The 72,089-nt window shown below is 40.7% G+C and overlaps 2 protein-coding genes across 2 annotated transcripts; both read left to right on the forward strand.

Annotated features, from left to right (window-relative positions):
* Positions 1-13,932: 13,932 nt before the first annotated feature.
* Positions 13,933-17,031, forward strand: LOC113317071 (acyl carrier protein 3, chloroplastic-like). Its single transcript, XM_026565221.1, has 4 exons — positions 13,933-14,135; positions 15,204-15,308; positions 16,452-16,574; positions 16,671-17,031. The coding sequence occupies exons 1-4, from the start codon at positions 14,073-14,075 to the stop codon at positions 16,785-16,787; spliced, it is 408 nt and encodes a 135-aa protein (XP_026421006.1). The 5' UTR covers positions 13,933-14,072; the 3' UTR covers positions 16,788-17,031.
* A 17,057-nt stretch (positions 17,032-34,088) lies between these two features.
* Positions 34,089-35,511, forward strand: LOC113316137 (tropomyosin-2-like). The gene is made up of 4 exons (XM_026564358.1): positions 34,089-34,145; positions 34,232-34,526; positions 34,931-35,166; positions 35,389-35,511. Exons 1-4 carry the CDS (start codon positions 34,089-34,091, stop codon positions 35,509-35,511), a joined length of 711 nt encoding a protein of 236 aa, XP_026420143.1.
* Positions 35,512-72,089: the final 36,578 nt, after the last annotated feature.

Below are 72,089 nucleotides of genomic sequence, written 5' to 3' on the forward strand. Positions count from 1 at the left end.
TGATGAACCCCCAAACTGCGATTTTGTTTTCAAAATATATCTTCTGTAAAATCCAGGTTTGGGGGTAGCTCATTTTGTTTCACAGTTCACTTGCGTCCTACCATATTATTGTGAAGCTGTTGAAACCTTACACTTTGTCTTTTGGGTTGATCCTCAACTCTTTAGACTTTGGTGTATGGTGAATTTTTTGTATATAATCCAGTAGATAAAATTTCTTAAAAACCCTTTTGTTCCTTTGTATATATTTTGCTAATCCAATATGATCTCGGCTGAAATATGTTGGATTTTTGCCTTGAATAACGGAGTTTTAATTCTGCTTTCGCCGAAATCGGGTATTCTCTCTCCTTTTACTCTACTCAGCATGTCCCTTTCCATATGTTGCATTTTAATTCTTTCCATATTTTGAAACATTGAGGACAATGTTTAGTTTAGGTTTGGGGGTATAGAGTAGATACCATAAATTGCTATAATTGAAAACGAACTCCTTCTTCTTTTTGAAAAAATTGAAAAATTCAAAAAAAAATTAAAAAAAAAAAAAAGAAAAAAAAAAAACATAAAAATGGAGCTCATTTACCTTGAAATGTTGACTCTTGTGCAAATATGTATTTTTATTAGGAGTCTTAGTCTAGATATTTAGGCACCCTGATTCTAGCACAATTCACATAGTGATAAGAAATTTGCACGCGCACGATCTACCAATACATGTATGGCCTCGATCTTCAAGGTGTTTGATAGGAAGTTACGATTGCCAATCACTTTAGAATACTGAACGAAACTTGACTAGCTTGTTCTTTGGTTGGTTGGGATAGAAGGTGGAGGTTACATTAAGAAAACAACCATCGAATTTAACTGGGTGCATCAAAAAGGGCTACCTCTTGCAAAGTGTCATGTAATCTTTTGTTTCTTTTGTTATGTATCAAAAGTGTTTCCTTGTTAAAAAAAAAAAAAAAAAAAAAAAAAAAAAAAAAAAACGATGTATATTTTCAGAAAAAAAAAATATGAGAAAAAAAATATCAAAAATAAAAAAAATCAAGTATTTATCAATTCCATCATCTCTTGTTCCAAAAATAAAAAGAGAATAGTCAATGTAAATAAGAGTCATGTAAATAGTCATTTTGTTGTTTTTTTTGTAATAAGCAAGGAAGGTGTATGCCATTGATGTACAACGCGAGTAATTGTGAAATACCTCCAACTCATTCACAATTCTCGTAAAGTCCGGACAGCTAGCTAGATTTCGACCTCAGTTCTTAGCCTGAGAAACTATCTCTTGGTGATTAGTAGTCATGACTTCAGATCTTTCTTTACACATGTGTAGATACACTTTACACTCTTATCACATGTCTTTTTGTTATCAGTGCTAGGATTGTGCCTTCGATAGCTAGATTGACATCTCATTTTGCTTGTGAGCTTAACTGTTTTGCACATGTCACATTTGATGGAATCTGAGCTTATATTTTTCCTTAGTTTTGTAGGCACACTCTGGTAAACCTTCACGAGACTTCACTCGTCCACTAGGGACACTTAGTGGTTTAAAAGGCTTAGTGCATACGCTAAATGCATTCGAGAGACCAGCGACAGTGGTATAGTTAGGATTTCCTTAGTTTTGTTTTACTTGAGGACAGCTAAAATTCAGGTTGGGGGTATTTGATGAGTGCTAAAAAGTGCATATTTCTATATATTTTTCTTGGCATTTAACTCATCTTTTGCATTAATTCTACATTTTATCCCATATTCTGTATTTTCATTGTTTTCAAGAATAAATATTTTTCTTACTTAATTTTGCATTTTTAAGTAATAAATAAAGTATGGATGAATTGCGGAGCGGAATAGAGCAGAAAAGTAGTGAAAAGCCGGGAGGAGTTACGCAAGGAAGCCGCGAAGAACGTTGTGCATAAGACCAAGAGGCTAGGAATGGGCTTGAAGAAGAAGAATTGTCCTTAAAGAAGATATGGGATTGGCATACCCAAGGCCCAAAGCCCTTTCTCAAACCCATTTCCACTATCCAAGCCCGTCTCGGATTTCAGCCGTCAGATCGAAACATTTCAGCATCCTACGGTCGCTCCATCATCGCACATCAAACTCCGAAGCTCCCGCTTTACATCGCAACGCCCATCTCCATCTTGGGCCGTCCTTTTCGTTGCATTCCTCCATCCGACGGTCGCTACCCACAGCCTCCCATCTCACCGTTGGATCCACCTACCATCGTCACACCCCACAGACCAGATCGCGAAACGTCATCCCTCGCTGAAACCGCTCAACACTACAGTACCAAACACCCTACACCTCTACCAAACGCCCCCTACCCCAAACTCAGTCGACCTCTTTCATCTCCACCTTACCCTGCTGCAAAACCACCTCTCCCTGCAACTGTCGCCACCACCTTCTCCCTGCCACAGCCACCCTAGTTCCGCCACCATCATCACCCTATCGACCAACAACCAAAACCCATCTCCCCCCTAGCCCTCTAGTTCCCTATTTTCTCACTTTTTCACGCTTCTTTGCCTGAATCCCTAGGCGTGAAAAACTGATGAATTAGGTAACCTAGAGTTGCAATTGGCGCATGAGAAGAGGTCAGGGAGCAATTACAAAGCATGGGTCGACGATTTCAAGAATCAATTTCAAAAAATTAGGTAACCCTAATTCAACTGATTTTTGGGGAAGAACCCTAATTTTGTAGTTTTGGGAAATTGGGTCTGTGGGTATAAATATGTATTGTTGGGTTGTGTTAAAGACATGCCCGGAGTAGCCGGTGCACCAAGTTGTAGTAGTTTATTTTCAGTAATGTTCATCATGTTATAATTTAATAACTAGGGCTTTGATGAAACTCATAATCATATGTTAAGATAATTCATGTTCATGTTGTTGTTCTTGATTGTGCTTCATTGCTTTAGGAATGACAGGAAGCTAATTAAACCAAATGAGCCTGTGATAGGTTGTGCTGTAAGAAGACAGCTTATACTAGGGGTGAGTTAGTGAAGTTGGTTGATAAGTCTTCCATTTGAGACCTCTCTGGAAGAAGGAATGTGCTTCATTGTTTTAGGAATGACAGGTAGCTAATTAAACCAAATGAGCCTGTGATAGGTTGTGCTGTAAGAAGACAGCTTATACTAGGGGTGAGTTAGGGAGATTAACTGATAGATCATTCATTGTAGCTTTATCTGGAAAGGAACAAGAACACAATTTGAATAGGTATTGCCTTAGTTTAGGATTATTGGGTGAATTCAAATGCCCTAGTGCTTTTAGTCACTAGAAAGATTTAGAATACAACACCAGCTCCCTCCAAGTCCCTGTGGACAAACCCTTTCTTCCCATCACTAGCTACAACTGACCCTGTGCACTTGCAGGTCAATTTGTAGGTTCTTTCAAAACCCCACCACTCATATTAGGTAGTAACCTTGATAGTATTAATACCACTAAAACCATGCTTAACGAAAACTTTGACATGAAAGACTTAGGACCTGCTGATGTAATCTTAGGGATGAAAATCAGAAAGATGTCTGATGGATATAGTCTTAGTCAATCTCATTATGTTGAAACTGTGCTTAAGAGATTTAATCATGAAAATGCTAAACCTGCAACTACTCCTTATGATCCCAATTGTAAATTGAAAAAGAACAAGGGTGAGGGTATTTATCAACTTGAGTATTCTCGTGTTATTGGCAGTCTTATGTATTTAATGAACTGTACAAGACCTGATATTTCCTATACTGTGAGTAGATTAAGCAGGTACACTTGCAACCCTGGGCAGGATCACTGGAATGCTCTCTACAGAGTTCTACGATACCTGAGAGGAACTTCAAACTATTGCTTAAGTTTTGGGAAGTATCCTGCTGTGCTAGAAGGGTATTGTGATGTTAACTGGATATCAGACTTAGATGAGTGCAACTCCACTAGTGGGTACATCTTTACACTTGGTGGTGCGTCTGTGTCATGGAAGTCTACCAAACAGACATGTATAGCCCGATCCACCATGGAGTCTGAGTTTATAGCCTTGGAGAAAGCTGGAGAGGAAGCTGAATGGATACGAGGTTTCCTGGGTGGAATTCCACTCTGGAGCCACCAGGCATGTCTGTAAGTTCAGAAATGCTTTCTCCTCCTATAACAAAGTAGGAGACGATGAGAAATTGTTTATGGGAAACTCTTCTACCTCTAAAGTGGTAGGAAAAGGCAAGGTTGAAATGAAGCTCACTTCAGGAAAAACTCTCGCATTGAATGACGTGTATCACGTCCCGGACATATGCAAGAATCTTATCTCAGAAACCATCTTACTTGGGAAAGGTTTTAAATTTGTAGCTGAGTCTAACAAAGTTGTAATCTCTAAAGGTGGTGACTTCGTAGGAAAAGGATATGTCACTGATAACATGATTAAGCTTAGTGTACTTTCTTTGAACTTGAATGATGCATCTTCTTCTGCTTATGTTTGTGACTCCTCACATGTTTGGCATGATAGACTAGGACATGTTAATTTCAAATCTATTGAAAGACTTGCTAAATTAGGCTGCATTCCTAAAATAAACTTTGACAGAGGTCATAAATGTGAAATTTGTGTTGAATCTAAATATGCTAGAAAACCCTTTAACAAAAAGGTTGAACGTAGTACAACTCCCCTAGAACTAATCCACTCGATTTGGGAGATTTGAAATCAACACCAACTAGAGGAGGTAAAAAATGGTACATCACTTTTATAGATGATCACTCAAGATACTGTCAGGTTTATCTTCTTAGAAGTAAAGATGAAGCCTTAGACGCTTTCAAATTATATAAACTTGAAGTAGAAAACCAAAGAGGTGTTACTATTAAAACTCTTAGGTCGGACCGAGGCGGTGAGTATGTGATACCTATAGGAGAATTCTGCAAACTTAATGGCATCATTCATGAAACTACTGCACCTTCTTCACCTGAGTCGAATGGAGTAGCTGAAAGGAAAAACCGAACACTCATAGATATGGTGAACGCTATGTTAGCTAGTTCAGGGCTACCTTCGAACCTGTGGGGGGAAGCAATTCTCTCTGCTTGCTATATCTTGAACCGAGTTCCATTTAAGAAATCCGACAAAACTCCATATGAGTTATGGAAAGGAAGACAACCGTCCTATGCATACTTTAAAGTGTGGGGGTGTTTGGCCAAGGTGGCCACTCCTCGTTCCAAGAAAACCAAAATAGGACCTAAAACTGTAGATTGTGTTTTCCTAGGATATCCTGAGCACACTAGTGCTTATAGGTTCATGGTAATTGGTGAGAACACCATAATGGAATCCAGAGATGCAGTGTTTTTCGAACACATTTTCCCTTTAGGGTCTGGACCTCATAAAAGGGTCCGCGATGATCTCTCAGATGTTCCTTCGACTAGTCAACCCCCGTCTCTAGATGCTGAAACCGAACCTAGAAGAAGTAAGAGGGTCAGAACCGAGAAAGGTTTCGGTCCAGATTTTGTGACTCTTACGGTAGAGTCTGAACCCCAAACCTATAAGGAAGCTATGACTTCTCCGGAAGCTCCCTTCTGGGAAGAAGCTTCAAATAATGAGTGGGATTCCATTCAACAAAATGAAACTTGGGAGCTTGTAGACTTACCTCCTGGTAGTAAAACCATAGGTTGCAAGTGGGTCTTCAAAAGGAAACTTAGAACAGATGGAACTATAGAAAAACACAAAGCTAGGTTGGTAGCTAAGGGGTACAGACAACAGGAAGGATTAGATTTCTTTGATACCTATTCACCGGTCACTAGAATCACTTCTATCCGGATGCTGATTGCTATTGCTTCTATTTATGATTTGCATATACATCAGATGGATGTTAAAACTGCTTTTTTATATGGTGAATTGAATGAAGAAATTTATATGGACCAACCTGAAGGTTTTGTTGTGAAAGGTTTGAAGATAAAGTATGCAAACTGAAAAAATCTTTGTATGGTTTAAAACAAGCACCTAAACAGTGGCATGAAAAATTTAATCATGTAATGATATCTAATGGCTTCAAGGTTAATGAATCTGATAAATGTGTTTACATTAAATCTGTGGATGATTCTCATGTTATTGTGTGCCTATATGTTGATGATATGCTCATATTAGGTAGTAACCTTGATAGTATTAATACCACTAAAAGCATGCTTAACGAAAACTTTGACATGAAAGACTTAGGCCCTGCTGATGTAATCTTAGGGATGAAAATCAGAAAGATGTCTGATGGATATAGTCTTAGTCAATCTCATTATGTTGAAACTGTGCTTAAGAGATTTAATCATGAAAATGCTAAACCTGCAACTACTCCTTATGATCCCAATTGCAAATTGAAAAAGAACAAGGGTGAGGGTATTTATCAACTTGAGTATTCTCGTGTTATTGGCAGTCTTATGTATTTAATGAACTGTACAAGACCTGATATTGCCTATACTGTGAGTAGATTAAGCAGGTACACTTGCAACCCTGGGCAGGATCACTGGAATGCTCTCTACAGAGTTCTACGGTACCTGAGAGGAACTTCAAACTATTGCTAAGTTTTGGGAAGTATCCTGCTGTGCTAGAAGGGTATTGTGATGCTAACTGGATATCAGACTCAGATGAGTGCAAATCCACTATGGGTACATCTTCACACTTGGTGGTGCGTCTGTGTCATGGAAGTCTACCAAACAGACATGTATAGCCCGATCCACCATGGAGTCTGAGTTTATAGCCTTGGAGAAAGCTGGAGAGGAAGCTGAATGGATACGAGGTTTCCTGGGTGGAATTCCACTCTGGCCCAAGCCTGTGTCTTCGATCGCAATCCACTGTGACAGTCAAGCTGCTATTGGATGCGCAAAGAATAGTGTATACAACGGAAAGTCTATACATCTTCGAAGAAGACACAAGACAGTGAAACAACTACTCTCTACTGGCATCATCTCTATAGACTTTGTAAGGTCTAAAGAGAATATTGCAGATCCTTTGACGAAAGGGTTATCTAGAGAGGTAGTTAGATCCACATCGAAGGGGATGGGACTCAAGCTCATAGAATAAATCGCCATGAAGGACACTCAACCTTGTGAATGGAGCTCCAAGATCAAGGTTCAATGAGATAACTAATTTTTGGTGATGTCGAGAGAAAGCACTATCTTTGTCCCTCCCTATGGTGTAACCGTATGATAGTGCTGCCTGCATGTTTTAGGATGATCTGTCAGATCTTAATGAGTTCCATGGCTTTGCTTAAAGCGGAGTGTGGCAGGACACTCTTAATGGACTCACCTATGTGGATGTTGGAAGTGGGGCCGCTTCCTATGAGAATTTGAGCTTTTTCTCTAGAGACATTCATTAAGTCCGGGATTTAGCCCACGGCCAAAACGGGCACAACGGCAAGAGCTTGGCAGCTTTCTTTGAGACATCAAAGTGTGGTTGTTATTTCTGAATTGCACTCACTGTTGACGGTTCAAGACATTGTGTTCACCGAAACAACAAGCAGTTCCGGTAACCTCTCACTATGTTAAGGTTCAATCTCTGGGACACCTTAGCCTAATATTGATGTATTATGTTTTCTCGTATTTCGTCGATATGTTTTATCATTCATGTGGGGGATTGTTAGAAAAAACGCTTTAAAATACCAATTTTTCCATGGACTATGTTTTGATCCCTAGACCTATTGCCCATTAATTGTTTTTTCTTTGAATAGATAAAACAATAGTCCCACATTGACTAAAATCTAAAGAGTTTTAGACATAAATACCATAGAATTGGCTATAAGGGCATGGCCCTTGGGTCATTAGACTTTTGTGCTTGTAGGGAAGGCCTAGACTAGGGCAAGGTTGCCTTTCCCGTACGCGCGGTGCTTCGCACAGAAGCACGCACGCCGCCGCCGTCCGTCCGGTCGGTCGGGTCGGGCTCGGGTTCGGGTGTGGGTGTGGGTGTGGGTTCATTAGATCCTATCTTTTTGCTGAAATTTTTGGTACGTGTTTTCCACACAAGTAGAAGAATCTTTTCTTTGTCTGTACGTGTTTTGTCCTGACTTTTTTGTCTGAACGTGCTTGTCTTGGCTTCTTTGTCTGTACGTGTTTTGTCCTGGATCCCTTGTCTGTACGTATTTGGCTTGGCAGCAACACACTGCTCCATGCCTGACAAAACAACTTTTCTTGCACTATCTTTAACCCAACATTACCAGTATTTCTGTCATAAGCATGGGTTTTCTTTCTTGTTTGTAACTACACAAACACTATATAAGAGAGTAGTTGTAAGCTCAGAAAACACACCACAGAGAAACATCTCTTCTACCCTCCCTCTGTTTTCTGTAAACATCTCTTCTACTGTTTTAAGTTCTGCCAAGCTCTAAGGGTACCCTCATTGTATGCTACATTGAGGGGTACTAACTGTAGTTGTATCCTAGAGGTGACTCGCCAACTGCTGTAGCATCTCATAGGAGTGGCAGGCGATATTTCCCTTAGGACAGCGTATCGTATACGTGCCTCTACATTTTCTGTGCATCTCCAACAACATCGGTTTGAGCTAAGTATCTTCTTCTCAGTTACATTATTAGTAATTTACCCAACAATCTAAAGGCAATATCCTCTTTAAAAAAATTTGTAACAACATGGGAAAGAGTACTGTAGACAAACCCCCAAAGTTTAGTGGCAAAGACTGTAGGGCACCTAAAAAGACCAAAAATGATCCTAAACAGAAAAATAAGGAAAACGTAGTAGATGATTCTGGATATTTTACTGGCATGGTGTCTGAAGTCAACCTTGTCTCTAATGTGACCAATGTGAGAGACTGGTGGCTTGATTCTGGAGCCACCAGGCATGTCTGTAAGTTCAGAAATGCTTTCTCCTCCTATAACAAAGTAGGAGACGATGAGAAATTGTTTACGGGAAACTCTTCTACCTCTAAAGTGGTAGGAAAAGGCAAGGTTGAAATGAAGCTCACTTCAGGAAAAACTCTCGCATTGAATGACGTGTATCACGTCCCGGACATATGCAAGAATCTTATCTCAGAAACCATCTTACTTGGGAAAGGTTTTAAATTTGTAGCTGAGTCTAACAAAGTTGTAATCTCTAAAGGTGGTGACTTCGTAGGAAAAGGATATGTCACTGAAAACATGATTAAGCTTAGTGTACTTTCTTTGAACTTGAATGACAATGCATCTTCTTCTGCTTATGTTTGTGACTCCTCACATGTTTGGCATGATAGACTAGGACATGTTAATTTCAAATACATTGAAAGACTTGCTAAATTAGGATGCATTCCTAAAATAAACTTTGAAAGAGGTCATAAATGTGAAATTTGTGTTGAATCTAAATATGCAAGAAAACCCTTCAACAAAAGGGTTGAACGTAGTACACTCCACACTCCATAGAATTAATCCACTCGGATTTGGGAGATTTGAAACCAACACCAACTAGAGGAGGTAAAAAATGGTACATCACTTTTATAGATGATCACTCAAGATACTGTCAGGTTTATCTTCTTAGAAGTAAAGATGAAGCCTTAGACGCTTTCAAATTATATAAACTTGAAGTAGAAAACCAAAGAGGTGTTACTATTAAAACTCTTAGGTCGGACCGAGGCGGTGAGTATGTGATACCTATAGGAGAATTCTGCAAACTTAATGGCATCATTCATGAAACTACTGCACCTTCTTCACCTGAGTCGAATGGAATAGCTGAAAGGAAAAACCGAACACTCATAGATATGGTGAACGCTATGTTAGCTAGTTCAGGGCTACCTTCGAACCTGTGGGGGGAAGCAATTCTCTCTGCTTGCTATATCTTGAACCGAGTTCCATTTAAGAAATCCGACAAAACTCCATATGAGTTATGGAAAGGAAGACAACCGTCCTATGCATACTTTAAAGTGTGGGGGTGTTTGGACAAGGTGGCCACTCCTCGTTCCAAGAAAAAAAACCATAGACCTAAAACTGTAGATTGTGTTTTCCTAGGATATCCTGAGCACACTAGTGCTTATAGGTTCATGGTAATTGGTGAGAACACCATAATGGAATCCAGAGATGCAGTGTTTTTCGAACACATTTTCCCTTTAGGGTCTGGACCTCATAAAAGGGTCCGCGATGATCTCTCAGATGTTCCTTCGACTAGTCAACCCCCGTCTCTAGATGCTGAAACCGAACCTAGAAGAAGTAAGAGGGTCAGAACCGAGAAAGGTTTCGGTCCAGATTTTGTGACTCTTACAGTAGAGTCTGAACCCCAAACCTATAAGGAAGCTATCACTTCTCCGGAAGCTCCCTTCTGGGAAGAAGCTTCAATAATGAGTGGGATTCCATTCAACAAATGAAACTTGGGAGCTTGTAGACTTACCTCCTGGTAGTAAAACCATAGGTTGCAAGTGGGTCTTCAAAAGGAAACTTAGAACAGATGGAACTATAGAAAAACACAAAGCTAGGTTGGTAGCTAAGGGGTATAGACAACAGGAAGGATTAGATTTCTTTGATACCTATTCACCGGTCACTAGAATCACTTCTATCCGGATGCTGATTGCTATTGCTTCTATTTATGATTTGCATATACATCAGATGGATGTTAAAACTGTTTTTTATATGGTGAATTGAATGAAGAAATTTATATGGACCAACCTGAAGGTTTTGTTGTGAAAGGTTATGAAGATAAAGTATGCAAACTGAAAAAATCTTTGTATGGTTTAAAACAAGCACCTAAACAGTGGCATGAAAAATTTAATCATGTAATGATATCTAATGGCTTCAAGGTTAATGAATCTGATAAATGTGTTTACATTAAATCTGTGGATGATTCTCATGTTATTGTGTGCCTATATGTTGATGATATGCTCATATTAGGTAGTAACCTTGATAGTATTAATACCACTAAAAGCATGCTTAACGAAAACTTTGACATGAAAGACTTAGGCCCTGCTGATGTAATCTTAGGGATGAAAATCAGAAAGATGTCTGATGGATATAGTCTTAGTCAATCTCATTATGTTGAAACTGTGCTTAAGAGATTTAATCATGAAAATGCTAAACCTGCAACTACTCCTTATGATCCCAATTGTAAATTGAAAAAGAACAAGGGTGAGGGTATTTATCAACTTGAGTATTCTCGTGTTATTGGCAGTCTTATGTATTTAATGAACTGTACAAGACCTGATATTGCCTATACTGTGAGTAGATTAAGCAGGTACACTTGCAACCCTGGGCAGGATCACTGGAATGCTCTCTACAGAGTTCTACGGTACCTGAGAGGAACTTCAAACTATTGCTTAAGTTTTGGGAAGTATCCTTGTGCTAGAAGGGTATTGTGATGCTAACTGGATATCAGACTCAGATGAGTGCAAATCCACTAGTGGGTACATCTTCACACTTGGTGGTGCGTCTGTGTCATGGAAGTCTACCAAACAGACATGTATAGCCCGATCCACCATGGAGTCTGAGTTTATAGCCTTGGAGAAAGCTGGAGAGGAAGCTGAATGGATACGAGGTTTCCTGGGTGGAATTCCACTCTGGCCCAAGCCTGTGTCTTCGATCGCAATCCACTGTGACAGTCAAGCTGCTATTGGATGCGCAAAGAATAGTGTATACAACGGAAAGTCTATACATCTTCAAAGAAGACACAAGACAGTGAAACAACTACTCTCTACTGGCATCATCTCTATAGACTTTGTAAGGTCTAAAGAGAATATTGCAGATCCTTTGACGAAAGGGTTATCTAGAGAGGTAGTTAGATCCACATCGAAGGGGATGGGACTCAAGCTCATAGAATAAATCGCCATGAAGGACACTCAACCTTGTGAATGGAGCTCCAAGATCAAGGTTCAATGAGATAACTAATTTTTGGTGATGTCGAGAGAGAGCACTATCTTTGTCCCTCCCTATGGTGTAACCGTATGCTCTGCATTTAGGATGATCTGTCAAGATCTTAATGAGTTCCATGGCTTTGCTTAAAGCGGTGTGGCAGGACACTCTTAATGGACTCACCTATGTGGATGTTGGAAGTGGGGCCGCTTCCTATGAGAATTTGAGCTTTTTCTCTAGAGACATTCATTAAGTCCGGGATTTAGCCCACGGCCAAAACGGGCACAACGGCAAGAGCTTGGCAGCTTTCTTTGAGACATCAAAGTGTGGTTGTTATTTCTGAATTGCACTCACTGTTGACGGTTCAAGACATTGTGTTCACCGAAACAACAAGCAGTTCCGGTAACCTCTCACTAAGTTAAGGTTCAATCTCTGGGACACCTTAGCCTAATATTGATGTATTATGTTTTCTCGTATTTCGTCGATATGTTTTATCATTCATGTGGGGGATTGTTAGAAAAAACGCTTTAAAATACCAATTTTTCCATGGACTATGTTTTGATCCCTAGACCTATTGCCCATTAATTGTTTTTTCATTTGAATAGATAAAACAATAGTCCCACATTGACTAAAATCTAAAGAGTTTTAGACTTAAATACCATAGAATTGGCTATAAGGGCATGGCCCTTGGGTCATTAGACTTTTGTGCTTGAGGGAAGGCCTAGACTAGGGCAAGGTTCCTTTCCCGTACGCGCGGTGCTTCGCACAGAAGCACGCACGCCGCCGCCGTCCGTCCGTCTCGGTCGGTCGGGTCGGGTCGCTCGGGTCGGGTTGGGTGTGGGTTCATTAGATCCTATCTTTTTGCTGAAATTTTTGGTACGTGTTTTCCACACAAGTAGAAGAATCTTTTCTTTGTCTGTACGTGTTTTGTCCTGACTTCTTTGTCTGAACGTGCTTGTCTTGGCTTCTTTGTCTGTACGTGTTTTGTCCTGGATCCCTTGTCTGTACGTATTTGGCTTGGCAGCAACACACTGCTCCATGCCTGACAAAACAACTTTTCTTGCACTATCTTTAACCCAACATTACCAGTATTTCTGTCATAAGCATGGGTTTTCTTTCTTGTTTGTAACTACACAAACACTATATAAGAGAGTAGTTGTAAGCTCAGAAAACACACCACAGAGAAACATCTCTTCTACTCTCCCTCTGTTTTTCTGTAAACATCTCTTCTACTGTTTTAAGTTCTGCCAAGCTCTAAGGGTACCCTCATTGTATGCTACATTGAGGGGTACTAACTGTAGTTGTATCCTGGAGGTGACTCGCCAACTACTGTAGCATCTCAGAGGAGTGGTAGGTAATATTTCCTTTAGGACAGCGTATCGTATACGTGCCTCTACATTTTCTGTGCATCTCCAGCAACATCGGTTTGAGCTAAGTATCTTCTTCTCAGTTACATTATTAGTAATTTACCCAACAGTAAGGTCGTCGAGACATGTATCACGGAGGATTTGACTGCACCTTGCGGAAATTACCAAAAACAAACCGGCAATTCAGCATCATTCTTGGTTTTGGGTTTTGACAGGGCAATCGGGAGGATAATTAGTTAAGGGAGGCTGCCTGTGATGGACCATTCAACTAAGATAACAATTAGTATAAAAGTTTAACCATCTCATCCTTCTAAGACTCTGCGGCTCACACCCACACCCACTGACGGAGCTAAGATATTCCAATAAAGGGCCAATTTCCAGAAGCAGCAGTATTTGAGGTGTCAGGGGCAGTTGCCCTCAGTTTCTTCTTCTAGTGCTCATACCTCGACGAGGACCAAAAACAAGTCTGACTTAGCCAACTACCAGCCAACCATCGTCCACCTTTAGCTTTTCCGCAACCATCATCTACTTGTACCTAAAAAATGTTGAAAAAACATCCGACACCCTTTAACCCAATACTAAAATCCAACAACTAAAACAAAGCCCATACTCGATACTTCCCATAAAAAACTCTTCCTCCAGTTGGCACTATATACCCGGTCTCCTATAACAAAAACTCCGAATTTTCCTAAAAAGTCCTCTCACTCACCCGATCATTTCGAACACAGTAAAGGGTAATCATGTAATATAACAAGTAATCCTTGTAAGTAACAAACAGTCACAGAACTCTTGTCTCTCTCCTCTCCCGCGCCGATATAAACAAAGCTTAACAAAAAAAAAAAAAAAGAAAAAAAAACTCCCCCATTATAAACTCTCTCTCTGATCTCACACTCTTCGTGCATTCCCTTCTCTCTCTCTTTTTTCTCACAAGAGATCTCTTTATTTATCTCTCGCTCTCTAAATCTCTTTTCTGTAGATCAGAGCAATGGCATCCATTTCTGGGTCTACTTCTGTTTGTATCTCAAGATGTTTGTCTCAACAAAATCAGGTATAATTACTTACCATGGCGATCTCTGAATTTTCATTGGTTTTTTATTTATTTTTAATTTAGGGCTTTATTTTTCAGTATTTTTTCTTACTGTATCTTTCCTCAATTTGATTGAAAATTTGGGATCTTATGAAATACTAATTTTAAGGGGATGCAGTCATATTCAACAAAAACTTGTTTTAGAAAAAAAAATAAGTGAAGGATTTGGTGTTTTCTAGGATTATTGATTTAACCAAAACTTACAAAGTTGTAGCATCTATTGAAGACAGTGATGTCTCTCATCAGTTTTATTTTCTTTTTACATGCATTTATTTAGTGAATATAGTTCTAGAATGTCAGATTTCTTAACAATTTGAATTTTTGGTGGAGGTTTTTAGTCCCTATTTAACGATTTATCGTGTTTGAAGAGGAGGGATCAATTTGTTGTGTTTCTTGTTTATATTTAGTATTGTTTTAATGGTGTAGAAATTGTTTGTGATCACAGTTCTGTGAGTTAGTCCTTAATACAGTGATGAACTCAGGGAGCGCATTCTATTGCCATAGATGGTGTAAGACAACGGCCATTAGATCAAGCCGAAAGGCTTGTTCCACCTTGATAAACAGTAGATGAGTGTTGGGAGAACATTAACATACAGTTTTTAGAATTGTTTTAGCATCATTGCTCCAAAGATATTTACCTTTCCAAATGTATATATTTACTATTTTTCTATAGTTACCATGTAGAATGACCAATTTCTTTATTCATTACCTAATAGTAATGTAAAAGAATGTCACACTATTATCAAGGATGAAGTTCAACATAGTAGATATGTTAGGTTGGTTAGATTTTGCATGTGAGAGAATGGCAGCCTTCGATGCTAACTTTTGTTGGTAATATTTACATGCTAGTATAGTAGAGCTTTTGTAGAAACTAACACTAATATGACATTAAAAGTTGCAGATACACATGACACGCTATGGTACAAAATTGTATGCTGTTTTTCTGTAAGATTAGATTGAATGCATTGCTTGTTTTTTTGTCAACCTGAAAACAGTCTCAAGTTTTACGGTCTTCAACTTTTTGAGCAGGTTAGGAGTGGTCTGAATTCAGTTTCGCTCTCCATTCAGAAACCAGACTTTCCTTCACTTAGGTCGCGACCAGTTCCATTTCGTCGCTTCCAAGTTTCCTGTGCGGTATGTTTCTGTAGCATTAGTCATGCTTTAATTTTTGTACTTCGGTTTTATAGCCAACACGACTTGAATAATATAGCTTCATAAATTATATTCTTAAATTACCCTTTCACCGCATCTACAGTCAAAAGAAAGGAATAGAACGGTAGTATCTTACTTCGCATTAAAAAACGTTACGCAATGACATGTGTTCTCTTTCCTTCTTCATCCTGATTCTGGTGTCTAATGCAAATCTGTGTAAGCAATAATACGTTATTACATAAAATGCAAATAAACACTTGCACTTTTATCTTTGTATGCCTAGAGCCTTGGCTATTGATATTTTTCATACCCATTAATTATATTTCTTCTCCTTCCTCGCTCTGGCCAAGATCTTTGGAGATGACTATGTACTATAGTTTGGTGGAGGAACTTTAGGACACCCTTGGGGTAATGCACCTGGTGCTCCTATAAAACTGTGGTTAATCTGTCTTGCTGAAAATGGAATTTATATGACACACCGTTAGGAGATCAAACCTAACGTGGATATCAGTGCCTTTAAGGGTCGTTTGTCATGTCCATCACAAAATCTATGTTGTTTTAGGGCAAGGCATATGGTGTGCCGCTGGTTATGAAATCCTAGACGCAGCATGGAAATATAATTCTCACACGAGTATTTTTGCAAATTGTAGGAATTCCATATCAAAATAGCTTAGATAACTTATTGAAAAATATTTGTTAAAGATTTGAATAAGATTTTGTTCTATTTTCATTTTTGAAAAGATGCCACTCTGGCACCAGCCCACTGGCGCTTTGGCCTGGGCACCAGTTTTTAAAAGCAGCATCTTTTTGCCACTGTTAGGCGCCCAGTGGGGAAGAATGTCACTTCGGCGCCCAGGATGCACCTTGCAGAACATAACACAAAATCTCGGTTCATAAACGGTAAACTGATGGTAGACTTTGATGGTCCTACCCATATGTTATGTTGCTCGGTATCATTAGCCATTTTCATTAGCTTGCTTTGGTTATTGAATGGTTTGGATAATGTAAACAGTGTAACTTTTGGTATTTGGTGCATCCTTGGGAGGCCTTTTCATACCTCTTCAGTGATTTTGTAGCGTAGTAATGAATGTGCATCCCTGACATTTCTTGAATGTGTTTGAGCAGGCCAAGAAAGAGACAGTTGATAAGGTCTGTGAAATAGTGAGGAAACAGTTGGCATTACCAGCTGACTCCACGCTCTCCGGTGAATCAAAGTTCTCTGCACTCGGAGCCGATTCTCTCGATACGGTAACTAAAACAAATCCGTTATAGTGTTTTGTTTTTGTGTTGTATCTCAATAAATTTTCTTACCTTTCTCCTAAAACGTGCATTGTTTAACTACAGGTTGAGATTGTTATGGGCCTTGAAGAGGCATTTGGGATCAGCGTCGAAGAAGAGAGTGCACAGAGTATCGCTACCGTCCAGGATGCTGCTGATATGATCGAGGATCTGCTCAAGTAAGATTGAGACAAGAAGCAGAATAGTTTTGAGTGGAGAATTCAACATGGATGTAGGAGCTCATCAGTTCAGTTTTCAGTTTATCTTTTCTCAAAATTTAATTTTAGGCACTCATGATTTCCAGTAATGATGAACTTTATCTTTGGTTCTCCAAATTTTCAGTTCAATCTCTAGCATGTGTTTGTTGGTTTGACTTTATATTTATTAAATTTTGTGTTCAATGAGGTGTTGGTACCTATTTTCATCACTCTTTTAACTCCCCTGCACTCTCCAATGCACGTAGAATACTTGTTATAATTCTGAAACTCTATGGCCAGCCGACTGTTTGTCAGTCTGAATGAATTTTTATTGGTAAAGGAATATAGTTTAGTAGAAAAAGGAAAACAAGAATTTTGGTCAAATTCATGCTGCAAAACCTTCTTCCAAAAAACTTATGGTGGGTTTGGTTGCAGAATTTGTAATTTCGAGGAATTTATAATCCCATCAGGGACTAAAAATTCCGGGATTAATGCAAGTCCATGTGTTGTTTCCTTGGTAAGTTTCCCAGTAAATCTTAGGGGATCGGACTTCACATATAGGATTTTCTGGAAAAGTAATTCTCGTGGGAAACGTGATTCCAGGGTTTGAGCAACCAAATGTACTGAGGAAAATGTAATTTCACCAAATCCCCTAAACCCAAAATCCCACATTTAAAATTTTACATCCAAACCCACCATTAATAATAAGTCAGTTTGACAAGAGAGTAGCACCATTAATAATAAATCAGTTTGATAAGAGAGTAGCACCATTAATAATAAGTCACATTAATAATAAGTCAGTTTGATAAGAGAGTAGCAAGATGGTCTGGCAAAAACATTTACCAGGAAGGTAGGTGTGTCCTTGTTAATCATGTGCTCAAGGCTTCACCAGTCTATCATTTGAATACCTTTTCTACTCCTGATAACATTATCCACCAGATGGAACAACCCCAAAGAAATTTCTGGTAGGGAAAAACTAAATCCAGTGGTGTGATCTTTTCAAAGATCTTAAACATGTAAATTTAGCTTTACATGCTAAAACTGCTGGGAATTTATTACATGTTCGGCAAGATTTATGCTATAGGATCTTGATATATAAGCACTTTAAGAATTGCTCTCCATTTCATTACACAACGAGCAAAGACTGCTCTTGGGTATGGAAAAGCATTTGCAGAGGTTTAGACTTTATTTTCCAGAATGTTATTTTGGAATTGAGGGACGACAATATCATCTAGCCTTTCAGAGACAATTGGATTCCAAATGCTGCTCAACCTTTATATGTTGCTTACTAAAATCCTAACATCCTAGTCTTTGATTTGATATACAAAGATATACCAATAGTTTGAACCTCAATTTAGTTAATGCGTATTTTACTCCTGAAAATGCACAACTCATTCAACGAATTAGAGTTCTCCTCTCTGGCCATGATAGACTCATTTACCCATTTTTTTAAAATGACAAACCCATCATCAAAACTGCTCATTTAACTCGGCAAAAATCTCTATCATTCTCTTTTTTCGTTTTCACACTGGATCGCCATTTTCGTCGATCTGGTTCCTGCAAACCATGTTATCTTCCTCTATTATTGGCTAATCAATTAATCCACCGGCCCCAATCAAGATGTAGTTTCCAAGTTTTACCGAGCTCAGATTTGTGTTTATGATGGTCAATATCTTTTACTGGTGTTACTCTGTGAAGATTGCTTGAAACAATGGATTTCCTCCTGACTCTCCAAAGGACGCTACCCAAGATTCAAGTTATTGCCTTATTGGATCAATTTGTTGCAAAGGAAATTTTGTCTCTCAATGGAATCTCCGTCTCTTTAAAGTTCGTTTCTCATCATGATTCTCCCTGGTCAAGCCGTCTGCTGTTATCGATTTTAAATCTCATACTCAAAGGTACCACTTTTCCTTATTATCTCTGATTTCATCAACCCTTTTAGGAAATCCAAGATCCTGTTTATTCATCCTTGAAATCCATAACCATGAGGTGTCATCTTAATATGCTTACTTCTAATTTTTAATCTAATCATTCGCTGACTGCTGCTGAAACTTTTTTACTTTCAACCCTTGAAAAAGCGGGGGTCTAACAACACCACCCAATATTTCGTTTGTCAATCTGAATAGACAAACTCCAATATACTTTCAAGAGAATCAACTAGACAGTTAGACTCAATCTATAAAAAGTATATCAAAGAGTTTTATATCTGTATCTCTTGATTCAATCCGCTATCAACAAATAGGGATTTGTGAGCCCGATTGAATATAAGAGGATTAACTTGAACGGTACCAAAGACCAATGTTCAAGTGTCAATCAATTCACTCAACAACCCTAAGGTCGGATACAAGAACTGATTGATCTTAACGTACAACCTATGATATTTCTATTATATAAATAAAATATAATGCGGAAAAGAAATAACACAGACACCAGATTTTGTTAACGAGGAAACCGCAAATGCAGAAAAACCCCGGGACCTAGTCCAGAATAAACACACACTGATTATAAGTTGTTACACCAAATTCCGACTACCTATTCGTACTAGATGTAATACCTTCTTCAGCACTTGTAGAACTCCTAGCAGAATACCGATTCTCTTTAGAAATTCTTCACACAAATTTTCTACCAGAACCCGAGGCTCTCTTTAGAAGATACACCACCACGATTGATACGATTCGATATTTTGTTTGCACAAAACAGCAGTTTGATTTCCCTTTAGATGTAAATCAAGGTTTTGGAAATCTTGTGTTTATTTTGATAAAAATAATTACTAGGTAAAAGTAATATCAAAATAAACTTGTAGATTAGGGTTTTAACTTACAATCAGTATGCGTACAAACAAGGAGTCCGTGAACCTGATTTCCGTAAGTAAACTTGGGTGATTCCAAAGATCAATTTCCAAGTTAAGAAAACCCTAATAATTCTACAACAAGAAACAACTAGAATAAATCTAGAGATATCTTGTTTAAAACTTCTCAAGGATTTTTACGAGATGCCTCAATAGAAGTTTTTATTTCTAGTCTTCGATTTCGACTAACAAGTGTTGGTATACGATCGGAAACTGAAATCTATCAAAACCTAGGGTTTATGATCAACAACTCTTGAATGGTTTTATATCAGAAGAGAATACCTTAGAATAGACAAGAGGTGAAAAACCTAGATTACAAGTTGTATGATCAATCACGAAGATTAAATCCAACTTGGCTTTATGATCCCTAATACAAAGACTTTTATCTCACTCTCGTTCACGAAGAACGGAAGACGTGGAAAACAACCTGCAGAGCTTATGCCAATTTTCCAAAGGGATAAAAAAAGTGTAAACTCGCGAACTCCTTATTTATAATGAACAATAGCTTGGAAGCTAAGCAAAGCTATTTTCCTTTTACAAGACTCTCCTAAATATGGGAGTCTTTCCTAAGTTAAAACTCTTGCCAAAATAATTAAATAAATAACTTATTTAGTAAAATTTTTATTTATGTGAATAAATCACATTTTAACTTAGGAAGGAATCACAAACAACTTTAATATGGTAATCAAAAGTGTTTGGACCAATAGCTAACTTGCCTAGATAAGGAAACATCACCAACTTGACCAAAAATCCCTTTTAGTCACGTATTGGGCCCAAGTTCGCGGACCACTCCAAAGCCCATGGAATGTTTCCTACTAATGAACTTAAATCACTTATAACTTTATCGTTATAATTCGGAATTGAGTGATTCTTGGCTCATTGGATTCACAAGCTCATTCACTATAACATGAGATCCTTTATAGGGATAGAGGTTATTATCACCAAAGTCATGAATCAAATAACCTCAAGTATATATACATAAATGTACATTTACCGTCATAGGAATTGTTCCATAGAATGAACATTTATCTCGATAGATTAGAAGGTAGAATTGAAAAAGAATCCAAATGAAGTCAATCACATACCTTTGTTGATGAAGTACTTGTTGATGTCTTCTTGTAGCCTTCAATATTCAATCTTCATCCTTTAAGGATAGCTTCAATTCAACTTCTTAGACCTAAACTAGTCCGAAACTATCTTTAGTATGCTAAATCAAGAATGCATTTTGGCAACTAAAATTGACAACTAACTTGACATACCAACGCTAGTGGGTTCAACAGAGCAGTGCTAACAACCCTCTTTTAAACACCTAGATCCCTTCAATTGTTGTTCAATAAGTTTTCCAAATTTTTTTTCGTAATCATTATCCTTGACCTTTTTATCAATTTGATCTATAAATTGATATCCAATTTTCAGTATGCTATCTCCAATCTTTCCCCTTTCTTTTTCCCCCGCCTTTAGAGTTTGTCTAGTTAATTTTCTCCTTTCTCTGTTGGTCTCTCTTTTATCTTGTATTTTCGTTTTATGTTGTTTTGTATGCTTGCTGTCTGTTGCCATGTCTAGTCGTTGGCAGAATAATAGTGCTTCTTCTATCCATGAGGTTCATTTTAACTCAAACAATTTTCCTAGTCGGTTTTGGAAGCATAAGCTTGTTGGTGATTTCTTAACCAAAATGAACAAAAACTCTTGGATTGTAAGAAATACTTTAAATTATAGATGGTGTGTTGAAGGTGGTTTCTCTGTTAGCAAGTTTAGTAGATTTTATTATCTTATCAAGTTTGAATCTCGTCTTGAAATGTTTAGAGTCCTCAGGAAGGGGACTGGAATTATATTTGGGGATATTTTCATGATACAACAATGGAAACCTTACCTAAACCCAGAACATTCACAATGAACTCTGAAGTATTTCATATCATACTGCATAATTTAACCCCAAACCAAACTCATTTCCTCAATGCCAAAAATCATACTTCAGAACTAGCTGAAATGATTTATTATTTTGCACCCACTCCATCACATAATGGTTTCAGCAGCATGTCAATTAGGTTAAGAATCAACCTATCTCAACCCCTCATCTTTGGTACTTCAGCACCAAATGAATTTTATGATGAAAACTGGATTGCTTCCAATTCTTGGAGCTTCCTAGGCTCCTTTGCAGTTTCTGTAAAAGATTAGGTCACTTAACTGAAGATTTCATAGAACTTTTCATTATTACACACCCTAGAATGCATATACCTCAACCTATCCAGCTTGCTCCTATGAAGTTTATGCCTGATCCTCATGATAACTACACCGAAGAAGAGAGACATAATGTGGACCGGGACGAACCAAATTCTGATTGGAGAAATTGGAACTTAGAAGTTTACCCTCCTACTCCAAGACTTTCGCCTGTATCATCGGATCAATATCATTCAGCAATCTCCTCCTCTGAAAGAGATCAGGCCTTTGCAGGATACAATCAAAGTGGTTTTAATTCGTACATGTCCTTAGATTCTGATAGAACTCATTATGACGAGTATCATAAATGGCACCGCGCAAGCAGCCTCAGCTCAAATCCTTCGGATGCTGAGCATCCAGACTTGCAGGGCAGTATACAGGTTCCGGAAAGAGCATCTCCACTGCATCCTCTTAGCCCCAGAAGCCCTACTAACTTCACCATCTCGGATATTAATCCAGATTTTGAGATGGTTTCAGATGCAGACTCAAGCTCCCCCAACTTGCATTCAGGCCATGGGTATAAAAGATGGAACCCAGAACATCAAAACTATCTTCATAGCTCTGGTATTGGCTCTTCATCCTCAACACACAACTCAAGAAAAGTTTCACCTGAAGAATTAGAGAAATGGAGGTCTCACAATGCCCAACAAAAGAATCAAAAATGCATCAAGCAGTCATACTTCTACTTCCACAAGCAAGACAACCAATCTCAAAACCAACGGCAGCAGCACCAGTACTAGCAACAACCAGTAATGACGCATCACAGCATACCGGATCTCAACTCATAACTCCTATCAGACTACATCTTGGGGACGGTGGATACCCCTCATTTTGGTCAGCGTTTCGTTTTCTTCTACTTTTGTTCCTAGTGTGTTTTTAAATAGGATTTTCTTGCAGGTTCTTTTTTTTAGTACTGTATTAGTTTTATCTGTTATAAGTCTGTCTCTTGTTGTGTTTTTTCGGGTGTGTTTTAACCTCTCTGTTGTACATAGTACTTTTATTGTGCTAGTGTGTAATCAAGTTTGCTCTAATTAACGTTGTCTGGAGTTACTTTGACAACAAAGTTCTTTTGTCATAACCCATGCTTCTTGCTAAATATCTTGTATTAGCTTATGAATCTGTAGTATACCTAGTTGTTGATGGTGGTTTTTAGCTTAGGGCGAAAACTATAAAAGTCTGTCTACCTGACCCGACATCAGAAGTAGTAGACCTTGATATATCTATATTCCGCAGGGAATTCGGAGAATATATCAGAATCTGATGAGTGCCTATGTCTCTCTTCATATTATATTGAAACTCAAGCTCCTAGATGAATTGTTCACTAGTATAGAGCCTAATGAGTGTTTAAGCTCCTAGCTTCATTACTCACTAATGCCGGAGCCCTCCTAGTATTTTCATGTGCTATGTTCCCCAGCTGAACTCTCGATGTTGGCATGACATGACGATTAATGTTCACTCGCAGCAGAGTAGCATGAATCTCCCGAAGTATCAGTATTGAGATCTGCATGAAAGTACTCACACATGATGCGTCACTCTCTGATAAAGAGATTTTTCGTGTCAACGCGCTTTTTAATTAAAAGTTAGCACGATCGACACAGTTAAATTCCTAAAGGAAAACCTAGACTGTCCATGTTAGTATTAAAGAGCAATCACGGCCACACGATTTGGCCAGACAATTTGACAAGCCTAACCTACTCCCAGCGGAACTAGGCAATCACCGTGACGACCACCGGCAGGCCCCCAGATGGTCGGATTCCCTTCAGTTCACCCGCAACGCCTTTGAACGTTGGCCATAACATGGGTGATCGCGCTGTTGAAAAATGAGCTCAAACGAGCTAAGACCGGCAAAAACAGTCTCAAAAACATTACAACTTCCCAACTTAGCTAGCCTAGTTGGACGGCTTAGATCTTCTTTCAAATGATCAAAATGGTACTGGCGTGTTCACCGGCGACCCAACTATGTCCTTGGTCGGTCTACTTGCTCATAGCAAGCCAAGAGCGCATTGAATCGCTTGCCCAAAGTAGGGTGAACACGCTGTTTTGGAAAACCTAAGTTGTGTTGCGGCAACGCGCTACTGTCGCAAACCGATCACAACCATCCATCTTCGCTGGTCAAATCGAGTGGCTTAGATTCAATTTCAGGCGGCCCCGAAGGTATTAGCGTGCTCACTGGAAACCCACCTTTTCACATGGCCGATCGGCCTGCTCAAACTAACGGTCAGTTCCTTGAATCGTTCGCCCAAAAGAGGGTTGGCCGCACGACTCCTAAACCCCAAATTACATCAACGGAAATATGCAACTGTCGCAAATCATCTCGTCCATCCAACTTCGCTAGCCTGCTTAGATGGTTTAGATTTGTTTTCAGGAGGCCAACAAGGTAACGGTGTGATCATCGACCACCGCTCCTCCATAGGGAGCAACCGACCAAGTGGTAGCTCACCAATAGGGTTCTCAAACGATCACCCAAAGGTGGCCAGTCATGCTACCTTTTTAAGATGCTCAATTCGCGACTAATTCGAACGAGCTCTAAAACAACGATGCTTCCTGCACATCGAATATTTTCAGCTGCTTGTTTAAAAGCGATGCTTTATATACATCGATTATAAACGATGTTTTATAAATATTGATTTCACTAATAATTTATTATTTGACCTAAAAAGCACTATGTGCTGCTTTTAGCGGCGAGTCTTACGACTTGAACCATTCACTAGAGACATCAAACATGTCACAAACTGGGGGATGCTCGTTTGGGTATTGGTCTGGAAGTTTACAGCGTGCGGCGTGCAACGCGCCCATTACGAGAAAGTGTCAGGACAGACGGTTAATAGTAATGAGAGTAGTGGGTGAAAGTGTGACCAGTTCTCCCTCGTGATGGAAACATGGTGATCACCACTTTTGACACAACCCCACTTCTCCACTGCTTAATCACCTCCACTTCCTACGAGATCAGGGCGTGCTCGAACATGACTTGTATAAATAGGATTTCAACCTATTTCGACAACACAAGTGTTATCAACACAAGTATCCAGAAACCATATTCTGATACAAGTCATAAAACAACCACACCTTCATAATTCAACATTCTGATCTCAAACACCTTATTCGCTTCTCTCCCTAAGATCAACCCTTCTCCTTCACTTTGTGACCGAATTGAATATGGAACGACCATTTCTTGGTTTAGGCCAGAGTCTTACAGATTGATCTCTCGAATCTAAAAGTACTCCCGTGCAGTGCATTTGTTTAAAGTTTGAATTCGTTTCTCATCAACACACCCAAATTTACCAAAAACAGCAGAATCAGTTTTTACCCCAAAACAACTGGCAACCACAGTGGGAGATTAATCTCTCGGTTGTAAAAATCATTTTCCCAATTTCATTTTCGATTTCCTAAATTTATCAAGATGGTTGATCTTAGGAATGGCTTAGAAACCCTCAATCCCGATTTTACTTCTCCTAGCAATCACAATACTTCACATGTTATTACTGAATCCTTTCTTTCAATCAAAACCCTTGTCGAAGCTATGGAGTCTCAATATTTAATAACTATTCACGACTTGATGAAAATACTGAATTATATTGTCAGGAATCAAGCTACTATTGTCAAGACGCAAGATGAAGTATTTACGCTTTTGAAAGTCCTCATGGATCAACTATCAAAGGAACTCACACGTATTCATTATGGAGGAAACACCATCAAAAATTCATTTTGGGTCAATACTGATGATAATAGTCCTTCTTCCAAGATTCATATTCCTATTCCTGATGAGGAAGATGAAGCCTATGGTCACGTTGAATGGAAAGGTAGCCACCAACCTAACTTGTCTACTCGTGAATATCAAGAGATGTTTCATCATCAGAGTCATCGCAATGAAGAGGTGATTTCGTTATGTGCGTCTTTCTTGGAAATATCAATTCTCATATTGCATCAGAAGCTGCTAAGAGATCCGCTGCTGCTTTACTCAGTCGATCCGAACTGTCCCAGAATGAAGAAGCTCGTAAAATGTTCAGGAAAACAGGCGTCCCTCCAATAAAAGATCCAACCACCAGTCAATCGCTAATGAAAGAGGAAAGAGAAAAGCTCCAGCAGCGGAACAACAACTCAAACGTGCAGCACCAGCGCATCAGACGGCGCCACCCCGGAAGGGCGCTGCTGAGACTCCTGCACAACAACACGAAACTGGAGATGCTGCTCCAAACTTCCCGTTCCTGATCGATGAAGTGATTGAACTCCTGGAAGTATGGATTCAAGATGATGCCATCAAACTACCTCCTATCATGCGCCCACCAACTGAGGAACAAATGGCAAATCCCAAATATTGTTGTTACCACAGGTTCGTCAATCATCCAACTAATGAATGCAACAGATTGAAGCACATTTTCAAAGAAAAGGTAGATGCAGGGGTACTTCAATTAGGCACTGAAGGAGTTCGCAGAGACCCTCTTCCCGTCAGGAGCTGCATGATTTCTGGGGACTCCGTACACAAAACCGTACAGTCTATGATGGAGCATTTATGTGAGATTATGTATTTCTCCAAAACACAACGTCAACACATATTTGAAGCCCTCAACCGTGTTGTATCAGGCAAGCGGTTGTTTCCAACCAGGGAAGTCGCTCCCAAACCCCAACCTCTCTGGGAAAGCACGATTGATAGATGCAACTGGGGACTCCTAGCCACTGCTCACTTGAAGGATGTTGAGTTTGAAAGCACGCTGATTGACGCGGCCTCCGACTTCAACATCGTAACCGTCAAGACTATGAGAGTTGCAAGGGAAAATCAAACAGAAGAAGCGTATTCTCTCCCATAAGGAGAAAACACGACTTGGAACGTTCTTTCCAAAAGGCGCTTCAACGTTCTCTCTAGGATCCGCTTCAACGCTCTCTCCAGAAGCCGCTTCAACGTCCTCTCCAGGAGCCGCTTCAACGCTCTCTCCAGGATCCGCTTCAACACTCTTTCCAGAAGCCGCTTCAACGTCCGATCCAGAAGCATCTTCAACGTCCGCTCCAGAAGCCGCTTCAACTCTCTCCAGGAGCCGCTTCAACGCTCGCTCCAGAAGCCGCTTCAACGTCCTCTCTAGGAGCCGCTTTAACGCTCTCTCCAGGATCCGCTTCAACGCTCTCTCCAGGAGCCGCTTCAACGCTCTCTCCAGGAGCCGCTTCAACGCTCTCTAGGAGACCGCTTCAACGTCCTCTCCAGGAGCCGCTTCAACGCTCTCCAGAAGCCGCTTCAACGTCCTCTCCAGAAGCCGCTTCAACGCTCTTTCCAGAAGCCGCTTCAGCGCTCTCTCTATAAGCCGCTTCAACTCTCTCCAGGAGCCGCTTCAACGCTCTTTCCAGAAACCGCTTCAACGTTCGCTTCAAAATCCGCTTCAACGTTCGCTCCATAAGCCGCTTCAATGTCCTCTACAGAAGCAGAAGCCGCTTCAACGCCTCAGCAAGCCACACAGACTAACCGCATCAGGTCTTCCACATCACCTACTCAGAACTCAGCACCGCCTACTCAAGGCCTGCATGAAGTTGCGCATCAACAACCACATCGCTGACAAAGTCAGATTCGACGTTTATTTCCAAGTTCCTACGGAAGGGGTGCATGGGCTATCAGAAGTTTGGATACAGTACAGGTTTTTCAAGTGCGACTCCGCCCATTGATAAAAAAATGACGGATCCAAAAGATTTCCACTTTCGTCAATTCGTCAACCACCTTACCAGCAAATGAAATGAAAGTACGTCTTTCAGGAGAAAATAAGCTCAGGATAATTACACCTGGGGACTGCAAGCACGAGGTTATTTCTGATATCAGCATCATCACTGTCAAAGCTTTACGAGCCGCAGGAATTTCTCAACATGAAGCCGTACACGTGCGTCAAAGATCCCAAAAGAAGAATCATAGATACTTATGGCTGTATCACCCTTGAGCAAATCCAGATACGACGCCCCTCAGTAAAACAGTAAAACATAACTACAGTTCCTGTGAATGTTCTGAGATTCTTCAAAAAACAAGAAAATTCGCATTGACTGTTGCATGAAGCATAACTGTATATGAAGAATCACGTGAATCATACTTGGAGGATTGAAGACTTTGCAAAAATCCCCTCACCATCAAAAATATCTGCATCTCATAGAAGGTAGACAACCAGCGCGCCACGAATTTTGATGAAGATTTCTTTCCCTCCAAAAGTACGTCGCAGAGATATATTCACATATACGGCCATGCCATCAGATCTATTCTAGTGACCAGACAGAAGTGTCACTGCGGACTGCTCATCGCATCCCATTCCATGCAACAGTCCAAGATTCAGAAGATGGTTCAAAGAATGTCTCTTAGAACGAAGGCCTTGAAGACTTGATAGCAGTACGTCGGTGACGGAACGCCTCTCAGCTAGTCTACTTCACCCAACGGCTCCGGAAGATTTTGACTATACAAGCATCCACAACATATTATCATCGCAATCAGAAGGGAAAGAATAAGCATGTAAGCTAAAGAGCCAGAATAAATACAATTTCATTTTGGTCAATGCTCAGGAGTTTGAAGAACATTCTAATTGCGGCTCAACAATCCAGGCACCAAATAACTTAAAGTCAAAGACGAATCATCAACGCAGCTACACTCTCCAAGATTATATCTGACATGATCATTGCGGAACATATATTTAATCCATCCACCCCAGGAGTGCAATAGAGTTTGGTAAACTTTGAAATCCACTGGAGAGGTTAGATACTCATTCTTCTGGAGTCAGAACCTTATTACACATTCTGGAGAAGATCGATGGTACTGTTGGGTGGTTACATGCGCAAAGGAGAAAACAACACCTACCTTGAGTTCTCCTGGATCGCCTTGCTTCTGATTATAACTATTGAAGATTGCTTTGTTGCCGTTGACGCTGGCTCTACCACTGCTAACAAAGAAATTCATTTACACCGAGCTAAATGTCCAAGTTTGATCAACTACTCATGGATATTACACTCACAGCTAAAATACGAAGACAAAATGAACTTACCTTGCCGCTGACGATTGACACGCTTGTGATCGAGCTGCTGACAGTGACGAGGAGGAGCCGGTCGTTGCAGACGAAAGCACGAAGCCGGACGAGCAACAAAAAACATAAGAGGGTCAATACCCCTTTAATACGAACAGAGTTTCCATAGTTTGAACAGAAGAAGGATTCCTTCTTGCTCCATGAATGGGAATAGATGGCTGGGCGCACCGTACTCATACCCCATAGCTGAGCTAGCAACACGCTACTACGAAAGCCACTGGACGCAAGATCCCACTGCTGAAGGTCGATTTGGATTTCCCTGGTAATATCTATTTGCTTCATCTTTTTAATTTTATTTTTCATCTGTCACCATCTAGTGATTACCCCGCAACAATGTCACTGTTACGTGCTAAGTAGGGGACTTAATGTTGATAGTGGTTTTTAGCTTAGGGTGAAAACTGTAAAAGCCTGTCTACCTGACCCGACATCAGAAGTAGTAGACCTTGATATATCTACATTCGCAGGGAATTTGGAGAATATATCAGAATCTGGTGAGTGCCTATGTCTCTCTTCATATTATATTGAAACTCAAGCTCCTAGATGAATTGTTCACTAGTATAGAGCCTAATGAGTGTTTAAGCTCCTAGCTGCATTACTCACTAATGCCGGATCCCGCCTAATATTTTTCTGTGCTATGTTCCCCAGCTGAACTCTCAATGTTGGCATGACATGACGATTAATGTTCATTCGCAGCAGAGTAGCACGAATCTCCCAAAGTGTCAGTATTGAGATCTGCATGAAAGTACTCGCACAGGCTGCGCCACTCTCTGATAAAGATATTTTTCGTGTCAACGCGCTTTTTAATTAAAAGTTAGCACTATCGACACACTTAAATTCCTTAAGGAAAACCTATACTGTCCATGTCAGTCTTAAAGAGCAATCACGGCCACACGATTTGGCTAGGCAATTTGAAAATCCTAACCTACTCCCAGCGGAACTAGGCAATCACCGTGTCGACCACCGGCGGGCCCACTAGCATCCCAGATGGTCAGATTCCCTTCGGTTCACCCGCAACGCCTTTGAACATTGTACATAACATGGGTGATCCCGCTGTTGAAAAATGAGTACAAACGAGCTAAGACCAGCAAAAATGGTCTCAAAAACATCACAACCGCCCAACTTAGCTAGCCTAGTTGGACGACTTAGATCTTTTTTCGAATGATCAAAAGGGTACTGGCGTGTTCACCGGCGATCCAACTTCGTCCTTCGTCGGTCGACTTGCTCATAGCAAGCTAAGAGCGCATTGAATCTGTGACTACTCGTTTTCCCGTAGTCTACGTAATATGTACAACTCAGAGAATCAAATACTAAGTAGTATTTATGCCTCTGTTGAACTTATAGTGCTAAGTAATAAAGGGTACTCAAGATCATAATAACAACCGAGAATGCAAAGATAATATAAAAGCTGCTAAGTTATCATGAGACACAAGAGATTACGTGGTTCGACTTTCGTCTACGTCCACAGGTTAATGAGTGACTGTTTTGTATTAAGTTATGGTGGTTACAAAGATCTTAAATGCTTCCCAAAGTAATAGATATAACTCAAGTTGAAGTAAACACTTAAGTTCTAAACATTAAAGAGGTATAAGCTTAAGACTAGATCTTCTCTCCTAGATGCTGAATGCCCTTAGTTTGTTGGTGAGGCTTGGTATTTATAGCCCCTTCTGCTCCAAGTATATCTTTGCTGCCTCTAGGTCCATCGTTTCCTGATATACCTTTAGTACAGATGGTACCTTCATTCTCCGCGTGCTCTCTCCAGTCGAACTCTGCCACCTTAGCTGACCCACGTTCCTTCGGGAATTCCCCAGCCTCAGTACAGATTGTACCTTCGTTCACCGCCAGCTTCTGCCAATCTGGTTCCGCCACATCATCTCTCTCCACGTGCCTTGATTATGCGGGTAGATAAGAGATTTGTGCACTTAATGCTGATTAGATATGACATCTACCTCTGTCCCTTCGTCAGCTGCTCTTCCATAGACTAGGTTTTTACTTCTTCCATCTTAGCCGTCGAGACATCCTTTCTTGGGGTGAGATAAATTAGATCTATGAAGGTATCGTCTGTCACTTGGATTCTTTTGTATAGCGACGGCTACACAACTATCTTGTATGCGACCACTGAGATCGTGACACGTGCTCCCCGGAATATTGGTATTCACAGTTTGCCCCTTTTTTTCATATTCTACCGTTTGGTAGGATTGGAAGAAAACTCCCGCAACGCCGCCATTTATGCACGTACCGATTGGGTGGTCCCCGCACGTCCTTTCATGCAATAACTTCCCCTTGAATTTCGGGGCATCCAAATTTTTGGATTCTCCATCCGCCTATAATAAGAGAATAAAGAGGAGGGATTTTCATTAACTCCTTTTCTCCCTCTCGAACTGTCGCTCTCTGTCTCTTTCACATAGATTTTCTTTCATCTTCGACTGTTGATTTTTCCTTCGATAACTCGATCATCATATACACATAAGTGATACTGTTGTTCTTTTGTTGTTGCTTTCCGCATTTCTCCATGTTTGGTTCTATTTTCTCTTCTTTGATTTGTTGGAGGTTGCTGATGTACTTGCATATGAGGATTTCAATTCTCTTTTACTTTTTCTTGTTGTATAAGAACTTGGGTTTGTTCCTATTTCGTATTTTGATGATGATTCTGCCATGGTTGTTCCTTGCCTGCAATCTTACTCATGGTGATGAAAATCCCTTGATTTCGTCTTATGATGAGTTTAAATAGCTTCCTTTGGTTGGTTTAGTGAAACACATGCCCAAAGTATCCTTGTTTTTGCCCCAAATTTGCTTTTGAGTCGACTGTGATTTTTAGTCCGCCATTGTTGATGAGTCATTCTTCCTGCTGGTGTTAGGAATTATGAGACTTCCGAAGAAGCCTACGCGTAAGGGGGATAGAACCTCTTAGTATATTGACCCTCCTCCGCGGATGGACCATCTTGATGCTACTCCGTCTCCACCCCCTGAGGATACTGAGATACCTGCTGGCATTGAGGTACCTGCTGGTACTGAGATGGCTGTTGTTCCTGAGGCTGCTGCGGATCTAGAGGTAGAAGAAGTTGCCGTTGAGGATCTTCCACCTCCTCCTCGTCATTATTAACTTCAAAGGTTGACACTACGTGATAAATATAGCTACGCCCATCTGTCCTTGGCTGAGATCACCAAGTTTTTCCGCCTCCACAAGTTCGAGATCTCCTTTGTCGATGTGCTCACCGAATCCCTGATCCGGAGTTTTCCTTATGATGAGAATAACCTCCTGATTAGTGTTGGTCAGTTGGCCGCAGGTATGCTCCTCGCTTTGTTCAGTAGAAAGGATCCCTTCTACTATGACGTTTTGTCTAACAGGGATGACCTGGTGAACAAAACTCAGGTCCGAGGAGTTATGCAATATACTGGTAACTACTGGCGTGCCCTTCGTGAGAGTTGGTACCGTAGTAAGGGAAATACCACTTTGAAGTCTTATGACCCCTTTGTTGATGGAAGGTCTAAGCAGGAGGATTATACCCCCGCCAACTTCAATGCTACATATGCTGATGTTATTCAGAAGAGCAATATTTATCCTTGTAGTGTAGGCCCTCTTCGGATCCATGTTACTGCTAAGAAAATCATGGAAGGTAACGGCCTTCGTCTGCTAGAGGAGATCGATAAGACTGGTTTGACTGTTATCCCTTATTCTGCTAGAGTATCTTTGCCAAAGTCTGACCGTATCCGTCTTGACCATGATAATCGCTGGGCTCGTACTCCTCTTTGTGTGGTGGGTCCTTGGGCCTACGGTTTTACTTCCGCAGATCCCCACGTCCCCCGTACAACTCTTTCCTTTCCTGAGAAGTATGATGGATATCAACCTTGAGTTTTCAAACCTGCTGCTTATCATGAGGTAACCTTCGTTTTCTTTTGAAGGCTTTTTCTTTAATATCTTTGTTTGACATTCTGATGACCTTCTTTTATAGTCTGCTCATGCTTCTTCTTCTGGAACTGCTCCAGGTTCTGCTGCTAGGACTGCTCCGGGCTCTGCTGGTAATTCCGTAGCCACCAGGACTAGGAAGAGAAAGTCTTCGGCTGAAGCAGCTACGCCAACACTTGCTTAGGTAAGGATTATTTCCATACTTTTGTGTTTGTAGGTCCCTTAATATCTTGCCCCTGATCCTTAGCTGGCGCATGTGTTTTTCCACAGTCCTCCAAGAGAAAGGGCAAGTTGAAGGCTGTTATTGACCTTGAGGCATCATATGAAGATCCCAAGGCTGGTGAGGAGGTGCCGGATGATGAAGATATAGAGAATATTGAGGATACTGGCCTCATCCCTCATTTGGATGATATTGAGGAAGATTTTTCCAAGGCTAACCCCAGTCCCACCCGTGCTGGATCAGTGGAGGGTGAGAACCTCGTGGCTGGGGGTGATGCTCCATTTGTTAACCATGTTAGTGTTCAAGCTCCAGCTCCTACTTTGTCTCCAAAGGTGCCTTCGTTTTCTACCCCAGGCGGAGCATTTCCTGTTGTCTCGGATGCTACTGAGGTTGTTGCTGTAGTTTCCAAGAGTCTTCCTTCGTCTCCTGCTACTTCGCTTCAATCAAGTGGTTCGTTTGCTAAGGTTGTTACCCCAGTGGTGAGGGTCAGCAGTTCAGATTCTCAGTCGAAGAAGAAGGTTGTGATTTCACTGGGCATCTTCTCCTTCAATGCTATGCCAACCCCGTTAGGGAGCGCTCAGTCTGTTTCTACTGCCCATGTTAGCAAAGTTGTTGGACCTCCGCCTTCGTCACCAGACTGGACTGTACTGGGAAATCTTCCTTCTGCTGGTGATATGGACTTAGGTGATGCTCAAGCTTTTTCTTCGGTTCCCAGTTCATCCACCATGCCGTCTCTTCGTCGTGGTGAGGGCTCAGTAATTGTGCCCCATGTTCGCTCTCAAGCGATTGATGGAGTTGTTGCTGAGTCTAGCAAGGGTAAGATGCATGAGAGCTTGAGCTTTGGTAGTTCTGATGATGTCATTCTCGAAGCTATTCTACGGGACTGGAAGGTTCCTTTTTCTGCTGAGGTTGATCGTCATCATATGGATAGCTCCTTTGAAGTAGCCTCGCAGTTGGATGTGTTGTCTGCTCAATATCGTGCGGCTAAGGATCTATTTTTTGACCCGGATTGCCTTCGCTCCTGCCATAGCTTTGGTGAATTTCGCAGGGGTAGCATCTAAGAGATGGAAGCTTTCATTGACACCTACGCTGATTTCCTTCCCCGTCTCTCAGCGTTTTCAGTAAGTGATTCCCTCCTTGACGCTTCATAATTTATTTTGATTCTTCGTTTATTCTTACACTCCTTTTTTTGCAGCTTTGCAAACAGATAGATGTTAGTTGCACCTTGTTTAAGTTCTATAAGGATAAGTGTACTCACTTGAATGATCTGTTGGAGCGCGTTCGTCAAGAATATGCCCTTGCTGGCACACAACAACCTTCATCCAGTGATGCTGCTTCTCTTGCTAAGGTATCTTCATTGGAGGATGATTTGAGGAAAACTCAGAGATCCTTGGAGGCTTGTTTGCTGGCACTCGAGAGAGTTAATAATGCTGCTAAGGTTTCTGAGGATGGGCGTAAAGCTGCTGATTCTGCTCTGGCTGCTGAGTCCTCCAAAGCCATAGGTTCGTTCCTTCTTTCCCTTAGCTTTGTTGTTGTTTTTGTTTGGTTGCATAGTCCTGAGACAACCTTCGCCTGCCAGCTAGTAGCTCTGGTGAGCTTAGATATCTTCGGGATCAAGTAGCCCAGTTAACCTCTGATGTTTGGTATTATCAGAAGAAGTCTGATAGGTTGATGAATGTAACCGTCCATAATGAAGCCCAACTTTCCCTTGAATCTGCTCATAACTCGGATTTAGTAAAGCAGATGGCTTTGCTTCATAAAAAATGTGACGAAGCCCTTAATTGGAAGGAGAGTCTCATTTTAAAGCAAAAGGAGGATATTTCCTTAGTTTAGAGATGCCTCTCAACCCAAGAAATTATCCGCAAAAAGTTTCACGCGGATTTCGAAAATGCCTGTGCCTCTTTAGCTAAGGTTACCGCAGAGCGTAACGTCTTGTCTTCTGAGGTATGTTCTCTTAAGAACAAACTTATTGAGGCTGACTCCGCATCATCTTCCATGTCTCATGCATCGTTGATCAAGAAGGTTCAAGAGTTAGAAAATGTTTACCGAGTTCTATCCTCAGAGAATGTTTCGCTTTTGATAGATGTTGATGACCTCCGGACTGAGCGTGATACCCTTGTGCAGGATCTTGAGGCCGCTGAGGTGGATCTTGCTGAGGCTCAGTGTAGTTTAGAAGAATCCCTTAGCCACGCAGGAGGTAGCTTAGGGTCCTTATGTTCCAGCACCATCCTTTGTATTTTTTGATGTTTCCCCTTAGTCCTTACACCCTTCGTATTCGCAGGTCTCCAGGAGCAGATGGTGGGTGCAAATGCTAAGATCAACCATCTTGAAGGACAAATATCTTCAATGGAGATATCCTTCCAGTTTGATACTGCTGTTAAGTTCAAGGTTGAGGCTCTCCGGCAAGCTAACGATCAGCTCACTGCTCAGATGAGGGAGCTTCGTCAAAAGTATGCTTCTGATTCGTTGTCTCAGTGCGTAGTTTGAGAAGTCGGTCATCGATTATATTAATGATGCCTTTGCACAATCCAAGATCCAAGCTGAAGGTGTGGTATTTCCTCGTCTCCTTTATCCTTGATTATGTCTATCTTAACTGAACTCTTTGTTGTATGTTTCCCCCAGCTGAGGGGCCTTTGTGTAGTCTCTTTTCCTTGAAACAATGTTTCCTGATGGTTTGAATCTTTGCTATCTGCAACTTTTAAGACATGCTAGTCATATTTTGGTAACATTATTATTGTACCTATATTATTGCATGAATATTTTGCTTGTAGACGTGTTGTGTCTAGATGTTTGCATGTTCAAGTTATCACTAGGTTCTAAGGTATGTTTAACCTTGGGTGGAACATTCATCGTCCTACCTAATTATCCTTTGTCCAGAAGGTACCGTGGTGGTGAGGGCTCCTACGTGGGCTATAGTTTTCCTATAACCCTATGCGTTCAGCGCGAAGGCTGATTTACTTCGACAAGGTATCTATATAGGGGATATCTTACTTTTTCTTATTGCCTCATGAATGGAGTTATCACTCCGAGGATCCGAGTATCGACATATGCGCAGTTATGTCTTGCTTTGTCTCATCGTCAATCCTGACGGAGGGTGTCTATTCTAACCCAATTTGTACCCAATCAAAAATTGACTTTCTCTTAGCAAAAAGTTTCTTACATTGATTAGTAAGGTTCATAATACCTTTGATCAGGGACAGAACATGGTGGGCTATTTCCCGTTCCCTTCTTCTCCCGAGTGATCACCATTCTCTTACAGGTAGTATTTCTTTAGGTACATTGCATTCCAAAGGTGTTGTAGTACTTCACCTTTGAGGGTCCTTAGGTAGTATGACATTTTTCCAGCGATGTCGTGTATGATGTAGGGCCCGTCCCATGTTGGAGCTAGCTTGCCCCACTCCTTCCTTCTTTGATATGGTGGTATCTGACGTAATACGTATTCCTCGACCACAAAGTTTCTAGGGACGACCCGTTTGTTGTATTCGCGAGCTAGCCTTCGTTGATAGTTTACCATCTTCTGCAAAGCCACTTCCCGCCATTCTTCAAGATCATCGAGCTTTGCTAACATTAGGTTCGTTGTTAGGTTCTTCTCCCATGCTTTTGTTTTTGTTGTGGGAAGTATTATCTCTGTTGGGATGACAGTTTCGGCTCCGTAGGTTAGCAGGAATGGAGTCTCTCCCGTGGACGCCCTTCTTGTAGTTCGGTATGCCCACAGGACATTGTGCAGTTGTTCGCACCATCTTTTCTTGTATGCTCCTAGCATTTTCTTCAAGTTCATCGCTATTGTTTTGTTAGTCGCCTCCGCTTGTCCATTGCTCTTAGGGTATATAGGAGTGGATTTTTTTTCTGAATGTTGAAAGTATCGAACAACATATCTATGTCATTTCCTTGCAAGTGCTTTCCTTTGTCAGAGACTATGGCGGCTGGTATCCCGAACATGCATATGATTTGTTCAAACAAGAATTTAAAGACAGCTATGTCCCTAATTCTTGCCAAAGCCTTTGCTTCCACTCACTTGGTGAAGTAATCCGTAGCCACAATAAGGTATCTTCTCTTCGAGGTTCCCTCTATCAAGGGTCCGACAATATCAACCCCCCATTTGACAAATGGCCAAGGGATGATGACCGAGTTGAGCTCCGTTGCTGGTGCTTTAATTTTCCTGGCAAAGCGTTGGCATCTCTCACAGCACTTAGCCACGTTTTTTGAATCTTCTTCCATTCTTAGCCAGTAATATCCTTGCATTTTGGCTTTGACTGCCAAGGACCTTCTTCCGCTGTGATTGCCGGAATCTCCGTTGTGTATATCATGGAGTATCCTTCTGCCCTCAGTTCGTGAGAGGCACCGCATCAGGGGTCCAAGAAATGACCTTTTATACAGTATCCCATCACGTAGGTTGTACATTGCTGCTTTCGATTCGATCTTCCGAGCTTCCTTGACATCTGCTAGTAAGGTACCTTTGTCAAGGTATTGGTGAATTGGAATCCTCCAATCATCTTCCGCTTCGTCCTAGATGTCTTTGTTGTTTTCGTCCGACATAGGTTGATCTTTGTCAGATCCTTCAACTTCGCTACCTGGCTCTTCTTCGTCCTCTTTTCCTTTTTCAGTTTCTCTCATGGCTCGAGTTTGAACATCCATAGCCTCCTCGACTCTTGAAATTGGTCCTTCTATAGAAAGCTCATATACCCTTCCAATTTGCACGGAGGTGGTATTTCTGTCCCTTAGCATTGATGATATGAATGCTAAGGCATCTGCGTGTCTGTTATCTTTTCGACAGACATGTCTGAACGTAACGTTGTTAATTTTCGACGCATGCTCCTGTGCTAGCTTTAGGTACGAAGATAGTACCTGTAGATGGTGGATTTTCGACAAAGGGTAGAATTGTAAAACTATACTCCAGATTCGGCAACCGGATGAGTATTGAGGCTCATGTCTCTCATCAAAGCATGAAAGCTCATGCCATAAAATCTCTGATTGAGAAGGCCGTCTCTCAGAGTACATGTAGATGTGTAGTCTCTCAGCTGAGGCCACGACACATCTCATGAATACTGAGCAATTTCAGTAATTACTCCGGATCCGGCAACCAGATGAGTATCGAGACTCATGTCTCTATGCATGAAAGCTCATGCCACCTCTGATGGAGAAAGTCTCTCAGGGAAGATGAAGATGTGTAGTCTCTCAGCTGAGGCCACGACACATCTCATATTGTATAGAATCGAAAGATTGGGCAGCTCCTAGACAGCATGTCTGCTAGTATAGAGCGACAACGTCTTCGGGATGTAACCAGGTTTTCCCCGACTATGCAAGAGGAATATGACACTCCAGCAAGTTCATATTGCTCGACCCTCAGATAATTAATTCTCCTAGATATGAAGCCCTTCTAGTATAGAGCCAGCAATTAATTATCTTAAATCGTCTGAATATCCAGCAATATTCTACGAGCCATTGTCTAAATATCCAGCAATATTCTACGAGTCGTCAATCAATCGCCTGAATATCCAGCAATACTCTAAGATTCCTCGTTATATTTTGTTACTTCAATCTGTGGTTCTTCCCAGTACAATTCCACAGGTTAGTAATAAATATTCAATGAAACAGGCATCCGAGCATCGAATAAGCCCTGACAAAAATGGTGCAAGTGTAATTAGCAAATAATGCACATACCAGCATTGTGAATGCACGAACGAGCATTTCAAAAATACGAACGAACGAGGAACCTATGCAAAATAGGAAGGGAAAATAATAATAATAATAATAAAAAAATATTAAGCAAAAGCGCCAGGGGACTAGGCTCACCAGCCGGCCAGTCATGCTGTGACTAGTCCCGCGCCTAATTTTATATTTTATCATATTTTTACTATTTTCACGATCTCATGAAAATCCTCTTGTTCGAGCAAATTTCCTTTATTTCAAAGAAATTATCTAAATCAAATGATTTTATCAAAATAATAAAATTAGGGAAAGGTGTCGCTGGACCGAGCACCAGCCGGCCATGTCTTGGCCGTGGCCGGTCCCACACCTCACGTCCCATTATTTTATTATTTCTTCTCAAATTATGAAAATTCCTTGATTTTATGAGTTTTCCCTAAAATCATGAAAATTACCTAATTTCATGTATTTTTATCTAAATCACATGATTTTATCAAAAATAATAAAATTAGGGAAAGATGTCGCGGGACCGCCGGCCGGCCGGTCATGCCTTGGACGTGGACGGTCCCACACCTTACGTCGCATTATTTTATTATTCTTTGTCAAATTATGAAAATTCCTTGATTTTATGAATTTTCCATAAAATTACCTAATTTCATGTATTTTCTCTAAAATCATGGAAAATATTAAAAAATTAGGAAAACTTGTGGGACCGGGCTCTAGCCGGCCATCCATGCCCTAGCCGGTCCCACACGCCCATTATTTTATTATTATTTGGTGTTTTGTTTCCTGATTTCAACAAATCCTTTTGATTTTATGAAAATTATCTAAAATCATCAAAATTACATAAAATTGGGAAGAGTGCCTTGGGACCCGAGCCCATTGGCCGGCCGGCCATGCCACAGCCATTGCCGGTCCCACACTCCCATTCCCTATTTTATATTTTAATTTATGTCTCTCATCTCATTGAAGTTCCCTAATTTCGCCAAACTCTCCAGTTTTATGGAATTTCCCTTAAATCAGAGAAAAATACATAAAATCACATAAAACTGGGAAAAGCATGTGGGACCGCGTGTCATCCGGTCAGCCATGCCCTAGCCGTGGCCGGTCCCACACCTTGTAATTCCTTGTTTTATTTATTATTTTCATCATCTCATGTATTTTTTCCGGTTTCAGCAAAACCATGAATTTTGCATATTTTCTCCAAATGTTGCTCAAACGTGCACCAGAAAATATCAAAATTCTCAGGACTGAAGCACTGACATCATGGTGACACGGGCATATCCCCTTGACCTACCAAGGGTGACCCTGAGGCTTGCAAACAGCTGGTCCCGCATGTTTTAATGATTTTAACCTAATTTGCTCAGTTACTCATATTAGGTTTGAACTCTTTCCAAACAATTGGAAGTTCACTCAAACGACCATCTACTGGTCCCACGACCACCAAGAGCCGTTCTCATGACCTATTGGTCGGTCCCTCATATTTTCTACATCAGGTTTTATGATTTGTCACTCACACAAGCATTATTTCAGTAAATGATTAAATCAACATTTAATCATTCTTTCACTAACTGGTCCTCAAGAGACTTTGGTATTTTTGCTCATTCGAGCATTTGGGCATTATATGGTGAACTCGTCATCCCATGTATCCCGGTCCTATGTGATTTGCAGTAAATCATCATCTCGGTAAAATTAGGGTTTTGAATCCAGAACTCTGCAGAAACGTGATTCTGAGCAGATTCGAACACTCTGATAATTTTATGTTGATTCCATGATTAACATTCGTATTTATTTTGCTCAACTCAGCAGTCAGTAACTTAAATTAATATTTTATTTGGTCCAGCTACCAAAAATTCATCAAAAGAACAATATTTGTTCAAACTAGCAATATTTGCTCAATTAGCAATATTCGCTCGAACCGGCAATATTTGCTCAAACCAAAAAATATTGGTTCAACTATCAATATTCAACAATTTAGCAACACAGTTTTGCTCGTCTTAGGTTATAATGATACCTCGTCTCAGCAGACATGTTAAATTCATGAGTTTCGAAACATTTACTCACACATGTTCAACTCAGCGCTACATGGACTCATCGTCCCAAAATGTCAGCAACTAACTCCAAAATCACGAGATTTCAATCGTGTCACATGGGGGGATATTAACTAGGGTTTTGGTCTGGCGGACTACGGCACGTGTGTTCACCCACGATGAGAATGTGAGCAAGTCGTGCAATCAGTTGGAAGAGTCATCAAAGTAGTGGGTGAAAAGTTAACCAAGTCTCCGCACGATGAGTAATTGGTTTTAACATGATTTCCCCATTTCCCATTCTCTGACTCCAGCAACTGTCACACTTCATGGGATCATGGTGTTTTCAACTCCGGCATTATAAAATGTCCCTGAATTCTGATTGAAAAGACATAAGTTTTCGAACACTCGAACAACATTCGCCAAGACGAGCAATTTCTCATCAAAGTTCATACATACAATCTTTCGTCTACACGAACTTACAAAAATTACTCTCAATTGAGAAAAATTCAATCATTCAGAGCATTTTCACGCTGAATTCACAACACACCTACAATCTCAGATCACCATTGATCTCACGTATTTCTAAGCTTCCCTCCTACAGATCAACCCATCCTTTCTTGTGACCGAATTGACTCTGGAACATCCATTGTTCTTGGTTTAGGCCGGGGTCTTACAGATTGATGTCTCGAACTTAAAACACTCCCTTCTTGCAGTGCATCTGTGTAAGGTTCAACATTTCGCTCGGTTCAAGGAGTCTCCACACGGTCGACTCTTCAATTCCGTAAAAGCCAGCAAATCGTTTTTCCCCACTCACAGACTGGTGACCAAAGTCGGAGATTAATCTCTCGGTTGCAATCTCACGATTTCACAAGATGGCTGGTCTTAGGTCTGGGTTAGTTACAGGTGCCAACACAAACGACGCTAGTGCTAGAAACAACAACAATGACAATCAGAATATACCGGAAACGATTCCGCCCTCCAACACTGATGGTGGTGATATTATTCCTCCTCACGCTGAAGGTCATCCTCTATTCGGTCGACACCCTGAAGAAGTCAGAGGAAATCCACCACCTACCATTGCCGATCTTATCAAAGTGCAGGAGACTCTCGCAAAGAATCAGACTGACATGGATGCTACACAGAAGGAGTTGTGTAATTATCTCAAAAATCTTACTGATAAGATGACAGAGAAGGTTCAAGAAAAGGGAAAAGAGAAGAAGAAATCCTCAGATTTTGCTGATCCTGAAGTAATCCCAATCCATACAGTGGATGATGATGAAACTGGCAAAGCTGCAGATTCATCAGTAAAGGAACCATCAAATTTCATTACTCGGGAAGACGTGGAGCGCCTTCTGGAGAACCGTGGAAAAGACAAGACATCACATGTCCATCGTAACCAACCTCCTTATCCTACCTCTACGCAAAGGATTCCCCTTCCAAAAGGTTACATTTCTCCAACTTTCATTCTGTATGACGGAACTGGCAATGCTCGAGAACATGTCTCTCGTTTTATCGAAGCCTTGGGAGAGCATGGACATAACCATGTTGTTCGTCTCAAAAAGTTTTCAAAATCCTTGAAAGGCAGAGCATATACCTGGTACAACAACATCGCATCGGGGACTATCAACAATTGGGGAGAAATTATCAACGCCTTCTACACGAAGTACTTTTTTGTGTCAGAGCAAGTCACTCTCTCTGATCTTAGAAGAATGTTCCAGAGGGTCAGTGAGAATCCCAATGATTACGTGAAAAGATTCAGAGTCCAGGACCTGAACTGTCATGACCCAAATGTCACAGAGCAGCAGCTGGTAGATTTGTGTATCAACGACATTCTCCCGGCCTACAGAGATCTACTGGAGAATCTTCGATTCCATACTTTCTCAGAACTTCACGAAGCCGCGAAGAGATCAGCAACCACTGCACCTGCTCTGTTAGAACTGAGGAATCACGTGACACTCGAGGAAGCAGACGCCTGATCAACAAGCAGTACAACCTGCAGTCCTCTACAAACATTGTTGCAGAAGGAAGCAAGCGCAAGGATGAATCCCCGAACAAGCATGCTGCAGCTCCTCCAAAGACGCAAAAGAAGGACAAACCAGAGACACGGGATCCTGGCCAAAGCACAAATGCTCCTGATGATGCACCTGATTTTCCTCTCCTCATTGGAGAAGTGCTTGAACTATCAGACGCCTAGATCCAAGATGGTGCAATCAAATTGCCATACGTCAGGAGAGACCCAACTGAGGAAGACATAGAAAATCCTCGTTACTGCCGATTCCACAGGTTCGTCAATCACCCCACAAGTATCTGCAAAGTTTTGAAACGCATATTCAGAGAAAAGGTTGAGTCAGGAGAACTTAACCTTGGAGCTGAAGGAGTACACAGAGATCCTCTTCCTGTCAGGACTTTCTCTATTTCTGAAGTACCATTCAAGGAAGCAGTTCGGTCATTGATAGAGCATGTTTGCGAATTGCTCTATCTATCAAAAGCACAAAGAGGAGACATGTTCACAGCTTTGAACCACATAGTGTCTGGGAAACACCTACTGATTCCAGAAGTACCTCCTGAACCATCAGCCACCGACAAAGAAATGTATGACTGGGGACTGCTCACCATCGTGCATATTAAAGGAAATGAACTCAAAAGAGCATTTTTTGATGTCGGCACCGCGGTCAACATCATCCCTTTGAAAACTCTCAGAGATGCTGGCATTAATCGACAAGAGGCTACTCATGCTCCCATGGCAATCAGAGACCACGAAGGAATCTCCATAGATGCATACGGCTTCATTATTCTCAAAGTCACGTAGAATTTGGTCTGCACTGAGACCAAGTTTTACATAATTCGAGAAGATCCTGGATATGACATGATCCTTGGAAGAACTTGGATTCATGCTGGAAGGGTAACTTCAAAGCTTTCAACACACTCTGTCGCCGACAAAGACTCCAAGTCAGAAGAAGAAGTAGAGCACGCCCCACCATTTGAGCAGCTGGAGTAAGTAAAAACCTTGATGGTACTTACGCAAGAACCTGGGGAAAATCCACATACCTTTGTCAAGAGGTTTCGAGCTCAGGCAAGGCTTATTCCTCTTCATGCTCCAATATTACCAATGTTCAAATATGATACTTTGATTCAAGGACTTCTCCCTACAAACGATTTAGCAATTACCAAAAGTTATGAATGGATAACTTCACCTCGCAAATATTATACCCAATGGTTGGGTTCAGAGCTTCTCCAAGTCGGTCATTCTATCAAGAGGTTTATTGCTGAGGACCTGGCTAAGCACGACAGACAGTTTGCTGGGTACTTTCCTCTACATGAATGTACATACGTGCCACAACCATGGAATCAGCAAAAGATATTCAAGGCGCGAACTACTAAACCAAACAAATTCAAGGAAGGGGATTTGGTTTTCAAGGCGGCTAAACGAGATCTCCACTCTGCAAGAAGCTCCAATTGGGAAGGACCATTTATGGTTGCTAAGTCCATAACTGGAGGATACTACAAATTGATTAACACAACTAATCTGTCCTTTATTTTCGGATATGATTTGCGACATTCTCGCAACCTTACAAATGTTAATCTCGCAAATTCCCTAATTTTCGCAGGATCGTCACACTTTTCTCATGATTTGGCTGATGTCGTTTATTATGTCGTTTCTGAAGTTGTTCTGCGACACTGTCATGTTGTGTTGTTACTAATTTTGCTGAGGCATTATTGCTGCGAGATTCTGATCCTACATCTTTCCTCTTCTCATATCTTCTCTGCGAAGTAGAGAACGATGTGAGAAAATCCGCAACTATCTATCACTTCATATTCTGCATTTATCACACGTGTCTTTTCTCCCATATGTTTCTTGACACGTCTTCTGTAATCGCTGCTTTTCAACCGCTCCCGTCTTTTCGCATTAATTGTGTTTATCTTCTCGAAAATCTCCTCTATATATACTCTTCTTACTCTCTCTTTTCTTCTTTTTTACTCTCTTTTTCATCTTCTCTGCAACTTCATCATCTTCTCCGTAAATTCCTCTGCTATAATTTTTCTTCCTGAGAATCTCGCTCACTCGGGATTTTCGCGATCTATCTTCCAATTGAGTGGGGATTGCATACGTATGATGCTGGAGTTCGCTAACCGTGGTGCTGGTAAAGGATCTCTTTATTCCAAAGAATTTAGGGATCCTAAATTCGTAGATCTAAATATAGTCGCTGAGAAGTATACAGTAGCGAATTTCTTCGAAAATTATGAATTAATATCCATGAAGAAAGAGAATACTCGCTGGGGTATTCGCTTGAAAAGGAAGGATGTTATTGTTGAAGATAAAATGCTCATGCATGACATTGATTGGCACTCTGGTAAGAACACAACCCCTCGCCAATCCAAAGATGATAAATGGTGCGTTTTTCCCTTGATGCTGAAAGGACCTTACATTGCTGGGTCAAATGTTCTTCCTGAGAATCTCGCTACTTATCAACCTTGGGTATTCTCTTGGACCGAGAAGAAGAAAGAGGTATGTTTCTTCCAGTTTCACCCACTTTACATTTCTTTATTTTTCTGTATTCTTTTGTTCGCTGATTCTTGCGATATTATACAGATCCAGAAATTGAAAGATAGATACCGCAGGACTGGGAAGGCTAATACCTTGTTGGCTCTTCGCTCATACACAAATGAGGTAAGAAATATTCTCTTATGATTTTAAACAATATATTGTTGCCTCTATTTCTTATTTCTATCTGTGTGTGAAGGTTATCGCTGAAATAGAAGAGCCTGCCAATGTTGAAGACTGGTGATAAAGGCAAAGGTGCTCTTCGCAGGGAAAAACCAACTGCTTCTCCTTCAAAAAAGAGAAAAATCCATTCTTCCTCTCCTTCAAATATTCCTTCTCATGAAAACTCCGAGAGTGATGAGGATGATGAGGATAATGATGACTCTGATGCAAATGAAGATTTTCCATCCGAATCTTCTATGGCTAAGCTCTCTGGCATCTTTTCTGATTCTTGGCAAGGAATGGGAGATAGTCAACTCGCTAATACCTGCAAAGCTCTCGCCATGATTTGCGATGTTCCTTTCTTGGATGGTGATAGTTCTCTTCACGTAGTTTCTAGATCGGTGACTCCCAACTTCCTGCATTCTCTTAATAGTCTGGTATGCTTTCGTCTTTTTACTTCTTCATTATTGTGACTCAAAATTTCTTTTTATGTTAATTATTTTTTGTATTTTCTTCGCAGGCTGGAAAAGCTTCTTTCGCTGTTGCTTCAGATTTGGAGAGGAGACGCGAAATTCTTGAAAAGAAGAATCTTCAATTTCGTACGAAGAATGAAGAACTGGAAACTGAAGCTAAAGGTCTTCGTGAGAAGAACGAACAATTAGAAGCTGAAGTTAAAGGTCTTCGCGAGAAGAACAAACAACTGGAAACCTACACTTCTTCGCAAAGGAACAAAATTTCTACTCTTCAAAAAGCTAATGATCAACTTTATGGTATGCAATTTTTCTCCTTTCCTTTCATTCATTCATCCTATTGTCTTACCTTATTTGATTAATCCTTTTTGCAGACATTTATGGTCTTTCTGATGAAGCCATTCTTCTTCGTTCATTTTCTGATGCCCTAGATAATGACACTCTTCTTGAACATCTTAATAAATCTTTGAATAGTTTCTCTAATGATAAAATTTCATCTCTGCCTTTGAATGAACTTAAATCCAAATTTCGCCTCTTAGAGATTGATCATAGATCTAGTTTAGGTTTAGCCAACCAATTTAAACGTTTTTATCTCAATTCTAAAGAGAAGATCAATGAATTAAGAACCAAGATTAGCAAACTTATAGATGATAAAGATCGTATCTCTGATCAAGGTGTTAAGGCTTTGGCGAAATTCCAAGAGACTCTTCTTGAGGTTCAACTTGAACGAGATGAAGCCAATCGTCAAAATGTTGTTCTTAGCGAGAGAGAAAACCAAGTTCGTTCTCGTCTTCTCATAAATAGTGATGATGAATTCGCTTGGGCCGCGACAATTTTGGATAACGCCAGAAAAGATTTAGGTGTAAATGTTAGTCTCCAAGTTGAGCATACAACCTTGATTAGAGATATGATTTCTGAGAGAGAAGGTCATTAACTGTTTTCCTTTATTAATCTTTGGTTTTTCACGAGTTTTTATCAAGTTACTTATTAATTGCTATATGCTTCGCAGGATCTGAAAGTAGATATCGCCAAAGAGTTGAGGAACTGGAAGCTGAAAAAGAGGAACTCGCAAAGAATCTTTCTTCTCGCAACGACAAATATTCTAGATTAAAGAATCAAACCAAGATCACTGTTGCGAACTTTAAGAACGACGCTTTGCATTTTCGTAATCAAACTATTCAAATGGTTTGTGATGACCATAGTATTCCTCACTATGATTATCCTTGTCTCTTGGAGGAGATCCCAAAAAAAATTCCTAGTCTGATCATCTCTGATAGCGAAGCTGATGATGAAGAATCTGATGGTGATGAAGGTTCTGATGGAGATAAAGGTTCTGATGCAGACGAAGAAGAGAACAAGTCTGATGAAGATGATAAAGGATCAACTAAGAAGTAGTCTTTGTTTCTTTCTTTGATCTTCTATAATACTTGTACATTTATTCCTTCTTTTTGTATATTTGTGAATTCTTTTGGTTCCCCATATTCCTTAATATATGAGTTTCTTTCATTTCGACCTGCATTCATTAAAACAATTCTTCCTTGCAATACGGTTAATCAACATAATTATTAATTTTTGAATTTTTGTGTAAACCTATCATGTGGAGACAAATAACATTTTCTAATTTCATTCATTCCCATACTTGCCTCTGTTATTTGTATCCAAATGAGAGATTTTACAGATTTTTCTTATTTTGTGCTTCAACTTCGCAGTTGTTTATGTATAATTTCGCAATCATATGCGAAGTGAATTTTGATTCTTTTCAAAATCTCATTCCTGTGTGGTCTTATTTTGCCTTCCTAGTTAAAGGTCTTATTATGCCACCTCTTGTCATTGCGACAAAATCACAGGACGTCCTTGCATTTTCATGCAAAAACCCATTGATCTTGCCTTAAATTTTTCTTTTGTATTATGGCCTCTTCAAGAATGTTGCGACAATATGACAGGCCTAAATATTCTTGCGAAAATAAAGCCCCATTACATTGTCGTCTTGCGACGAAATCGCAGGACGTCTTCGCACTTTCATGTGAAAACCCATTGATCTCGTCTTATCTTTTTCTTTTGTATTATTGCCTCTTCAGGATTGTCGCACAAATATGACAAGCCTTAATACCCTTGCGAGTAAAAAGCCTCATGACATTTGCGTCTTAAGACACTTATCAGCTCCCTAATGGAGGGTGCCGCCTTTATCTTCCCTCTGGTGGCCCCTTCAAGGATGCGTACCTCTACCGTACAAGGTTGGCTCCTCCCATCCGGTCTTAACAACAACCAGTTGTTTTTGCATCCTCTTATCCCTTTTACCTATAGGGTTTATGGTTACGAGACTGCAACCTAAGTGGGGTTTTCTTCGGGCCGAGTGCAGTATAAGCCAAGACTTGTCAAGAATGGCAAGGAACGCTCCAGACGCCCCTGGCACTCTTGACTCAACCGTGTACCTCGGCGCCTTGGTCAGATTCTGCACTCCTTGGGAGAGTCCTTATTACCTTAGTCTCCCAACCTAAGTCATATGCTTAAGCTGATAATCCAAGGTGCCTCTCCTGGATGGGATTTATTGACCCCAAATCTCCATGACTCAGGTTCCGGTGGCGGTGTAGCCTTTCCCTGAGCCATGCAACAGGTACCCCCTTATATGACGTACTTTAGGTCTTACATTTGCCTCTTGCGAAATTGTATTCGCGAACTAGGGTGTACGCCATAAAGGTTCGCCCCTTTCTCTTTTGTCATTGTTCTCTGATTGTCTTTTGTAGTATTCATTATCTCTGCGAGATTCTCGCACATCATCATATCGTATTTGCATTTCGCAATCTCAATTTTGTCATTCAATAAAATGTATTTTTGAGAATTTTATTTGTTGCGAGAATGTTGCAACAAATCAATCATTCATACATTTCTTATTTTTATTACCTTTGCCATTCTCTGCTTCTTTGTTATTTTCTGCTACTGCTTCCTTGGTAGTGGTATGTTCACCATTTCTTATTCTGAGCTAGCATTAGTTTCACAACATTTCTTCTTCTTTTCGTTCGATTGCATCCACCATCAATCTCTCACTTTTTGTGTCTCTTTGATTTTGTGTCGCCAACTTTCCTTCTTGTTTGCTCTTCCTTCGTTGGATTCTACCTCAGTTTCGTAACACTTCTTTCCTTCAACCCAATCACCCTTTATGATTCTTACACCGCTGGGGTGAGGCAATTTGATGCACTGGTGGAAAGTTGAAGCTACACCTAGAATCCCATGTATCCAAGGTCGACCAATTAATGCATTGTAGGGTGATTCTACGTCAACGACACATAACATGATTTCAGAAGATATTCCCTTCAATGGAATTCGCATAGTAACCTCCCCTTTAGGCTTGTTGGCAGTACCATTAAAACCATATATCTTATATGTTGATGGTATAAGATCATCATCTCTCCCTCCCATGGTTTTATAAGTATGATTGAATAAGATGTTCACAGAGCTTTCGATATCGATTAGAATCCTATTAATTGCCCATGAATCTTCATCTTCATCATCCTCATCTTCTTTCGGTTTTGGATTAATTTCTAATTTTACCACCAATGGATTGTCATGTACTTCTCCACCTTCGGGGACTTCTTCTGCGGTAAAAGAAATAGTCTGCTTATGCCACTCCTCTAATGGCGAGATTTCCGCAATGTTCATAATTTCTTTTTCATCACTGTCTATTGCGAACACTCTACTCAAAACATTGTCATGAAAATCTTCAATTGTTTTGTATGAATGTACGATAGAGTGACAGAATATATTTTTTGCTTTTGCTCCAACTTCTACGAAGAACGTTTCCTTCTCTTTCACCGTGTTTATTCTGTGATGCTCTGGTTGTGGTGGTGGTAATGGTTGATATTGTGGTTGCCCTACCTAAAAGTGGTTTAGTTTTCCTCGATCTATCATTCTCAGAATAATTCTCTTTATATTTCTGCAATCATTTGTAGTATGTCCGTGAAAATGATGGTAAGAACAGAACTCATGACTTCTGTGGCTTGGAGGTGGTTCCGTTTCCATGTTCCATGGTGTTGGTATATTCTCCATCAAAATTATAGATTTCCATATTTTCTCCATACTTGCATTCAGAGGTGGCATCTTGATTACTTCCCATACTACCTTGTGACCTCCTTGTCCTCTATTATAATTTTGTCTTTGACCTCCATAGGTTTCTTGCGGCTGATCCAGTCTTTGAATTTTATTATTTCCACCAGGATTGTAGAAATTTCTTTCTATTTCATACTCTTCTTGATCTCGACTTCCCATAGCCACCATTTTCCGTTGATTGTTGCCCGTAACCTTTTCTTGTTGTACTTGCGAAGTGCTAGCCACTGTGTTTATTAGTTTAGGTAATATGCTTGCATTCGCTGCTTGTGAATTTTTGTCCGTAACTGGGTATGATTCCATTTCATTTTGTCTTTCCTCTAGAACAATATACTCTTCCTGAAGTTCTCGCAGTTCAGTCATTGTGATCGTATTCTTGACTCTGAAAATTTGGATATACAATAGATTGGTTGCGAACATAATATTGATAAATGATAAGATAAGATATCTCTCATCCACACGGCCATCCATTTCACTACACATAATTTTCTACCTTTTAGTTAGGTGCTTCAAACTTTCGCCAATCCTTTGCTTTAATCCAAACACATCTTCAATACCAGGTCGCGAAGAATTGTTACTTATATATGCCCCCAAGAACATGGTCTGAAAGTGATTGAAGGATGTTATTGTATTCTTTGGTAAACCTTCGAACCATTTTAACGCCTCCCCTGTTAAGCTGGATGCAAAATATTTGCATAATATGGCATCATGATTTTCCCATTGTAGCATGCACCTCACATAGGCTTTAATGTGTTGAATTGCATAAGTTGTTCCATCAAAAATATTGGTTAATGCAGGAAAATAACATTTCGGGGGTATTCCTCCTAGCCGTACTTCTCTTGTAAATGGAGTTTTCGCAGCTTCCTCTATAGCTTCATCTAATTGTCTTCTGCCTACTTCTCCTCTATTGTTCAGCATTCCTCTCATTTCTTCCAATTCTTTTAAGATTTGTCCATTTACGCCTGAGTTTTGATCCATCCCTTCTTCTACGTTCATGTCTTTCTTCTCTTGCGAAATTATGCATTTCTTTTTCATCATCCTCATCTCGTCTTCTCCTGCGATTCCCTTCCTCATCTCTATCTTGAATTCGCATATGATGATGTCTCTCATTTTCCCCTCCATGATTTTGTTCATTTCTTATCAATTCCATTCGCTGTCTTTTATCCATCCTCTGTACTCTATCATACTCTTCATTGAGATTACCGTTATTCCGGTTTTGTGTACGCCTTCTTTCTCGATTGTCGTGATTGTTCTGGCGAATTGACTCCTGAATCTCTTGTTCTTCCATTTCCGCTCTCAATCTTTCACGTTCGCAAGTTAAACGTGCTTGTTCAGCATAGTGTCTTTCAATTTCTTCTTCAATCGTTTGTTGATTTCTTTGAGCTTCTCTCTCATGTAAAATTCTCCTTCCTTCCTCTCGATTCCCTTTGCCATCTTGATTATTTCGTCCTTGACGTTGTCCGTCCTCTTGATTTCTATCATTTTGCTTATCATCAAAAGTTTCATTTTGTGGAACGTAATGATCATCAGTCCTTTCTCTATCTTCGCGATGTTCTTCATTAGGATTTGGTATTTCTTCTCGAATATTATTTCCAGCATTAACTGTGGGTGAGTTTCGCCTCATCTCTCTTCTAGTCGCTCTTGAATATGATCTTGTAGTACTTCTCGATCTTCTACTTTGTAATCTCATATTTTTCATCCTCAATTCGTGATTTTTCCTTGTTATATTTGCACGTTCTTCTGCCCCAGCTCTTCTTTCTTCATGTATTCTTCGTCTCAATGTTTCTAACGCTCCAATTTCCTCATCTCCATGAATTATTCCTTCATCTGCTTCTTGATTTCTCTCTTCCTGTCTATGGTTCCTGGTTTGCTGCTCTTCTTCTACTTCTTCTGCTGAATTTGATCGCCAAGTGTGTACACTCACTCTATCATAATCTGTTGTTCCCTTTTGTACCGGTGTTTGCTGAACTAGCGGTTGAACTTGATTTTCTCCATTATTTCTCCTTCTAGTAGATTCTTCCATTTCACTTCTCTCCCTTCCAGCAAGTCTTTTACTTCTTCTTCTAGCAGTTGTCGGTTGTTCCGATACATTTGTCCTTCTAGCCATTCTTTCAATACTAACAAATTGTAAGAGATTATGTAAGTTTTTTCACCAATTACTTTCAATTCTAATAAATCACAATATTAATCTTCAACTTTTTCTAGAACAATCTTCAATCTTCAGTCCCTTTTTCTAGCGCCATTATGTAGTTGCAGGAAATCCTACACTACACCCCTCACAAGATTTCATTAATGTTCAACTCATTTTTGGATTAACAATCTTAATTTTATTGATGAATCTTTGAACAATCTTACAAGAAAAGATAAAGGAATCAAGAATAACCACTGCTCTAGATTTTCTCTCTCCTATTTACTTGCTTCCTACTCAAAAAAGATCTCTCCCTTTCCTTTACAATTGAACGGCTATTTATAGGGAATTATATAGTGGATGACAGCTAATCTGTCCTTTATTTTCGGATATGACTTGCGACATTCTCGCAACCTTACAAATGTTAATCTCGCAAACTCCCTAATTTTCGCAGGATCGTCACACTTTTCTCATGATTTGGCTGATGTCGTTTATTATGTCGTTTCTGAAGTTGTTCTGCGACACTGTCGTGTTGTGTTGTTAATAATTTCGCTGAGGCATTATTGCTGCGAGATTCTGATCCTACAGACACCCTGAAGAAGTCATAGGAAATCCACCACCTACCATTGCCGATCTTATCAAAGTGCAGGAGACTCTCGCAAAGAATCAGACTGACATGGATGCTACACAGAAGGAGTTGTGTAATTATCTCAAAACTCTTATTGATAAGATGACAGAGAAGGCTCAAGAAAAGGGAAAAGAGAATAAGAAATCCTCAGATGTTGCTGATCCTGAAGTAATCCCAATCCATACAGTGGATGATGATGAAACTGGCAAAGCTGCAGATTCATCAGCAAAGGAACCATCAAATTTCATTACTCGGGAAAACGTGGAGCGCCTTCTGGAGAACCGTGGAAAATACAAGACATCACATGTCCATCGTCACCAACCTCATTATCCTGCCGCTACGCAGAGGATTCCCCTTCCAAAAGGTTACATTTCTCCAACTTTCACTCTGTATGATGGAACTGGCAATGCTCGAGAACATGTCTCTCTTTTTCTCGAAGCCTTGGGAGATCATGAACATAACCATGTTGTTCGTCTCAAAGAGTTTTCAAAATCCTTGAAAGGCAAAGCATACACCTGGTACAACAACATCGCACCGGGGACTATCAACAATTGGGGAGAAATTATCAACGCCTTCTACAGGAAGTACTTTTTCGTGTCAGAGCAAGTCACTCTCTCTGATCTTGGAAGAATGTTTCATAGGGTCAGTGAGAATCCCAATGATTACGTGAAAAGATTCAGAGTCCAGGCCTTGGACTGTCATGACCCAAATGTCACAGAGCAGCAGCTGGTAGATTTTTGTATCAACGGCATGCTCCCGGCCTACAGAGCTCTACTAGAGAATCTTCAATTCCAGACTTTCTCAGAACTTCACAAAGCCGTGAAGAGATCAGCAACCACTGCACCTGCTCTGTTATAAAAAGAAAAATCCACAAAGACTGAGGAATCACGTGACACTTGAGGAAGCATACGCCTGATCAACAAGCAGTACAACCTGTAGTCCTCTACAAACGTTGTTGCAGAAGGGAGCAAGCGCAAGGCTGAATCCCCGAACAAGCATGTTGCAGCTCCTCCAAAGACGCAAAAGAAGGACAAACCAGAGACACAGGCTCCTGGCCAACGCACAGATGCTCCTGATGATGCACCTGATTTTCCTCTCCCCATTGGAGAAGTGCTCGAACTATTAGACGCCTGGATCCAAGATGGTGCAATCAAATTGCCATACGTCAGGAGAGACCCAACTTAGGAAGACATGGAAAATCCTCGTTACTGCCGATTCCACAGGTTCGTCAATCACCCCACAAGTAGCTGCAAAGTTTTGAAACGCATATTCAGAGAAAAGGTTGAGTCAGGAGAACTTAACCTTGGAGCCGAAGGAGTACACATCGATCCTCTTCCTGTCAGGACTTTCTCTATTTCTGAAGTACCAGTCAAGGACGCAGTTCAGTCATTGATAGAGCATGTTTGCGAATTGCTTTATCTATCAAAAACACAAATAGGAGACATGTTCACAGCTTTGAACCACATAGTGTCTGGGAAACGCCTACTGATTCCAGAAGTACCTCCTGAACCATCAGCCACCGACAAAGAAATGTATGACTGGGGACTGCTCACCACCGTGCATATTAAAGGAAATGAATTAAAAAGAGCATTTGTTGATGTCGACACCGCCGTCAACATCATCCCTTTGAAAACTCTCAGAGCTGCTGGCATTACTCGACAAGAGGCTACTCATGCTCCCATAGCAATCAGAGACCACAAAGGAATCTCCAGAGATGCATACGGCTTCATCATTCTCAAAGTCATGGAGAATTTGGTCTACACTGAGACCAAGTTTTACATAATTCGAGAAGATCCTGGATATGACATGATCCTTGGAAGAACTTGGATTCATGCTGGAAGGGTAACTTCAAAGCTTTCAACACACTCTGTCGCCGACAAAGACTCCAAGTCAAAAGAAGAAGTAGAAGACGCCCCACCATTTGAGCATCTGGAGGAAGTAAAAACCTTGATGGTACTTACGCAAGAACCTGGGGAAAATCCACATACCTTTGTCAAGAGGTTTCGAGCTCAGGAAAGTATTATTCCTCTTCATGCTCCAATATTACCAATGTTCAAATATGATACTTTGATTCAAGGACTTCTCCCTACAAACGATTTAGCAATTACCAAAAGTTATGAATGGATAACTTCACCTCGCCAATATTATACCCAATGGTTGGGTTCAGAGCTTCTCCAAGTCGGTCTTTCTATCAAGAGGTTTATTGATGAGGATCTGGCTAAGCACGACAGACAGTATGTTGGGTACTTTCCTCTACATGAGTGTCCATACATGCCACAACCATGGAATCAGCAAAAGATATTCAAGGCGCGAACTACTAAACCAAACAAATTCAAGGAAGGGGATTTGGTTTTCAAGGTGGCTAAACGAGATCTCCACTCTGCAAGGAACTCCAATTGGGAAGGACCATTTATGGTTGCTAATTCCATAACTGGAGGATACTACAAATTGATCAACGCAGATGGTAGAACCCTGCCAGTAATTCACGAGAATTGGCTTAAGGCGTTTATCTAAAATTATTAGGCATTTGAGGTACTGGGCATTTGAGCACTCATGACGTCTGGATTTGGCATTTAGGATTTTCTTTCATTGTATTTCAATCCCTACAAAACGTTTGCAATTCTTGCAATCAATATTTGAATTCATCAATTTATCAGAAATTCAATTCACTTTACTTAAAGGAAATCTCTATCAAATCCAAAATCAAAGAAAATTCTCAGTCACAGACTCGACACCTATCAAAGAATCAAAACCCAAATAAAATATCACATCTCTCACAGAGTTCAATGTTCTTGATATTATGGAAAGGAAACTAAAGAAAGCCATCAAAGAAAGACTTTTGCTCTTCTGCCTCCTCCAAGACTTTCAAGGCTGCCTTTTCCGCCTCCAGCTTCCTGGTTAGTTCGGAAACTTCATTCATCTTCTTCAACACGACATCACTGGTAGGGAAGGTAACATAACCCTTTACTGCTTTCTTGATAACTTCAAGTCTATGACGGAGCCACTTCAGATTGAAGCCAAGATCTTCAGCATTCTTTAAGTTGTAATCCCAATCAAAGAGTACGTCTTGGGTAACAACATTGCTGGTTGTAATCCGGATATCATTTATAACACGCAAGATGACTTCTACTTGTCTCGTCAAGAAATAATTGCGTCCTGGATGCTGAGTAACAATAATGTGTCCATACATTTCCCACAGTTCCTTGTACATAACAGCATATCTGATGGGAACGCTAAATCCTCCAACAAGCTGGTGATATGGGAGTAACTCACCAAATTGAGGATCAAAGGAAATCCCTGCAGTAGGATACTCTTGAACTATCATCTGGTTCTCAGCTACTGGAGCAGCATCGATAATCATAGAGACGATTTCATAGGAAGTAGCTTCTGCTATTTCGCGTTCGGGTTCCACCGTCTGAGGCACAATTGGAGTTTCTTCTACCTCCACGGCATCAACGACCAGAACTTCATCATCTTGAGGCACAGATATGGAAGTATTGTCATCAACAACTCCTAGATTTCCCAAACCATCATTACTGGATTCATGATTCCCAACTTCGTTGTTAGGCACCTAATGCGAAGATTACATGGGATTAGAATGATTCAAGGGAAGAAATACAATACAATCATAAAATTAATAGAATAAGTGAACTAACATCATCTAAGTTCCTTATCATGCATCTAATATGTGTACAAGTAGCATCAAAGTCATGAAACACGTTTTCAAAGAAACTCAGCTGAAGAAATTTTACACTTCCCTGTGTTCAATGACGAACTGGGAACAATTGGTGTGGAGTCTAGAGTTGGGTTATATACCATTCTCTTCGTATGGGAGTCCTCTACAACATGTCAACATTTCATGGCAATTGGGAGAACCAGCTAGGAGGTGTGATCAAAACATCGGGAAACATACAATCTGAAAAAGTTCTGAAAGTCTCTTGGAAGTTTATTATTTCGTCTTTTTCAGGCCCTAAACGTGCTCAAACCTTAAAAAGCTTCTTTGCAAAGCTTGGAAATTTTTCGGGCTTGAATATGCATATGCAGATCATGAAAATCCGACTCCAGATGAAGATTTTACGGCGTTTTTGGTAAAAAACTGGGTTCTGAATTTTCTGACGACGAAGTTCGACCAAGTTTTTCGTATATACACATGGATTATCATTCATTCATTCACAAATCATCACTTTCATACTTCTATGAAGAGGATGCAGGGTATATAATCACTTTGGGGGTCTCCGAAGTACTCAAGGAATTATGATTGTCCGTATTAACGACAAGGGGCTCATTACTTCTATTTGGCTCCGAATCTTTGGAAGTGCCTTCGTCTATATTCTCAGAGGAAGATCGAACATCAACACTTTCCATCTCCATGACGACATCCTCCTGGACATATTATCAAGTAGTTAGCATTTTCACATGAAACATTTATGTCTGATGGTAAAGGAAATTACTCACGACGACTTCTTCTTCAACGTTCAAATCAGAAGTCGTCTGCCCAACAGCAGAGAATCGAAGACCGTCAATACTAGACGGAGCAAAGTCCTGTGACCAAATAACAAATATTGGTTTTGATAACCTGATAATGCGGATGGAAGAAGTCACAGCGGAAAAATATCAACAACTAGCCAAAAAGGCGACTGGGGACTTTATGGTGTTGGGCAACAACTTGCAATTCTTGCTCCTGCCTTCTCCACCGTGGGCAATTTCCTCCGCCTCTGAGAAATTAACTTCAATTCGAGGTCTCACAACATGACGCTCCTGCAAAAGAAATTGATGTGATAATTAAAGACGATTATACAAGTTGTATGAGGAATATGCAAAAGAATACATACTGGTGAACCTCCTGGAGATGTCTTTTGCTTGTCACCACCAGAAATATTCCTTAGTCTGGGACGAGAGGCACTCATCCCAGAAGAAGGAGGATCTTTCACTAAAGGTTGGACGGACGTCACATAATCATTAAGACGCTCAAGCTGCTGATCCCAGAATTCCATGTAGCCTGGAGTCACATACGTAGTTCGATCAGCACAAGGGAACCAATAAGATCTCCCTTCATCATGAGTGTGATCTAAGCAAGTCTTAAGTTGTTCCACTGATGGTCTTCTCCTTCTGAAGGTTGGAACACATTGGTCCATACCCATCTGACGGGCGGCTCTGTCAATGTTATACTCCTCCACCGAAAAATCTCCATACGTTGCTGATATTAGATGACCGGGAGTGCAACTCAGCATGAAAGATCTTTCGCCATCGCTCAAATCAGCACCAGATTTCAAATACTTACTTTCTCCAGCATTGAAAGTCGTCAATTGAGAAACGTGAGGAGGAACCACCACCCAAGGACGGAAGTTGAACTCAGACTCGTCATCTAATACGTCAATGAAGCGTGTCTTGGACTGAATTTGCTTCGTAGACCAGCGCATAATCCTAGCGTTGTCTTTCTCATGGAAGATACGTCGAGCATCAGCAGAGTTCAGACTTTGTAAGACACTACGGGGAATGGGTGCATAGTTTCCGAAACGCTCCCACATCAGAGCTTGGAGAAACATCGTGTTGGCGTAGCATTCAATCTTCATGAAGCCGTTCGAAACACTGGAGTCTACGACTAAAGAGTCCAGGTTAGAATATAAAGAGCCCAAGAATAAGCTACCTAGCGGAAGTTGTTCACCTTGAGCCAGCTTAATAGCGAAAGGAATTACAAACGGCTTCAACAAGGTACCAGCATCTTCAAAACATCCCTAGACAGCCATAAGCACAAGAAAGCAATAGACAACATACCGTCGGGTTCATCAAGAGGGACGTCTCGTGGCCACCAATGTGTCAACCAATGAGCGTAACAACCTTTACCAAAAACCTTGTTGATTCTCTCCATCTCAGCTGTTAAAGTTTTGGAAACTGCTTTCTCTTCCGCTGTCCAAAGTTCTTCAGGAAAGTTACCTGTAATTGGAAGATGCAATAAAGCAACTACATCTTCCAAGGTAATAGTGAACTCTCCCCAGCTGCATATAAACGTGTGAGTTGGGATGCACCAGCGAGCAAGAAGAGCTACAATACCTCGTGCGTCATGAAAGATATACAAATCTCCAGATGTTTGAACGGCCCTGGTAATTTGTGCTCTATCCAGCATAGCTCTAACACGAGGAAATCCTAGCATGTGTCTAGACCATCCCGAGAACTTCTCTAAGGGGCGTCGAGAAAGCTTGAATTCAATCATTGAAGCCTGGAGTAGTCCTCGTTCAAGACATAACCGAATAGCAGCACGAGGAGTCACCAATTTCTTTTGAGTGACCGTCCTGGGATTGATCAGAAGGAGATATACCGGGGACTTGAGACGATTTTCGGGCTGCGGAACTTCAAAGAATATGTCATCTATGTTTGGGACATTCTTGATTCCAGGTGTTTCGTCTTCCTCACCAACGGAAGTCTCATCCGTGCATGTTTCCTCTATGAAGATATCATCATATGCACACCTTTCATCTCTGGAAGCATCATTGGCTGGAGAATCAGACATCCTCGCAAAGCTGCTGTGAAATCCACACAATGTTTCAGTCATCCGCGAATTCAATAAGATGATGGAATCATGCAAATTAAAACGCCGGTGTCTACAAATGGTAAATCTTGAACTCTTACCTCTTTCAATTTCACTAACAATAGTGATTGCAATACAAGAGTTAACACACGAAATTAGTTCGTTCCTTGAAACCTGCAGTAACGAACAAAACTTTATTAACCTTCAAAATTGATTTTCTCATAAAATCATATACATAATTTTCATAACGTGAACATTCACACAACTGAACTATGAAATTTACAATAAGACATGACTTCATCATAAATAAGTTTTCTAGTTTGAAGGTTACTCAAAACCCATGTCTTGATTTTACAAATCAATAATTAATGCAATTTGTTCATATAAATTTTCAGAATTTATCTAATAAGAACAAATCCATGTGAATAAAATATGTCATCATGTTTCACATAAAATATGTCATGGCTACATATATATTTAAAAAAATCTATTTTCCTTCGTACTAGCGTTTTATTAAAAAACGAAGGTTTATGCTAGTTTTGTGAAAGCTCACACCTATTGTGATAAAATACTAATTCTCATGAAAGCTCATAAATAAAGTTTTATCACTGGACATAAATTTACATACATAAAAATATATATGTCTATTTTGCTCGAATGAGCATTATCCTTTAAAACGGAGTTTATTTCGGTTTTGTGAAAGCTCACATCTATTAAGGTAAAATCTTGGTACACATGAAAGCTCATACACTAAGTTTTATCACTGGACCTAAGTCCACATATATAAAGAAATCTCTCATAAATCAGGGATTTTTATTAGTTTTCAAAACTAACGATCGAACGAACATATGTTTGATAAAACAAGGGTTTTTCTACAAAACTCACATCAACATATACACATGTATAGAATTTTAACATGATGGAAGAATGAACACCTCATGAAATCATCAAACTTTGGGGAAAAAAAAATTAACGCACCTGACGGCGTCGATTCCTGGCGATTTCCGGCGGAATTTTTTTTCGCTCCTGCTGAGCTCAGACGTGAAGGAGATGAAGAAGGTGGTGGACGTGTGGGAGAGATAAAAAAAAGGGATTAATTCCCTTTTATACCTAATTTTATTTCCAAAACCTAATTCCATAAGGATTTCCTTTTGGGCCCGGCCCGTGAATCCTAAACCAACCAAGGTTCCACCATCGAATCAGCGGTTCCACATAAATTTATGTTCACTGGATGATGTTCTATTATGTCACAGAGGTTTCCGCTCAAACCATGGCTTGCTCATTCAGTCGAAATCCGGTAATATCTTATCTTATGACCAAGTTCAATTACTTATTTTTGTCTGTACCTGGAAAATCACCATTCAATGCTGACCGAGGAACATGATTGTTCCTCACTAAGCAGGGGACTTAATGTATAAGGTGGATTTTCGAAAAAGGGTAGAATTGTAAAACTATACTCCAGATTCGACAACCGGATGAGTATTGGGGCTCATGTCTCTCATCAAAGCATGAAAGCTCATGCCATAAAATCTCTGACTGATAAGGACGTCTCTCAGAGTACATGTAGATGTGTAGTCTCTCAGCTGAGGCCACGGCACATCTCATGAATACTGAGCAATTTCAGTAATTACCCCGGATACGGCAATCGGATGAGTATCGAGACTCATGTCTCTATGCATGAAATTTCATGCCACCTCTGATGGAGAAAGTCTCTCAGGGAAAATGAAGATGTGTAGTCTCTCAGCTGAGTCCACGACACATCTCATACTGTATATAGAATCGAAATATTAGGCGGCTCCTAGACAACATGTCTGCTAGTATAGAGCAACAACGTCTTCGGGATGTAACCAGGTTTTCCCCGACTATGCAAGAGGAATATGACACTCCAGCAAGTTCATATTGCTCAACCCTCAGATAATTAATGCTCCTAGACAGGAATCCCTTCTAGTATAGAGCCAACAATTAATTATCTTAAATCGTCTGAATATCCAGCAATATTCTACGAGCCATCGTCTGAATATCCAACAATATTCTACGAGTCGTCAATTAATCGCCTGAATATCCATCAATACTCTACGATTCCTCGTTATATTTCGTAACTTCAACCTGTGGTTCTTCCCAGCAGAATTCCACGGGTTAGTAATAAATATTCAACGAAACAGGCATCTGAGCATCGAATAAGCCCTGACAAAAATGGTGCAAGTGTAATTAACAGATAATGCACAGACCAGCATTTTGAATGCACGAACGAGCATTTCAAAAATACGAACGAACGAGGAACCTATGCAAAATAGGAAGGGAAAATAATAATAATAAAATATTAAGCAAAAGCGCCAGGGGACTAGGCTCACCAGCCGGCCAGTCATGCCGTGACTAGTCCCACGCCCAATTTTATATTTTATCATATTTTTACTATTTTCACGATCTCATGAAAATCCTCTTGTTCGAGCAAATTTCCTTTATTTCAAAGAAATTATCTAAATCACATGATTTTATCAAAAATAATAAAATTAGAGAAAGGTGTCGCGGGACCGAGCACCAGCCGGCCATGTCTTGGCCGTGGCCGGTCCCACACCTCACGTCCCATTATTTTATTATTTCTTCTCAAATTATGAAAATTCCTTGATTTTATGAATTTTCCCTAAAATCATGAAAATTACCTAATTTCAAGTATTTTTATCTAAATCACATGATTTTATCAAAAATAATAAAATTACGGAAAGGTGTCGCGAGACCGCCGGCCGGCCGGTCATGCCTTGGCCGTGGCCGGTCCCACACCTCACGTCCCATTATTTTATTATTCCTTCTCAAATTATGAAAATTCCTTGATTTTATGAATTCTCCCTAAAATTACCTAATTTCATGTATTTTCTCTAAAATCATGGAAAATATTAAAAAATTAGGAAAACTTGTGGGGCCGGGCTATAGCCGGCCGACCATGCCCTAGCCGGTCCCACACGCCCATTATTTTATTATTATTTGGTGTTTTGCTTCCTGATTTCATGAAAACTCCCTGATTTCAACAAAATATCTTGATTTTCAACAAATCCCTTTGATTTTATGAAAATTATCTAAAATCATCAAAATTACATAAAATTGGGAAGAGTGCCTTGGGACCCGCGCCCATTGGCCGGCCGGCCATACCACGGCCATTGTCGGTCCTACATTCTCATTCCCTATTTTATATTTTAATTTATGTCTCTCATCTCATGAAAGTTCCCTAATTTCTCCAAACTCTCCAGTTTCATGGAATTTCCCTTAAATCAGTGAAAAATACATAAAATCACATAAAACTGGGAAAAGCATGTGGAACCGCGTGTCAGCCGTCCGGCCATTCCCTAGCCGTGGCCAGTCCCACACCTTGTAATTCCTTGTTTTATTTATTATTTTCATCATCTCATGTATTTTTCCCGGTTTCAGCAAAACCATGGATTTTGCATATTTTCTCCAAATGTTGCTCAAACGTGCACCAGAAAATATCAAAATTCTCAGGACTGAAGCACGGACATCATGGTGACACGGGCAAAACCCCTTGACCGACCAAGGGTGACCCTGAGGCTTGCAACCATCTGGTCCCGCATGTTTTAATGATTTTAACCTAATTTGCTCAGTTGCTCATATTAGGTTCAAACTCTTTCCAAACAATTGGAAGTTCACTCAAACGACCATCTACTGGTCCTACGACCGCCAAGAGCCGGTATCATGACCTCTTGGTCGGTCCCTCATATTTTCTACATCAGGTTTTATGATTTGTCGCTCACCCGAGCATTATTTCAGTAAATGATTAAATCAACATTTAATCATTCTTTCACCAACTGGTCCTCAAGAGACTTTGGTATTTTAGCTCATTCGAGCATTTGGGCGTTATATGGTGAACCCGTCATACCATGTAGCCGGTCCTATGTGATTTGCAGTAAATCATCATCTCGGTAAAATTAGGGTTTTGAATCCAGAACTCTGCAGAAACGTGATTCTGAGAAGATTCGAACACTCTGATAATTTTATGTTGATTCCATGATTAACATTCGTATTTATTTTGCTCGACTCAGCAGTCAGTAACTTAAATTAATATTTTATTTGGTCCAGCTACCAAAAATTCATCAAAAGAACAATATATGTTCAAACTAGCAATATTTGCTTAATTAGTAATATTCGCTCGAACCGGCAATATTTGCTCAAACCAAAGAATATTGGTTCAACTATCAATATTCAACAATTTAGCAACACCGTTTTGCTCATCTTAGGTTATAATGATACCTCGTCTCAGCAGACACGTTAAATTCATGGACTCACACATTTTCAACTCAGCTATACATGGACTCATCGTCCCATAAAGTCAGCAACTGACTCCAAAATCACGAGATTTCAATCGTGTCACATGGGGGGATATTAACTAGGGTTTTGGTCTGGCGGTCTACGGCACGTGTGTTCACCCACGAGGAGAATGTGAGCAAGTCGTGCAATCAGTTGGAAGAGTCAACAAAGTAGTGGGTGGAAAGTTAACCAAGTCTCCGCACGATGAGTAATTGGTTTTAACATGATTTCCCCATTTCCCATTCTCTGACTCCAGCAACTGTCACACTTCATGGGATCATGGTGTTTTCAACTCCGTCATTATAAAATGTCCCTGAATCTTGATTGAAAAGACAGAAGTTTTCGAACACTCGAACAACATTCGCCAAGACGAGCAATTTCTCATCAAAGTTCATACAGACAATCTTTCGTCTACACGAACTCACAGAAATTACTCTCAATTGAGAAAAATTCAATCATTCAGAGCATTTTCACGCTGAATTCACAATACACCTACAATCTCATATCACCATTGATCTCTCGTATTTATCAGCTTCCCTCCTACAGATCAACCCATCCTCTCTTGTGACCGAATTGACTCTGGAACGACCATTTTTCTTGGTTTAGGCCGGGGTCTTACAGATTGATCTCTCGAACTTAAAGCACTTCCTTCTTGCAGTGTATCTGTGTAAGGTTCAACATTTCGCTCGGTTCAAGGAGTCTCCACATGGTCGACTCTTCAATTCCGTAAAAGCCAGCAAATCGTTTTTCCCCACTCACAGTACCAGATCCGAAGTTTGATATTTAAGCTCGATTTGTCTAATGACTAACTGCGAGTCACTAGTCAAACAAACATCTGACAAGCCTAGCTCCTGTGCCAAGTGTAGACCATGTAAGACCGCCTCGTATTCTGTGATGTTATTAGTGTATTGTTCGAATTCTAACCTGAATGCATAGATGAGTCGGTCTCCGGTAGGGGTTGTTATTACAATCCCTATGCCCGCGCCTTCTCCATTGGAGGAGCCATCTACGAATATCTCCCACCTTCGTGAATTCTTAGGTTCCAAGAGGTCTTCTGGTTCTTGCTTGTCTTCCTCCATTCCTGGGATGTCATCTATCTCCGCTTCGTCGTTGAGAGGTAGGTCCGCTAGCAAGTCTGCTAAGATTTGTGATTTCTCAGCCTTCCTAGTTTCGAAGATTATGTGGAAATGCTTGATCATGGCATTCCACTTTGCCACCCTTCCAATTTTCTCCATGCTATCAAGGATTTGACTTATTTGAGCCTTTATGAAGACTCGGATGGTATGTGCGTCAAAATATATCCTTAGTTTCTGTATTTCCACTACTAAGGCATATATGAGCTGCTCCACCTTGGTATAATTACGCTCCGCTGAACTGAGTGTTTTGCTGATGTAGTATATGGGCTTTTCTCCTTGTCCTTGGTCTCGTACCAATACTGCGTTCACAGCGTAGCTTGTTACTGCTAAGTACAAGGTGAGAATTTCACCTGGCTCCGGCTTCTGTAGGATAGGTACCGAAGTCAAATATTCCTTGATTTTTTGGAAGGCTTGCTCGCATTCCGTGGTCCACATGAACCTGCATCCCTTCCTTAGTGTATCAAAAAATGCTTTGCATTTGTCTGAGGATCTTTCTATGAATCTTCCCATGGAAGCTAAGTTTCCATTTAGTTTTTGTACTCCTTTTAGTGTCTGTGGAGATGGCATTTCCATTATTGCTCGGACCCTTTCGGGGTCCACTTCTATTCCTCGCTTAGTTACCAAGTATCCTAGGAATTTTCCTGAGGTTACTCCAAACGTGCATTTCTTCGGGTTTACCTTCATGTGAAAAATTCTCATGGCTTTGAATATTTCCCTTAGGTCTGATAGATGGTGTTTCGCTTCTTTTCTCTTGACAAGCATATCATCCACGTAGACTTCCAGTATCTTTCCCATCCAAGGTTTAAAGATTTTGTCTACCAATCGCTGGTATGTTGGCCCCGCGTTCTTTAGTCTAAAAGGCATCCTTGTATAGCAATACAAGCCTCGTGGGGTAAAGAACGCAGTATGCTCCTGGTCTTCTTATGCAAGGGCGATTTGGTTGTAACCTGAGTATCCATCCATAAAGGATGGCCTCTGGTAACCTTTAGTTGTAGTGAATATTTGGTCAATGTTTGGAAGCGGGTAGCTGTCTTTGGGGCATGATTTGTTGAGATTGCTAAAGTCGATGCAAATGCGTACACCTCCGTTCTTCTTGGGTACGATCACCATGTTGGATATCCACGTGGGATACTTGACTTCTCGTATGAATCCTGCGGTTAGTAGCTTTTGTAACTCCTTTTCAACCGCTTCGTGGTAGATGTCTGCCACCTTACGGATGCGCTGCTTGAATGGTGGTATTTCTGGTTTGAGCCGAAGGTGGTGGGAGACCAAATTCGGGTCAATTCCAGGCATGTATTCCATTGACCACGCAAAGACATCTGCATAGTCCCTCAGTAGACTTTGTAGATTCATCTCCTCTTCCTCTTCAAGTAAAGTTCCGATGTTGATCATCTTTGGTTCCACTTCCATTCCGATGTTGATTTTTTTTTTTGGTTCCACCGGTGAGAAGGTTTGTTTCTGAGGGCGTTGACGAGTGCTTTTCTGTAATTGTAATTTGGCAGAGATGTTTTCCCCTGCAGTGGCGGAGGTGCTTGTCTCCGGAACTGAGGTGGCTTCAGGTACTGAGAAGGCTCCGTCCTTCACTTCTTTAGTGTTTGCCTTTCGTCTTTTTATTTCGTACTGCTGGGCGGAAGCTCTTTCTTCGTTGAGTCTGACCTCTTCTAGATTGCATAACCTTGCGTCTTGCTGGTCACCCTTGATTTCCATTTCACCAATGGGTGTAGGGAATCGAAGGTACTTGTGATATGTCGAAGTTGTTCCTCGTAATATATGGACCCATAGACTTCCCATGATTACATTGTAGGGTGAAGGTGCCCCCACCACACAGAACCTTGTATTTGTTACTAAGGGTCCCGCACGTACCTGAAGACGATTTCTCCATTTGGCCTAGAGACTGCTCCATTGAAACCGTATATTGTTCAAGTGGAAGAGTCCATCTGCTCCACTGTCAAACTCATGCATAGGTAGGGTTCGTAACACAGTACATTTAATTAGATGCCCCCGTCAACGCGGACCTTCATGACATTCCATCCATGTATTGGAAGAGTGATCACAAGTGGATCATTGTGCATCTCGACCTCCTGATTGACGTCTTTTGTTGAGAATGTTAATGGCGTGGCCATCCATTCTTCCCAAGTGCTAGTAGGTGGTCCGCGTAGCTTGAACACTTCTTGGGATTCTAGCTTTCTCCTGTTTCGAGCTAACTCGAGGATGTCTTCGAGTAGCTCCTCCTGACCTCCGCTGGAGAAGGTGATCATGTTGATATATTTGCCGTCTAGAGGTAGTTCTACCCTTTTCTTGGGGGCTAACTCAGTATCAGCTGGTTGTATCTGCACGTACTCCATGAACTTGCCTTCATCTATGAATCTTTGGATCGTGTTACTTAGGTGATAGTATGTATCAGTTATATGCCCGTAGTACTGGTGATACTCGCAGTATTCCTTAGCCTCCTTTGTTTTATCTGGTTGCTTTCCCCTAGTGTTAGGTTAGGGAAAGCCTGGCTTCGCTCCTTTCTTGCTTAGGATGTGGGAGAATGTGGTGTTTAGCTTTGTGTAGATCTTATCTACGTACTCGTCTCTTCCTTTTCCTCTACCTTTGTCGTCTCCGTATTTTGATCTTATGTCTCGAGAGCTGGTTCTGCCCCTGGTCTCGTTTTTCCTCTTAGGTATCTCCGGAATTGGTTCCAGAGAGTATGTTCGTTGCGGACCTGTTGTTGTCTTTGCTTGTGCCTTGGGGTTGTCCTTCTGGATTTCTTCGAGTCTGATGTAGTGGTCTTGGACAAACCTGAGCTCTCCTTCGGAATCAAGGGCTAGGTTGTGAAGCTCCACGAAGATGGCTGAGGTTCTGTCAAGCCCATACTTATAGCAATTAATGCTAATTTCTGGATTGACTTTCCCTATTGTTTGACATATTTTTTGCCACATGTTTATGTATTGCATCAATGTCTCCCGGGGCCCGATAGCTAATGCAAATAGCCTATCTAACCCTGCCTTTGTTGACTTGTTGTACATGTACGTCTCCAAGAACACCGTAGATAATTTCTCAAAGGAGTCAATTGAGTTTGCTGGTAAACTGTCATACCATGCCAATGCTGATCCCATCAAGCTTGCCGGGAAGTACCTGCAAAGTACTACCTCATCTCTTTCCCAATGCGCAAAGACACGAGTGTAGTACCGTAGGTGGGCTGCGGGATCGGATGTACCGGTGTATGCTTGAAATGTAGGGCACATGGCATTTCGGAGGAATGGGTTCCCTCAAAATACGAAAAGACAACGGAGATGTTATCGCTTCTTGTAGTACCTCTTCTAGTCTTGCGCCTGCGTGGCCTGTTTTTAGTCCTTGTATCTCCTTCCGCATTTTTTCCATTTGCTCCATAACCATGCTCACGTTGTGTGCATCTCTGGAAAATGTATCGTCGTAGTAGGACTGGGAGTGCTTGTATATTGGATCCGTCTCATCTGTATCTCGACGTGTTCTTCTGGCTCCCCCTGCTGGGTTAGCCTTTGGTGGGTTGAGATCCACCCTTCGTCTTCCTGCAATAGCTCCGTTTTCACGCATCTTTACCGGAGGGTGAGTTTGAGAACCTTCGATCTGCACGTCTAGCATGTCCTTTAGGTTCTGGTTTTCCTGAGCCATCACGTGTATTGCATCCTCATGCTCCTTGTTTCGTAGTAGCAAAGCTGCTACTTGTGCTGCTATTTGCTCTTCGTTGTGGATTCCACCACCCTTGGGAGTGTTTTCGGTTGGATCCTCAGAGTTGGACATTCCTTGTTCTATGACCGGTGCGTCTGGATCTATCTGGATTGAAGTTAGGTTTCCCAACCCTCGTCCTGTAGGAACTAAGGTTCTGGGTAACCCTGCGGTGGCCGCAGGTGGCTACGTGATATTGGGATACTCCGGTAACGTCAGGCCGTAAGGTGGTTGAGCTCCCGAAGTTTTCCCCATCCCTTCAGCAAGAATAGGTCGTTTGTTAGCAATCGTCCTTCGTGTTATTTCACTTTGCCCGTCCTTTGATTCCGTTCGGTGATTTGCTTGAGACGGCTTTTGAGATCTTCCTCTTGTGACTGCTGGTCGTGAGCTTGTTGGTACATCACTTGGTTTTTGCATGCCTTCGGCTTTTGCTATCCTATAGTCACATAAAAAACGACAAAAATCTGCTACTTGGGTGCCTTCGCCAAAAGTGGAAATTAATTCTCTGACATAGAAGACGGCTAAGCAGCTTTTTCATAACAAGGACTGAAATGACGTTTGGAAAGACGGGTATTAAATTTTTATGACACCCTTGGAAGAAACAACCTTAAACGTTAAAAACCAACAAAAAGGGGTGTCAGATCTTCCCAAAAAACAGGGTTATTAAATGCTTTAGAAGATCTTTCTTCCTTAAACTTTTACTGAGATTCCTCTGCAGTCTGAGGTACTCAGATCTAAAGGATGCTTTGTCGGAAAAGGTTTTTTTAGTACAAAACAAAAGTTTTAGCGTTTTGTGGTTGGTTTTTTGCAAAAACTTTTGTAGATCTGTGAGATTGATAGTCTTAGAGGTTATGAACTCAAAGAACTTGGGAAAACAACGGACGAACCCATCACTAGAAAGTGAAATTCATCGATGTTGAACTCAGATCTCTTTGTTTAAAGAAGATGCAATAGTAAAATAAATGACGGAATATAAAAATTCAAGCTGGTGAGCAAAACCTTTCTAGCGCCAAACTGTGACTACTCGTTTTCCCGTAGTCTACGTAATGTGTACATCTCAGAGAATCAAATACTAAGTAGTATTGATGCCTCTGTTGAACTGATAGTACTAAGTAATAAAGGGTACTCAAGATCACAATAACAACCAAGAATGCAAAGATAATATAAAAGCTGCTAAGTTATCATGAGACACAAGAGATTACGTAGTTCGACTTTTGTCTACGTCCACGGGGTAATGAGTGATTGTTTTGTATTAAGTTATGGTGGTTACAAAGATCTTAAATGCTTCCCAAAGTAATAAAGAGAACTCAAGTTGAAGTAAACACTTAAGTTCTAAACATTAAAGAGGTATAAGCTTAAGACTAGATCTTCTCTCCTAGATGTTGAATGCCCTTAGTTTGTTGGTGAAACTTGGTATTTATAGCCCCTTCTACTCCAAGTATATCTTTGCTACCTCTAGGTCCATTTTTTCCTGATATACCTTTAGTACAGATGGTACATTCGCACGCCGCGTGCTCTCTCCAGTCGAACTCTGCCACCTCAGCTGACCCACGTTCCTTCGGGAATTCCCCATCCTCAGTACAGATTGTACCTTCGTTCACCGCCAGCTTCTGTCAATCTGGCTCCGCCACATCATCTCTCTCCACGTGCCTTGATTATGCGTGTAGATAAGAGATTTTTGCATTTAATGTTGATTAGATATGTCATCTACCTCTGTCCCTTCGCCAGCTTCTCTTCCATAGACTAGGCTTTTACTTCTTTCATCTTAGCCGTCGAGACATCCTTTCTTGGGGCGAGATAAAGTAGATCTACGAAGGTATCGTATGTCACTTGGATTCCTTTGTATAGATAGGGCTACACAACTATCTTGTATGCGACCACTGAGATCGTGACACGTGCTCCGCGGAATATTGGTATTCACAGAATCGTTTTCCCAAAGGAGGGTGAACGCGCTGTTTTGGAAACCCTAAGTTGTGTTGCGGCAACGCGCTACTGTCGCAAACCGATCACAACCATCCATCTTCTCCGTCCAAATCGAGTGGCTTAGATTCAATTTCAGGCGGCCCCGAAGGTATTAGCGTGCTTACTGGCAACCCACCTTTGCACATGGCCGATCGGCCTGCTCAAACTAACGTTCAGTGCCTTGAATTCGCCCAAAAGAGGGTTGGCCGCACGACTCCTAAACCCCAAATTACATTAATGACAATATGCAACTGCCGCAAATCATCTCATCCATCTAACTTTGCTAGCCTTCTTGGATGGTTTAGATTTGTTTTCAGGAGGGCAACAGGGTAACGTTGTGATCATCAGCCACCCCTCCTCCATAGGTAGCGATCGACCAAGTTGTACCTCACCCATAGGGTTCTCAAACGATCACCCAAAGGTGGTCGGTCATGCTACCTTTTTAAGACGATCAATCCGAGACTAATTCGAACGAGCTCTACAACAACGATGCTTCCTGCACATCGAATATTTTCAGCTGCTTGTTTAAAAGCGATGCTTTATATACATCGATTATAAGCGATGTTTTATAAATATAGATTTCAACTAATAATTTATTATTTGACCTAAAAAGCACCATGTGCTGCTTTTAGCGGTGAGTCTCACGACTTGACCCATTCACTCGAGACATCAAACATGTCACAAACTGGGGGATGCTCGCTGGGGTATTGATCTGGCGGTTTATAGCATGCGGCGTGCAACGCGCCCATTACGAGAAAGTGTTAGGAAAGGACGGACGGTTAACAGTAATGAGAATAGTGACTGAAAGTGTGACCAGTTCTCCCTCGTAATGGAAACGTGGTGATCACCATTTTTTACACAACCCCACTTCTCCACTGCTTAATCACCTCCACTTCCTATGAGATCAGGGCGTGCTTGAACATGACTTGTATAAATAGGATTTCAACCTATTTCGACAACACAAGTGTTATCAACACAAGTGTCCAGAAACCATATTCTGATACAAGTCATAAAACAGACACACCTTCATAATTCAACATTCTGATCTCAAACACCTTCTTCGCTTCCCTTCCTAAGATCAACCCTTCTCCTTCACTTTGTGACCGAATTGAATCTGGAACATCCATTTCTTGGTTTAGGCCAGAGTCTTACAGATTGATCTCTCGAATCTAAAAGTACTCCCGTGCAGTGCATTTGTTTAGGGTTTGAATTCGTTTCTCATCAACACACCCAAATTTACCAAAAACAGCAGAATCAGTTTTTACCCCAAAACACAAGTGTGTTTGTTTCTCTTTAGTCAGTATTTAGACATAGCACACCCTCCTATTTGCAGTCAATGATTCATGGTTGCAGTTTTTTCTTTTACCCCTGTTTAGTTCTTCACACTCTTAATTCCCAAGTTGTTTGTTGTTTTTTTCTTTAAGTCCAGTTCTAACTGATTTCTAGCTTATTGGTGTATTTGCGTCTAGCTCGAGTTCTACTTTGTTGTTTTGTTGTTTCACTAATTCTAGTTAATAGCTTACTTGTGTTATGTGTTGATTCTTTTCCATTTATCCCTTACCTTTCCAACCTTCTCAAGCCCATCTTCAGCCCAGAACCTATTAACTAAAAAATTTCTAAAGCCCATTAGCAATCCCACCTTCATTCTATTTCTATCACACTTCGATTTTACTTGACATCATTCCAAACCTCTCAGCCACATCACTTTTCTCATGTTCTTTTAATTACC

Source organism: Papaver somniferum, chromosome 10, assembly GCF_003573695.1.
Source record: "Papaver somniferum cultivar HN1 chromosome 10, ASM357369v1, whole genome shotgun sequence".
Taxonomy (NCBI): Eukaryota; Viridiplantae; Streptophyta; class Magnoliopsida; order Ranunculales; family Papaveraceae; genus Papaver; species Papaver somniferum.

What these genes read in the sequence shown, in the direction of transcription:
- LOC113317071 (XM_026565221.1), top strand. Translation starts at nt 14,073, where the DNA reads ATGGCATCCATTTCTGGGTCTACTTCTGTTTGTATCTCAAGATGTTTG. An exon ending in GTTTGTCTCAACAAAATCAG is followed by an intron (nt 14,136 to 15,203) that starts GTATAATTACTT and finishes CTTTTTGAGCAG; the next exon opens with GTTAGGAGTGGTCTGAATTC. An exon ending in GAGCCGATTCTCTCGATACG is followed by an intron (nt 16,575 to 16,670) that starts GTAACTAAAACA and finishes GTTTAACTACAG; the next exon opens with GTTGAGATTGTTATGGGCCT.
- LOC113316137 (XM_026564358.1), top strand. Translation starts at nt 34,089, where the DNA reads ATGGAAGCTTTCATTGACACCTACGCTGATTTCCTTCCCCGTCTCTCA. An exon ending in TGAGTCCTCCAAAGCCATAG is followed by an intron (nt 34,527 to 34,930) that starts GTTCGTTCCTTC and finishes GTGCCTCTTTAG; the next exon opens with CTAAGGTTACCGCAGAGCGT. An exon ending in AGGATCTTGAGGCCGCTGAG is followed by an intron (nt 35,167 to 35,388) that starts GTGGATCTTGCT and finishes ATATCCTTCCAG; the next exon opens with TTTGATACTGCTGTTAAGTT.